Genomic DNA, 72,089 nt, shown 5'->3' on the forward strand with positions numbered 1-72,089 from the left:
AAAACCAAGATTATTATATGCTCAAGATTATTATATGCTCGAAATTAGTCGTATATTCTTAGTAGTAGGACATTCCTTACAAAAAAAGGACTTTTTTATCTCTAAATCTGATAAGATGTATCAACTTTTATTCAGAACTTTCAATACAACAAATTGAACTGTAAATTTACAAAAGTGTTACAATTTTTACTCCATTAAATTTTCACTGATTTAATGAAAATCAAGCTCTACACACAGTTAATACACAAAATCCAACAATAAATAACTTCACCAAAACATATAAAATCCAATAAAAATACCAATTCTAATGTTGTTATTGTCTGAATCCTATCAATTTTATGTGAAATATATATTTTCTAATTCATTTGCTATATATAAAAATACTTTCTTCAACAAAATTTTCAATCAAAACCTATCGATAAAAATAAAGTTTGAGTTGAAGACCACAGGATTTATGCAAGTTGATGAAATTAAAAATTTAAGGTAAAATATAACTAACTTCAAGGTTATGTTCCCAAAAAAAAATTATCTAAATATATTATATATATCTAAATAGTGAAATAATTGTTTCTAGAACACTCCCCAGAGTACTTTTCTAACAATATTGATGAAAATAGGTAAAAGAAAAGTATATATTAGAAAAGCAAAAAAAAAATAATAATAAAAAGTTTTAGTGGTTAAAAAGGGTAAAAATGTCAAGAAGAATATTTACTCTATGTGTATGACAAAGCGCGTTGACACGTAGGAGAGAGAATGAGGGATCTTGAGCATACATAGCTGGATTCCATTCCATATTCATCCCATACATATATTATTGGAAACTAATTATTAATTAATTTCACACACAATCAAAAAAAAAAATAATAATAATAATAATAAATAAATAATTTCACACTATTTTTATTTTTGTTAATCAGAGCTCATGCATCTATAATTTTTGACCATCTATCCACAATTTAAATGACTTAGTGGGAGAAAAAAATTATTTATACGAGTTTAAATTATCCGTCTCGATTAAAGTGATCATTTTAGTTTTTATTTATAAAATTTTAACACAAATTTTATACATAACAGAAATCTTTTAGTATAAAGTAATTGTGATACTCGAGTAGAGAGGAGAGCTATATGAATGAACCGATACCACATCTGAATGAGAGAGATCTTGAGATCATGGAAGAAGGGTCATGAAAGGCTTAAAAGAATTGATAATCATTATCTATGTTAACAAGGTGTACTTTCATTTTCGGTAACTCAATCGTAAGAATTCTAAAGTTAAACGTACTTGGCCGTAATGATTACATTTTAAGAAATATATTGAGTGGAGTATAGTGTTTAAATTTAAAATGAAATAAAGAAAGTACAATAACCAAAATGAACATTTTGAAAGTATATTAAAATAAACTAAAACTAAAAGTTCAGGCAAATAGTATTTTAGTTCTAATTCTAATATAATGAACACTATCATCCAATGTCAATTTTATGACACCTCATACAGTCACGATATCTACGCAGCTAAACAAGCTTGACCCAACAATCATATGTCGAGACAAATGTCTTTTATCTCAATGATTAGGGAAGTTATAACTATCCCAAGTAGGACTCACATGATTAATGCATAAATCAAAGGATGCTTACTCTTTTATGGTAACCTCCTGTTCAATTATGCAAGTAACGTTCGACCTTCAAAAGATAATTAAAGGCCGTTTGTTTCGTGGGAATCTGAGATTCCCATGAGATGAGTATCCAAATTTTCGTATTTGTTAGATATAAATGTTGAATTACCCGAATATTTGATTATTTCCATATGGAAGGTATCTGAATAATTTCTTTTTTTTAGTACAACATATTGTGGAGGGGATTTGAACTCGTAACCTTGTGGTTGGAGGTATATGCCAATTACTGGATCGCTTTGACATTTTTTCCCCCTTCTAGATACACACCATCGTGCTTAACTTTTTGGTAACACACTGTTTCTTCATTTTTTTATTCTTTATTTTACTGTTAATGTATTGATAAAAATGATGGTTTGATTTTTAAATGGTTTAAATACTATTTTGGTACCTATATATTTTTTTTGTTTATTTTAATTCGTATACTTTCAAAACTTTCATTTTGATCTCTATATTTTTATAAAATAATCATTTTATTTCATTTAGTTTTATTTTATCTTATTTATTTCAATTACAATTTTAGTTTGACATTTTTACCCACAAAATTTAAACAAATAAATTTGTATCCAAATTTTGCAAACAATAATTAAAATAATCACTTTTTAAGAGTAGAGAGACCAAAACGGACAGACAAACTAAAACAAACAAAAGATTGAAAATAAGATCAAAATTGTTATGGGTAAATTCTGACAAACACATGTGGACAACTCCCCAAGCACCACGAGGACCCAAGGTCTAGTCCGAACTCGATGAGTCGAGGAGTAGAGTCCATGTGCAAGAGGATGGGCAGTTCAACTCGTCCACCTCTCTCAAACAGAGTTTCTCAACGTGATACCTGCTGACATTCGACAGAAGTATGATCCTGCGTGTCAAAATATCATTAATGTCGGTAAAGGATCCTCATCCTAATGGTACGATCCAAATTTTCCGGAGTACGTATCCCAAAACCGCTCCCCTATAAATAAAGGAGTCAAACCCTTCTCAAGTATTATCTTCCACCTCAACTACTTGCTTTATTATTATCTCTCCCATAGAGCACATGCTGATGTTGAGTTTGGTCTAGTAAGTAGCTTGCCGGCAAGGAGATTTTCACATCACAAGTCTGTTGCTACATCAACATGGTCTAATTTTGACGTCAACAAAATAAACCAAAGTTGAAAATATAGAGAAAAAAGCAATATTTAAACATTTAAAAAAAATTATGCTTACATTTGCCTCGATCTTCTAAATTAACCTCACACAACTTTTTTTATTATTATTAATTTTGAAAGAGAGAGAAAAAAGAAAGAAAGAAAAAGAAAAGAAACCTAAAATCGAATATGGTGTTTACAAAGAGAGGAGAGAGAGAATTGGGCATTAATATGAGGGGTTATTCGTAAATTGACAATAAGTTTCAAGTCCATAAGTACTACCACCATCCTCTACTCCAAAACGCTCTCTCTTTCTCTCTCTCCCTCCTCCTCACAAACGCAAAATAAAAATGTGTACGGCGATTCTCCTCTGCATTGCGTCTCTCTTTTGTGCAACAATGTGGAGGGCCGACGCCAGAATCCCCGGCGTCTACTCCGGCGGCCCCTGGCAGAGCGCCCACGCCACCTTCTACGGCGGCTCCGACGCCTCCGGCACCATGGGTACGCATCTTCCTTTACTAATTAAGTAATTAATTAGTTAATTAATTAATTAAGTGATTGTGGGTTTCTGCAGGCGGGGCTTGTGGGTATGGGAATCTGTACAGCCAAGGGTACGGCGTGAACACGGCGGCGCTGAGCACGGCGCTGTTCAACAACGGGCTGAGCTGCGGCGCCTGCTTCGAGATCAAGTGCGCCAACGATCCGAGATGGTGCCATTCGGGCAGCCCGTCCATTGTGATTACGGCCACCAACTTCTGCCCGCCCAACTTCGCCCTGCCCAGCGACAATGGCGGATGGTGCAACCCTCCACGCCCTCATTTCGACCTCGCCATGCCAATGTTCCTCAAGATCGCCGAGTACCGCGCCGGCATCGTCCCCGTCGCCTACCGCCGGTCAGTCCCCCCTCCCCCTTAAATTACCATTTTGCCCCTCATTTTCATTTTCATTTCCTCCCTATTAGATCTTCTCAAATGTCTTTCCTTTTTACCCAAACTATTTTTCAGCGGTGGGATCTATCAGGTAGGGATTCCAATTTATTGACTAACTTTTTCTTCTTTCTTTTTTTTCATAGTTTGTTAAATTATTAAAATTTGTTGGTCTATTTTACCCCTGTTTATTTAGTTCATAAGTTTTTTATGGTCTCCACACTTTCTAGATTTATGTTAATTTAGTCGTTCAATTTTTTAAATAAAATTATTAAATATTTAACTTTCTGTGTGTAATAAATCTAAGATTCTTTTTAGTATAACCCTACAAACCCAAACAAGTTTTTTCTTTCTTGTTTTTGTTTTTAATTGGTTCCAAAACATAAATAAAAAACATTATTTTATAATACTTTTAAATCATGATATACAATTTATTTATTTTTAGAAACCAAACAAGAAAAATGAAACTGGTCCTTTGAGATTTATTCTTAATGTGAGAAATTACGAAATTGAGAGGGTTAAAAATTACGCAGGGTGCCATGCCGGAAGCAAGGGGGGATCCGGTTCACGATCCACGGGTTCAGGTACTTCAACTTGGTACTGATCACCAACGTCGCGGGCGCAGGGGATATCGTGAGGGTGAGCGTGAAGGGCACGCGAACTGGGTGGCTGTCCATGAGCCGCAACTGGGGTCAAAACTGGCAGTCAAACGCCGTGCTGGTGGGCCAGGCCCTGTCTTTTAGAGTCACCGGCAGTGACCGAAGAACCTCCACCTCCCTCAACGTGGCGCCCGCTGATTGGCAGTTCGGCCAGACCTTCACCGCTAAGAATTTTAGGGTCTGAACCAATGACAATGGACTGCCCTTTGACGTGGCGCGACCTGATTCGGCTGGTGTTTTTGACTGTGAAGTAAATACGAAGGAGGAGGCTGGGGAGGCTGAACAAAAGTGTGGCCCACAGTCTAAATTATATAATATAATGTAATGTTATTATCATTATTAGCAAGCAATTTCATTTTGACAAAAAAGCTGAATTATTATTATTATTATTATTATTATCATCATATCATCATTATCATTGTTATGTAGTGCAACTGCAAGTGTATTTTTGGTAGCTACTTTTATATGGTAGATTAATTGCAAATTTAATGCCTTTTCCTCTTCATTATTTTTCTTATTTTCTTCATTATTATTATTATTTTTAATTCTATTTCCAACTAGTATAAAATTTATTGCACATGGTTGGATTCACAAAATCTAGTTGATTTTGTAGTACTTGTTTGATGACAACTTTGATTTTGTAGGTAGGCTTGAATTTTATTTTGGCCATTGATTATTTTTTATATAAATTTTTTTACTATTATTTTATTGTCATGTGTAACAAATAGATAATATGATATTTGATGGAGCATAAAAATAACATCAAACATTAAAATAATTTTTTTTGAAAAAATATTAGGAATTAAAGTAAATATTTTAAAAATTTATGCACTAAAATAATGTAGTTGAAAGTCTATGGAGAAGGTGTATTAAAAAGAAAAAGAAAGTTCATGATACAAAAATTTGATCTAAACTTCAAATTTATCTTTTAGTTTTATAAAATTGAACTCTAAAATTACATAAGTGATTGAAATTAATACTTAACTAAAATTAAATAAAATGAAAATTAAACAAAGCAATGAGACACATAAAATTTAGCCAATTAAAGCATTTGAAATTAAATCGCACAAAATTAATCGTATGTAGTTTTAATTAGATACAAAAGAATATTTAGTGATATTAAAATATATAATTAGTCAACCAGCATGGGTATAGTTTAGTAGTAATTGGCACATAGTTCAGTAGTAATTGGCACATACATTTTTCTTTGAAGTTCTCATACATCCAATTTGTTAGGTTAAAAAATGTATACCTATATAATCAGTTAAAACAAACATTATTTGATATGTTATTATAATAATTAATCAACTAAAATTTTAAACAATTTACTATTCCTATCTTTTCATTTTTAAGTTTAATAATGTAGAATTGGAAATTTTAGATTTCAACATCTAATTTTTTTTAAATATATGTAATGCCTTAATCAAGTTACCAGTTGAGTTATACATAGGTTAATCTATTTTTATGTTTATTAAATGTAAAAGAAAGTGAAGGAATTGAAAATCCTTTATAAATTGTTGGACCCTGTACGAAATATTTCTATATCGGTTTGATAGTACCAAAAAGAAAAACATAAAATTTGGAACTATATCTACATGCATTTGATAGCACCAAAACTTAAAAATAAAAAAATATAACCTCTAATGTTATTCCTAATCGAAAGATAAAAAATTTGGCTTACTCGACATGATATAAAAGACAGTTGGTACGTTACGTCAATATTTCATAGATTGTGTTAATACTTTGAGACCTAAGAGGTATATTTCAAAGTTTTAACAATAAAGTTTTTTTCTAATGGAATATTTCAAAGTAAATTATAGAAAATGAATATTTAGGCATAGGGTTGAAATTATTAAAAATGGGTTGAGTGACCAAATTTCTTATCCCTATTAATTGAGTCACATGAACATCACATCAAAGCCAGCAAAGCACATGGGTGGGGCAAGCCCTCATTCCATTGGCTGCAATTTCTCTCTTCATATTTTTTTTCCTTTTATTATTATTATTATTATTATTATTATTATTATTATTATTATTTATTGTTTTTTTTTCTCTCTTTGGGAGAAAAATGAAGGGCCTTTGGATTCCAAAAGCCAAATCAAGCAAAAATACAAAAATGGCTTTGGATGCCAACTCAAAGCAATTGAGTTGTGTTGGAGGTTGAGAGTGGAAATGTTTAAAAGGAAAAGGGAATTTGGATTCCACACGGAAATTCGTTTAAATACTATTTTCATCTTTATATTTTGACTTCTCATTTTAGTTTTTCACAATTTCGAGAAAATTTTTATTTATTTTAGTCTATATTTTTTTAAAATGTCTATTTTGATCCCTATACTTTTAAAAAGTAATAATTAGTCCCTTCATTTCAGATTTAGATAATTTCTTTTGATCACAACTTTAACAAGACATGGATTTCTTGAAAATGTAGTCATGAAATTGTATTAAAAGATTTCTATTGTGTATAAAATTTGTATTAAAATTTTACTATTAGGGACCAAAATGGTTACTTTTTTTAAAAGTATAGGAGTCAAATGGATATTTTACGAGTAGAGAGACTAAAATGAACAAAGATTGACAGTAAAGGATAAAAATAAATGCCAAACCGAACATAGCTCAAGTGGTTAAGGCACTATCTCTGACCAAAAGAAAATAGGATATGGATGAGAAAAAAAACGGTAAAGAGTGCGATTACATGAAAAGAATGGAAAAGTAAAGATTCTAAAGAATGTGAGAATCAAATCTTTCTCTTATGTTTGAGAACTTTTCTTCTTTTGAAAAAAAATAATTGTGGATATTTAAGTTAATTTATACCTATCTTAGATTAATTTCATAAAATAATTGTCTTATTATACCAAAATTTTACATATAAGAATTCATTATTTATACATTCTAAATATCATGATTTAAACTTAAAATATTTGAACTAACAACTTTGTTCCTCTAATTGTTGGACAAATTTAGGATTGATCTTCCGTATTAATAATTAGATATCTTCGGTTTATTAAATTCAGTCATCTTAACAACAAATGGTCAAAATTTGAGGGAAAATAATGGTAGATTTGGAATCCTAAGGAAAAAAAATAAAAAAAGAAAACTAGGCATTTGAAAAATAAATAATATACAAATATTACAAATATACGTGTACAACGATTTTTTATTTTTTATTTTTTGAATTTAGAATTGGATCAGATTTTAGGAATATTATCAGGCAGGAATTGGATCAGCTCTCTGTCCCCGTCCTTACCCCAAATTTTTTTTTTATTATTATTATTTTAAAAAAATATCAATTAAATGTTACTTCGTCGGATCTTTATTTAAATGGTTAAAGAATCTCCAATTCAAAAGAAAAACTCTTAATTTTCTCATAATATCTCATAATTCATTTAAAAAGAAATCCTAAAATTTAAATTTCATAATTTAATTATCAATACAATAATAAATCCCAAACGTAACGTCACAACATCTAAATATCTAGGTTTTAAATTTTTACATATATATATATATATATATGTATATTAAATAATAAATAGAAAAATAAAAAGGACAGAGATAAGCAACATATTTCATTGTCACTATTTAGTTCAGGGGAAATTTTCTCCCAACCCTCGCTGCACGGCGTTTAAGCGACGATTACCCGTCCTCTTTGGTATGGATCCCTGCAAGAAAAAATAACACCCCTTAGATTAGATCATGACTGTTAAGAATTGTATCTCTAGTATAATATTATTCGTTTTGGACATAATCTTCACGATTTTGTTTTTTTATTTCATTTAAAAGGCTTTATACCCTTAGAAATAATTGTTTTCATCTATACATCATAGGTCAATACATTCACTAACAGTGCATCGTTTGCACTCATTGCAACTCAATAATGGCCCAGAGGCCAACTTAATTTCAAAATTAGTAATTAATTTTCAATTTGAAGAATTATCGAATCGAATCAAATTTATTGGTTAAAACTTCAACTTTTTAATCAAGGTTTGGACCATACTACCTGATCACTACGATAAATGATCCAAAGACTACTTTCCAGTAAGGTCTACTAAACAATTTTGAACATCTGCTCCAAATTCCTCTGGTAAATTTGAACAAGGAGACTCTAAATATATATCGATGAGAGAAAATTTTGTGAAAGAGAAATAAAATCTTGTATTCATTAAAATTATTTTAGAATTGAGATTTGAAAAGTTATTTTATAATATGAAAATCGAAATGGAAATAATTACCATTGGAATTATTTATGGATGAAAATCAATCTGAATTCAATTTGACACCTTTATGGATTATTGTCTTGCAGACAATTTTGATAGTTTGAAGTCACTTGTTGAGTTGGTTTGGAGTCTGTTCCATAGGCGAGGAAGGAAAGTGTTAGGGACAACAAATTCTCCGTACATTTCCACAATAGTATAGTATTGTTGTCCACTTTGAATATAATAGTCCTGGCTTTGCGTTTGGAATCGCCCAAAAGTCCTCGAGATGTTTCTTCCCTTTCGCCGCAATCCCAACAATCCTTCTCTCGAACAAAGTATCACAAAGTCTCCCTTCAAGTAGTCATCCATCTATCCAACTATTACCTAGGCCAATTCCTCTTTTATGGAGCACACTGCCTGTTTGATAAAGCTCACACAGATCATACCATGACTACCATCTTCCAAAATTCATCACTTATTTGTTCTAACACCGGAGGATTCTACTAGCACAACTAAGTCAAAGAGACCACCATTCACATCTCCATTAATATAATATTGTCCATTGTAGGCATAGATACTTATGATTTTGTTTTTCGTATCACCCAAAAGGCCTCATGTTAATGGAGATGTTGTCTCAATTATATATGCACTATGTGTCACAATCACATTCTAGCAAGACTCACAAAGTGATTGTGTAACACTTGCTATTGATTGCAAGCAAGTATGCCAATTTGAAATAGTACAGCCAATGACACTCGGGACTATCTCACAATTGCCACCATTATTTTGGAGAAAATTGTAATAGAAAACATGATTGGAGAAAATAAAAGTATAAGAACGCCTTTTGGAAAGCATGTTATAGACTTCAAATCAAAAGAGAAACAATAACTAAACAAGAATATAACTTAAAGTAAGAAGGATGATCACTAGTGGTACCCTGCTATGAAACATTTTAAAGCATTTTTCCTATGGCAGACATGAGCATGCAAAGTAGAGAAGAGTTTACTCTATATGAAAAGTACAAGGAAACAAAACTAATATGCAAACTAAATACATTAAATGAAAGCATGAAGTAAGAAGACATTATGAGCATGCGGCCACGGGCATTAAGCCATGAATGAGCATGACCATGATATTCTCTCTCACTTAAAATGGTTGACGTCCCTATCAATTGACATTATTGAAACTCTTCCATCTAAGGTGCAACTGATTTTAGGTATTCGACGTACTCCCATGCGTCCTCCCCACTTCCTCAAGAATTGTTGCAAACCTGCCTTTTAGGTCAGCCTACTCGAGGCGTTCTCTTTGTCATAGTTTCTTTGACTTCTTTTTTAACCAAATTCTTTATCGTGATTGCTGACTTGATACCTCATTCTACTCGGGGTCCTATGGGTCAGCATGGTTAGGGTTTAGAGTTGCTAACATGGATGAATGGATTAATCTTCATCCGTGATGACAGTTGAACTTTGTAGAACATCTTGCCCACCTTTTTTGTATGACATTGGCTCATCCCCATATTTATGCACGAGACACTAGTCTCTATTCCCTTAAAAAATGAGTTGCTTGAGCCTTAACTTTGATCAATATTTTGTCCCCTACTTGGAACTCTAGTGGTCTACATTTCTAATCGGCCCGTTTATTCATGTGATTTGATGCAACTTGAGGTAAACTTGACCTATTTCTTGCATATGTTTCAACACATTGGCGAAATTGTAAGCCTAAGCGATCTTCCCTACATAGGTGGTCGACAATATGTCGCACATTGTTGATCACATATGACTTCGAAAGAGGTTTTACAACCTATCAAACAAATCTTATGACAATTACAGTATAATTGGGCTACATTGAGTAATTAAGCTCACTTCTTCTGTCGGGCATCATTGAAGTAGTAGTGGAGACATTCCTCAAGCAGGCTATTGAAATGCTTTGTCCAATCATTTTTTTGGGATAGACCCTATGAATCTTCCATCCCAATAGCTCACTAACTATGAAGGGCACCACCCTACAATTTGACTGTGTTTTTAAGAACAATTATGCATTGTCTTAATAAAATGCAATTATGGAGTTAGGGTAAATTTCACATACTTAGAGAATTTTGTTGACAATTATGAGCATTGCTTCAACTTCTTCGACTTTGAGGAGTTGAGTGATGAAGTCAAGGGAGAAACTTTTCCAAGGTCTTGAAGGTATCAACAAGGACTTTAGCAACCTTCTTATGCCTCTATTTTAAAAGAAAAAGAGGGTTGAGTGCAAGTGCATGTTGGCTTTTTGGCCTTAATCTCAAATTAATTAATTAATTAATTAATTAATGTTTTGATGATAACAAACTTAATTTTATTCATTGATATTTTGTGTATTTTAAAGTGTCCACAGTGTAGAGCTCGTTACAACGATTCCAACGACTATTAGATCATCCAAATCGGAGCTCAAACGAAGAAATTACGATCGAAACAAATTGAAAGGAAAAATACCCGAGAAGATGACGTGGACAGTTCGTAAGCTGACAAGTGACAAACTATATATATATATATATATTGAAAAAGAAAAGAAAAAGATTAAAATCAAAAAAAAAATCAAAAAAAAAATAAAAAAGAAAAAGTTAAAAGTTACCGTTGGTAACTTTGTCAAAAAAAAAGTCACTTCACATTAAATGCTGTCAGTTTATAAAAAAAATAAAAATTTTTTTTTGAAAAGTTGCCGTTTCTCACACATATATATATATATATATATTATTTTATTATTATTATTATTATATATATATAATTAAAATAACTTGTCACATCACTTTTATATATATATATATATATATTTTATTTTATTTGATCATTATTATATATATATATTATGCTTAATTCTTTTTCAAAATTATCTCAACCCTTCATTCCTAATCATTAAGATCTAATGGTTTAAAATTAAACTTGATTTTTTTACCATTTTCTTCCCTCTATTTAAACTAAACTTCTCATTCAAAATCAAACAACAATTCTCTTATTCTCAATCCTCTATAACTTCAAAATTTTCATTTTGCTAATCTCTTCAAGTTCTCAATTTTTCTTTCCATCTTATTTGTGAGAGAAAATTATTGTTGTGAGGATTGAAATTTTTGTGATCTCAAATTTGTATATTTACTCTATTTGAGAGTTTGTAAGTGTGTGTTTCAAAATCTTCAACTCATTGTAACGGTGTGATCCTCACCGTGGAGAGGATCGTCTTTGCTCTTGTGAAGAGCAGTGTACTGGTTTGACTCCTACCGTGGAAAGAGTCAGAATTTCAATTTACAACCCAAGAGGTGCTTGGGAAGTGGAGTAGGACAGTTGTGCCGAACCACTATAAAAATTCCCGGTGTCAAATTTCTCTAACTCTCTCTCTTATTTATTTTTGCAATTAATCTTAGAATTTGATTGTTTGCTTTAAATTTCTCTTGTTTGCCTTAGAATTCATTTTATCTTACTTTGTTAAAATTGCATATCTCAAAAAGTGTATTATTTTTGTTTAAATTGGGCCCATTTATTAAAAAGATTATATTTTGTTAATTAAACCCTATTCACCCCCCCTCCAGGATTGCCATACCGATCCAACAATTGGTATCAGAGCGAGGTTGCTCTTCTTTGATAAACTTAATTGTTTTTGAGCTATGGCAACTTTAGGTTTCATCCCTTTTACTGATAGTCAATCTATTACTAAGCATCCTTTCTTTAATGGTAATAATTATAGTTATTGGAAAAATAGAATGAAATTTTTCTTGCTTTCTATTGACTATGATTTGTGGGATGTTGTTGAAGAGGGATTTAAAATTCCAACAAAAGATGTTGATGGTGTTAGAGTTGTAAAGCCTAAAGAAGAATGGTCTATAATTGAAAATAAAGCATGTTCTTTAAATGCTAAAGCTATTAATTGCTTGTTTTGTGCTTTGAATGAAGTTGAGTATAATAGGGTGTCTATTTGTAAAACCGCTAAGGATATATGGGATAAATTAGAAATTACTCATGAAGGAACTAGTCAAGTAAAGAAACAAAGATTGACATGTTAGTTCATCAATATGAAATGTTTAAAATTGATGAAAATGAAGCTATTTCCGATATGTTTATTAGATTTACTAACATTGTCAATGCTTTAGAAGGACTTGGAAAAGAATATTCAAATCTTGAGAAGGTAAAGAAGCTCTTATGGTCCTTGCCTAAACAATGGGAGCCTAAAGTCACCGCCATTCAACAGGCAAAGGATCTCAAGACTCTCTCCATGGACGAACTCATTGGTTCGTTGATGACACATGAGATAAAGATCAAGAAAAACATGGAGGATGAGAAGAAAAAGAAAGAGAAGAGCATAGCATTAAAGGCCATCACCTTGGAAGTTGACTCCGAAGGTGAGAATGCTCTTGATGAAGATGATGTGGCCTATCTCTCACGTAAGTATAAAAATTTCATCAAGAGAAAGAAACAATTCAAGAAGAATTTCTTCAACCAAAAAGAGTCAAAAAGTGAAAAGAGCAAAAAGGATGAGGTAATTTGTTATGAATGCAAAAAATCGGGTCATATTAGAACCGATTGTCCTCTTCTTAAATCATCCAAGAAATCCAAGAAGAAAGCAATGAAGGCTACTTGGGATGATAGTGATGAAAGTGGAAGTGAAAGTGAGAATGAAGAAGTGGCCAACTTTTGCTTCATGGCTCATAGTGACAAGGAGGATGAACAAGATGATGAGATAACTCTTGATCCCCTTTCTTATGATGAGTTGTTTGAAGCTTTTGAGAATATGCAAAATGATTTAGAAAAGCTTGGTTCTAAATATGTTATGCTTAAAAAGAAATACAATGTCTTAACTAGTGAAAATAAGTCTTTACTTGATGATATTGCTTGCTTAAAGAAAAATGAGCATGATGTTGTAAATATCTCTTGTGATAAGCATGTTCTTGATTGTGATGAGAAAAATACATTACTTGATAAAATTAGATTTCTTGAGCATGATGGTTGTGAAAAAGATAATTTGATTAAATTGCTTAAGAAAAATGAATCAAATGCTTTAGTGGAACTTGATAAGGCTAAAGATTCTATTAAAAAATTAACAATAGGTGCTCAAAGGTTGGACAAGATTATTGAAGTAGGTAAACCTTATGGTGATAAAAGAGGTTTAGGCTATATTGATGAATGCTCTACTCCTTCAAGTTCTAAAACTATCTTTGTTAAAGCATCTCCTAATATGCCTAAGCTTCTTGCTCCTAAAGTTGTATCTAAACATGCTAAAATTAACTTTGTGCCTATATGTCATTATTGTGGTGTTGAAGGTCATATAAGACCTAAGTGCTTTAAATTAAAATATGCTCAAACTACTAGAAGAAATTTTTCTCAAAGAGCAAAGTTTCACAATGCTCCAAGAAAGATTTTCTCCAATAAAAGTAGGATGCATAAATTTGTTGTAAAAGATAATTCATTTCATGTGGCAAGTATGGACATAAATCTTATTCTTGTTACTTGTCTAAATCTTATGCTTTCAATAAAAATGCAAAAATGAAATGGATTCCCAAGTTTGTTAATGCTAACCTTCTAGGACCCAAACAAGTATGGGTACCAAAGGATCAAATTTAAATTTTTGTGTTTGTAGGTTTGTTTGAAAGCTTCCAAGAAAAGTAAGTGGTACTTGAATAGTGGTTGCTCAAGGCACATGACGGGAGACCAATCCAAGTTTGTCACTTTCTCCAAAAAGGATGGAGGTTTTGTAACCTTTGGTGATAACAAGAAAGGTAAAATAATAGGTAAGAGTAGTATAAGTAATGAATCTTCTATTTTGATTGAAGATGTACTTTTGGTTGATGGTTTAAAGCATGACTTACTTAGTATTAGTCAATTGTGTGATAAAGGATTTAGAGTTGTGTTTGATAAAAAGAATTGCATCATTGAAAATGCTAGTGATAGAAAAGTTTTATTTGTTGGAAATAGAGATGAAAATGTGTATACTATTGATTTGAATGATTGTCCTATTAGTGATAAATGTTTATCGGTCTTGCATGATGATTCTTGGTTATGGCATACAAGACTAGGACATGCTAGCATGTACTTAATTTCAAATATTTCCAAGAATTCTTTGGTTAGAGGTCTTCCCAAGTTTAAATTTGAAAAAAATAAAGTTTGTGATGCTTGTCAAATGGGTAAGCAAACCAAGTCTTCTTTCAAATCTAAAAATATGATCTCTACTACAAGACCCTTACAACTATTACACATGGACTTATTTGGCCCTTCTAGAATTGCTAGTTTTGGAGGGAATTATTATGCCTTTGTGATAGTTGATGATTTTTCAAGATTTACTTGGGTTTTGATGCTAAAACAAAAGAATGATGCTTTGAAAAGTTTTTCTAGTTTTGCCAAAAGAGTTCAAAATGAAAAAGGATTTTTGATTTCTAAAATTAGGAGTGATCATGGAGAAGAATTTGATAGTAATGCTTTTGAAAATTTTTGTGAAGAAAATGGATTTTCTCATAACTTCTCCGCTCTAAGAACTCCTCAACAAAATGGTGTGGTTGAAAGGAAAAATCGTACTTTGCAAGAATTTGCTAGGTCAATGTTATATGAGTATGGTTTACCTTCTTATTTTTGGGCGGAGGCCGTTAATACCGCTTGTTATGTTTTAAATAGAGTTTTAATTAGACCCTCTTTAGATAAAACTCCTTATGAACTTTGGCATAACAAAATTCCAAATATTGGATATTTTAAAGTTTTTGGTTGCAAATGCTTTATCTTGAACAACAAAGAAAGACTTGGAAAATTTGATTCTAAGACGGATGTCGGTATTTTCCTTGGTTATTCCTTTACTAGTAAAGCTTATAGAGTTTTCAATAAAAGAACCTTGGTAGTTGAGGAATCTATGCATGTGGTATTTGATGAATCTTTCAATGTTGTTTCTAATGATTCTTTTTGTAGTGATTCTTTAGAAAGAAATTTTGGAGATTTACTTGTTAGTGACAAAAGCAAAGAGATTGCTTCAAGTAACCAAGAAGTGAGCATCAACGAAAATAAGGTGGACAGTTTTTCATCCATGCCTAAGGAGTGGAAGTATGCTCAATCCCGTCCTAAGGATTTAATTCTTGGTGATCCCGAACAAGGTGTGAAAACTCGTTCTTCCTTTAATATGTTTAATAACATTGCTTTTGTTTCTCAAATTGAACCAAAAAATTTTAAAGATGCCGAAAGTGATGAATTTTGGATTTTAGCTATGCAAGAAGAATTAAATCAATTTGAAATAAACAAAGTTTGGGAATTAGTCCCTAGGCCTTCTAATGCTTCTATAATTGGGACTAAATGGGTCTTTAGAAATAAAATGGATGAAAATGGAAATATCATTAGAAATAAAGCTAGACTTGTAGCTCAAAGTTATTGTCAAGAAGAAGGAATAGATTATGAGGAAACTTTTGCACCCGTTGCTAGATTAGAAGCCATTAGAATGTTACTTGCTTTTGCTTCTTATAAGAATTTTATTTTGTACCAAATGGATGTGAAAAGTGCTTTTTTAAATGGTTATATTATGGAAGAAGTTTATGTGGAACAACCTCCGGGATTTGAAAGTTTTGATTTTCCAAATCATGTTTTTAAGTTGAAAAAGGCTCTTTATGGTTTAAAACAAGCTCCAAGAGCTTGGTATGATAGACTTAGTAATTTTCTTATTGAGAATGGTTTTAAAATGGGTAAAATTGACACTACTCTCTTTATTAAGTCTAAAGAAAATGATATGCTTCTAGTGCAAATATATGTGAATGATATTATTTTTGGTTCTACTAATCCTTCTATGTGTGAGGAATTTTCTAAATGCATGCATAATGAGTTTGAAATGAGTATGATGGGAGAACTTAGCTTCTTCCTTGGACTCCAAATCAAACAACTCAAGGATGGTATCTTCATAAGTCAAGAGAAATACACAAGGGATTTGCTCAAAAGGTTCAAATTCAATGAAGGTAAAATTGCCAAAACTCCTATGAGCACATCCACTAAGCTTGACAAGGATGAGAAAGGTAAATGTGTGGATGTAAAGACTTATCGAGGTATGATTGGCTCTTTACTTTATTTAACCGCTAGTAGACCCGATATTATGTTTAGTATATGTGTTTGTGCTAGATTTCAATCTTGTCCTAAAGAATCTCATGTGCACGCCGTTAAAAGAATTTTTAAATATTTGCTTGGAACCATTGATTTAGGCTTGTGGTATCCTAGAAATGTTGAATTTAATTTGGTAGGATATTCCGATGCGGATTTTGCGGGTAGTTTACTTGATCGAAAGAGTACTAGTGGAACTTGCCAATTTCTTGGTAGTTCCTTAGTTTCTTGGTTTAGTAAAAAGCAAAATTCGATTGCTTTATCAACTACCGAAGCAGAATATATTGCGGTTGCTAGTTGTTGTGCTCAAATTCTTTGGATGAAACAAACTCTTTGTGATTTTGGATTAAAGTTAGAAAATGTGCCTATATTTTGTGATAATACAAGTGCCATAAAATTGACTAAAAATCCTATACATCATTCTAGGACTAAGCATATTGATATTAAGCATCACTTTATAAGAGAGCATGTGCAAAACGGTCATATTACTCTTGAATTTGTAAGTTCAAATAATCAATTAGCGGATATTTTTACCAAGCCTTTAAATGAAGAATGCTTTTGCAAAATTAGGCTTCAGCTTGGTATTATTCGTTCTGATGCATCTTGATTTTGTATTTGTTATTTTTTAAATGCATATTGATAAGGAGAGCATTTATGCAAAATTGTGTTCATATTTTTAGGGGGAGCTTTTTATGTTATTAATTATTTTTTTTTGTTCTTTTTGATGATTTCAAAGGGGGAGAAGTTTAAGAAAAATTTGTTCTAAAAATGTTCATGATTTATTGGTTTATTAATCCATGGATGTATCAATTGAGGGGGAGAAATTAATCTTTGAATGTTTTTTAAGTAAGTATGATATTTTGGATTTACTATAATGTCTATGTATTTTTCTTTGAAAGTTTGTCATCATCAAAAAGGGGAGATTGTTGGCTTTTTGGCCTTAATCTCAAATTAATTAATTTTAATTAATTAATTAATTAATGTTTTCATGATAACAAACTTAATTTTATTCATTGACATTTTGTGTATTTTAAAGTGTCCACAGTGTAGAGCTCGTTACAATGATTCCAACGACTGTTAGATCATCCAAATCGGAGCTGAAACGGAGAAGTTACGATCAAAACAAATTGAAAGGAAAAATACCCGAGAAGATGACGTGGACAGTTCGTAAGCTGACAAGTGACAAAGAAAAAGAAAAAGAAAAAGATTAAAATCAAAAAAAAATAAAAAAAAATCAAAAAGAAAAAGTCAAAAGTTACCGTTGGTAACTTTGTCAAAAAAAAAAAGTCACTTCACATTAAATGCTGTCAGTTTAAAAAAAAATAAAAAATTTTTATGTGAGAAACGGTAACTTTTCAAAAAAAAAAATTTAATTTTTTTTGTTGGATCGATATGGCAACCCTAGAGGGGGGGTGAATAGGGTTTAATTAACAGTGCACACTATCACAAATAATACATGTAAGATTTCAAGTTCGTTTCCGTAGATATACTAATTTCTTTAAAATAAATCATGACCTATTTGAATGAAATAATCGGGTTTTATGGTGACAAAACTAGTTGTGTTTGGGTTGAAAATATGGTTTAACTTGAAGATTTAAAATAAAAAATAAAAAATAAAAAATAAAAGTTCAGCCCTCCTACTCTTATCTAGCCTAAAATGAATGAAACATAACTCAAGATGCTCCCAATGCTTTTATTGCACACTATGCAGCCATATTCAACTTCTATTCTCAAAATACTTTCTAGATGTGTTTAGGAGATTATGCTAATATTATATGTCTATTAATAGCTAGAACGTGAATTTACATAACCACTGAGATTCTATGTTTAGGTTCTTATTTAAAGTTCTTTATTTCTAAATCAATTTTCCATTTTAACTTCACAAAATATGTTTAACCTAACCTTTTCAAAATTAAGTTAAAGTTTGATGACTTAAATGGTAAAAGGTAAGAACCAAATAAAAGAATAACTAATCAAGCTAAGCAACGGAACGCACCACGCTCTGCTTTCTAAATAGTTGTGTTTGTTTTAATAAAAATATACGACATTCATAGAAGGGTCAGAAAAGTAAATTAGCTCCTAGTTAAACGGAGAGAAAGCAATAAAAATGGAATTGTTGAATGATAAAATTTGGGGGAAATTTAGGTGAGTGGCTAAATTTGGCCACCCACTCAAAAAAATGTTCATTAGTTCATAATTTTGCAAAAGTGGCGAAAAGGTATATTTGAAATTTTACATTTTAAAACTTTTTCCCCACAATGCCCTTCCTATATTTTACTTGGAATTTACATGTATTTAACAACCCTAACAAGTTCAATTCAAAGTTTGGTTTCCTACCTTCAAGGGATTTTTTCTTCATTATTTTAATTATTTTATTAGTAATTTCATTTAATTTAAACGTTATCAGTGTTTCACTGTCTCCATCTCATCCTTCTGTCACTCTACTGTCCTCATCTAATCTTCTTGTCATTCTACTGTATCTTCTTCTTTTAGCTCATTCTTTCATTCCAACAATGGTGAATGTAGTAATCACAATTCTATATGGTGGTACGTGGAATGAAAAAAATGGGTACAACAATTTCAACATCTCTCAGATGTTAATTCAGAAGGACTGTACGTTGTCGCAACTTATCGAAGGCATTAGGAAGAATATTCATTTAACAAACGGGCAAAAAACTTCATGTATATCGTTGGCCAAGAATAATAGTTACAAGTCTCTTATTATAAGACTAGCTGAGGATAGGGATGTCACATGGTTTTTAACTGTGTTGTCGAATGAGTTGGGGATAGAGTACTGAATTGTTGTTGATACTGTGGATACCCGTATTGACTCCATGGATGGAAGTGAGAAGCTATTTCGGACGAATGTAAATGTCAACATCTACCCTAGCTATGAGAGTTCTACACAAGTGCAGTCTACACTAGATAACATTGTTGTAAATACTCCCATTGACCCCATGAATGGAGGTGAGACATCAGTACAGACATCCTACCATAAATGCAAGGAACTCATACTAATGAATCTGAGTCAAATTCATGGTTTCCCGTCCAACTTTGTTCTGTAAAGGATAGTTTTCAGTTCAAAACAGTAAAATCCAACAAAAAACAGTTGGTATTAAAGTGCCTAGACGAATCATGCAATTGGTACCTCCGTTCTTCTCGTTACTTAGATGGCAAAATATGAGTTATTAGGAAATATGTGGAGGAACATAGTTGTTCTATTGATGTTGTAAAGAATGATCATAGGCAGGCAACCTCAATGATGGTTAGTCAGTGTGCGAAAATAATCATGAACATTAAAGGTAGTTGTAGTCCTCGCGACATTATTAATTACACTCGAAAGAACCATGGTGTTAATATTAGTTATTACAAAGCTTGGAGAGGAAAAGAGAAGGCATTGGAATTAATTATGGGGTCAGCCGAAGAGTCGTATGCGCTCATTCCGTCGCTTGCATCAAAGTTAATCGAGAAAAATCCAGCTAATGTATATATATTTATTGATATTGTAGATCTGTTGTATATACGTATATGTATCAAACTTTATCATCACACCATATTTTTTTTATTGATACTTCAATTTGGGTGTGTATGTGTACATTTACCGGTAATTATCATGAGGTCGACGCTATAAGCATATTCAAATATTTCTTTATGAGTTTTTCTGCTTCTATAGAAGGATGGAAACACTGCTTTCCTGTTATATCTGTTGATGGCACACATTTAAAAAACAAGTTCCAGGGAACACTACTAACCGCTTGCACTTTGGATGGAAATTCTCAAATATACCCTTTGGGTTTTGCTATTGTTGACTCTGAGAATGATGCATCATGGGAATCGTTCTTCCGTAACTTAAAATCTGCACTTGGAGAACCTAATGACCTAGTGGTAGTGTATGACTGACACCATAGTATATCGAAAGAAGTTTATAGTGTATATGATGCAGCACATCATGGAATTTGCATCTTCCATTTATTAAGAAATCTCAGACAGCGACATAAATGCAAACTGATCGATGGATTTTTTAATATGTGTGCAAGGGCATACACAACATTTGATTTCGAATTACATATGAGACATCTGGAACAAGTAGTTCCAGAAATAAAGGAAGAGTTGCAAGAAATTGGATATGAAAAATGGGCTCGTGCATTTTCTACTAAGAATCGTCATGGTTTAATGACAACAAATATATCAGAAAGCATCAACTCCACTTTTAGTGAAGCTCGTGAGCTACCAGTTATCCGTCTTCTTCAGAATATAAGAGACCTGATGCAAAGATGGTTTTATGAGCGTAGATCTTTCTATAGCTGTCAACAAATAGACATTACACCCTGGGCTGCTAATGCTCTACGATCATCCTTAAAAGAAAGTCGCACGATGGATGTAAGTTGTCCATATACTTGTATCATTTTATTTGTCGTTCGAAATGTTGCCTACTAATACTTCATTTTGTATATGTACAGATATACCCCGTGGACCAGTACCTTTATGAGGTCCACAACGGTGATAGACATTTCAATGTAAATATTCTCCATTGTACTTGCAGTTGCAAACAATGGGACGTAGACTTCATTCCATGTTCACATGCCTGTCTTGCCATAAGCCGTAGAGGATTAGAGACACTCGTTTGTACACAAATTCTACCATGTTAAAACATTACAACAGTTATATTCAGGGAACGTACACCCTATTGGTCGGATTGAAAATATACTTCCTGAAGGGATGTGAATCCCGGAGCGGAAACGGATTTTCGTTGCTGATTTTCGGGATACAAAATCGAATTTTAAAGAAGAAAAATACAGGGGAAAAACAAACCTTTGAAGAACGTTTTCAGTGAATTCCCCTCGAACACCACCACCAAATCTTCCTCGCTATCCTCTTGGGTCTCGGGATCGTGCTAGTGGTAACACCTTGATCGAAGAGAGGGAGAGATTGAGAGAATCTGAGAGAAATCCTGGGAGTTTTTTTTTTTTTCCTTTTCTGTAACCAAAAACTTGTTCTTCTCCTTCTCCAACGCTTGGAGAAGAAGAAGAAGGGTGATGTGCAGGGGAGTTAATATTAATAATAATAATAATAATAATATATATATAATAATAATAATAATAATAATTAAAAAAATATATATAATAATTAATATATATATAAAATTAATTAATCAAATTAATTAATATAATTAATTATTAATCCAATTAATAATTAATAAATATATATATATACATAATAATTAACACTTAATTATTTATTATAAAATTAGAATCATATTCTAAAACATTTCTCTCGTATAACCTATAGTTTTAATGTACATCTTATGCACATTATTTTTAACCTATAGTTTTAATATGAATCTCATTCATATTAATTTCATTTGAATCTCATTCAAATAATATCTCTCATAATATATAGTTTTAATTTACAATTAACTATATATATTATAATGTATCAATATACATATAATCCTTTAAGTAATTTGAACAATACAAATTCTTCCAAAAATTTGATCCTCGTTTTACCCGTTATGAGCTAGCAAGGGGACCTAATGGACCTACAGATTCGAAGCTTCAACGATGCAAGATTAATCGGTCAAACTCATCGACCGAGTTAATCTAGATTCGTTAACTACGGGTCATTCCACTAAAGACCCGCAGTTGCACTCTTCTCACTGCAGAATGTTTTCGTGTCCATGGATATACGACCATTAATGACGAGTCAATCCTTCACGAGTGTTCGTAACACAAGTTGGGTCGAATTACCGTTTTACCCCTGAGTTACATCTTACTCCTTAAACACCACTGCTCCTCTAATAAACAACCCGGTTATGGTCCAACCAATAACCGGAAGTCCCTCTCAGCCAATGAGAGGGTGGGGCCCCTTGTTCAAGTCCCGGAGTCAGCATTTAAGGGAACACTCACCTACTTCCCTAAAGTCGGGGAAGAGTGAATTCCATCTTGTGAAGTTATGTTCTCAGCTCCCCACTCGGTCTCGTCCCCAAAATGGTAGGAATGTTGAGTCGGCGACTTGGGCCACTCTCACCCATACAGATCAAAGAACGAGCCCTCACGGGCAGGAGTCCATAACTCACTCAGGATTGAGAATGAGTTGCCTGGTCATCCTAAGAAATGGCAATCTATTAGTTAACGGTGTTACAACTAAAGATTGCTTATTTTGCGGTCCGGTCTTATACAAACTCATTGTATAGGATACCCCCACTCGCATGTCTCCACACGAACGACCTGGATCGAATCGTCTGTAACCTTTACAGAGCGGGTCGTATCCATAGTGTTGCCAGGATAAAGTACCCATCCTAATCCATATACTATAGACCCTTTAGGTTATTCACGGGACATTATCCATTCATATATCAGGGGTATATCAAATATATACCTCATATATCAACTATATACCCAGTATATATACTGTCCCAATTACATCATAAATAACCTTGGATGTTTAGTTTATTGGATTTTGGACAATGCAAAGCTATGATTCAACAACAAATTTATTGAATAAAAATTTATTAAATAGACATTTGTTTTTACAAAATACAAACTACGAGTTTAGGGCAACACACCCAACACTTCCATCAGTTCAACCAGACGATACAGAGACTCTTCCTCCTAATGTTAAACGCTCAGCTCGTAGACCACGCAAAAAAAAGACTTATTAGTCGTGTTGAAGCTACTTCCACATTAAGATGTGACATATATCATAAACTAGGCCATAATCGCAGACGTTGCAAAAACCCACCTGCTACTTGAATATTTTATACTTTTCACCATTTGATTTTTATTTTTATGAAACAATAGGTAGGTCATCAGGTATATTGCTTGCAATAAGGAGTTTGCTTTTATATTTTAAGTTTAGATATTTATTTGACAACTATTTTAAGTTTATTATTATGATCCATATTTAATATTGTTACATTTTTTTCTTTTACTTTATATTTGCATCACTTGGTAGATAAACCTAGCCACATGGGTATATGCTCCCACATGTTCTTTATCATTTAATAATTCATCGACAACAAAACAAAATTAAAAAATCGAACACTCACAACCCATAAATAAAAACGATAATGAAAATAGGTGATGTTATTTTAAGTGCCCAATTCCATAAATTAGAACGCAAAATTCTCCATAGATCAAAAACTAACATCCCAACAAATAGTCACAGTTAGACTTGTGAGACTGCAAATATCCATAAACAAATGTCAAATGATAAGTAAATGCAAAAAGAACCCTATAAGTTCGTAGGAACCATATGTTATTCCTGGGTCTGACTTAAAAGGTCAAATGATGGCTGATAGTAACATTTTGGCAGATTTTCTAGAATAGTTGTCTTGCTTGTCCCTTTCATTGCATCAATATATATGCCTTCTGTCACTTTTTCTGTCTTCTCCATTTTTTCATTTTTTTCTCCAACTTTCTTCAATGCATTCATATTGGATTTCAACTAAAATTATATACAATATATTAGCTACCATAATCAAGAGAAATATAAAAGTATACCATTAATTAGTATAATAGTCAATGTTCAAATACCTCGATGAGCGGCCTCCTAGGTTGAGTACTCCGCTGCACTGGATCTTGTATTCTAATACTATTAGCCTTTGAATTATAATAAAATAAACATTAAGAACAAAATTTTCATTAAGAATTCTTTAACATTGATGAACTACTTAAGAACTACTTACTCGTTTTACATAAAGCGTCTCAAGTTCAACAGCGCTCCTTGAAGACTTATTCGTATTCAGAGGTTTATCCTATTTTTAAAAGAATCAATAATCCGTTTTATAAAATGTATATGAATATATACACATCAAGTAGCATTACCTTTATAATTTCCTTTCCTTTTTGGCTCCGTTTTAATTTTTCAATGATTTTCGACTCATCGATTGACCGAATGACTTTATTGATAATGTCATCGTTCTCATCACGGGCCTATATTGTATTTCATACAACCAAATTTAAACTGTGTAGTGTATCTAAGTACAAAACCAAGCCTATAATTCAAAGTATACAATATTACATGCTTTGTCTCTTGATTGACTCCCCTCTCAACCATGCCACCACCTTCTGTTGTTGATTTATCAATTATATTGGCTTCCACTACTGGTCTATCTCTTTGTGGTTGGTGTCTGCCAGTAGGGTCTTCATCATAATCCTCCTTTATTGTTTTTTGGCTCTTTTCTTGGTTATGATCATCTAATGTTGAGCCATGTTTCTCTCGTTGCTGTGTTTCCAAGTTTTCAGATTCCTTCTTAAAAGAATTACCTTCCTGCAAAAGTTCATAACTTAAAATATGTAATGCTAGCAAAATCAAATTACAATTATCAAGTAATTATACAGGGTAAATACTAACCCAATCAACACTATCTTTACCAAGCTCCATCACATCCCCCATGACGATAAACCTCGCTTGTATCTCCTCTTCATTGGCAAAGTCAGTTTTCATAATACCGAACATTAAATTTATTGTTCTGATGACATCGTCCAGTTTACTCACAATTTCACACTGTTTATTTAAAATGTCATCTTGTTTTTTCTCAATTTTCTCTATTCGCTCGTTCATTGCTACTTCTCTAACAAGCAAGCCTCCTACGTTTCCTGCTCCACTATGCTGTCCTTCATTACGCGATGTTAATGAATTACATATAAATGGTGCAAAATATGGCATCAACAACTCATCATCAGTTGGATTCATTTGGACTACTTCCAACTGCACAATTTAACAATGTATTTATTAATATACACGTTGAAACAATGAAATATATGAAGATAAAATGGAATAAAAATAATTGATTACCTTCTGTAAATCAAATATTTTGGAAGCCAAATCTTTCCATTCAGGTTGCACAACAACATCCCAATTGATAATCCTAGGAATGTCATTTCCAACGCGTTTTGCAAAAGCATTTGGGGGTATACTCAAGTAGGAATTACCTCATACGCCCAAATCAATAGTGCATAAATGAAGCCGCCTATTCCAATGCCTATCTTTCATCGACTCTCAGTTGCCTTTTTCATACAGTCTGTCAGTAGATAAAATGCTACCCTACCCCGAGGATAACTATTAAAAAGTTCTGGATCATCCACCATAAGGATATGTTCCATTTTAACATGAACAGAATCTTGATGCGGTAGAATGAAGCTTTCTAAACAATACAATAGCGCCATCTTCACCAAATCGTCGTCTGTTGCATTCTTACTCACTTTAAACGTAAGTGAATACATCTATTTACGGTTTTACAATAATATAATTATATAAACTAATACATATATATCAAAATAATTCAACAATTAACAAAATATGAAGTAAACAAATGTATATATCAATTTATCAACCAAATTCAAAAGTCAATACATCTATTGACTACTGTACTACAAAAGCTAGTACATGTATATCCCAATAATTACCTCACTAACAATGCACTCTTTCTCAACTATCTTGAGACGTTACGACCACTGAACAAACTTGGTTGACGAACATGGTTTATGCGCCGCTAATGTAGCGGCTTGTCGAGCATTTGACAAACTCACACCATCCATTTCAAATGGGATTTGTCCCGTGGACACACGAGCAATCCAACCCGTAGGATTTCCTTTTCCTCTTCCCATTCTGACTTCTGTAGGTTTCCCGGTAATAGGGAGATCTGCGAGAACTCTTACCCATATTTTACCATTTCTTCGGAATTGTCCGCTCATAGCACGATGGAATTGTCCGATTATAGCCCGACGCGCTGCTTCAATGGCTCGATATGAAAGATGACCAGCTCTACAACTTTTAGTGCCATATCTTCCAAAACCAAGTTGTGTACCGTCTGGTTTGCAACTTTCCCTGGAGCATAAGAGTATAATTAGAATCTAATTTTTAAATATACACCAACATCCACTGAGTTCTTACCTTCTTGGTGGATTCCTTACAACCCCAATTCCTTTTAGGGTCAATTTTAATCTGTTTTGTTTTACCTCCGACCAAGTCTCCTCTACCCCTTTTTTTGCTGGTATCCTTCAATTTCTTACTTTTCTTTCCTTGGACAACATCACATTCTATAGTATTCATTGGAGTCTTTCTTTGGGGACTTGATGATTCAATTTGTATATATAAAAATAAAACAAAATAGATTAAACTTGAGGATTTATAACAAAACAAACAACCCATATGTAAAAAGATTTATATATACCTCTTCTTCACTTTCTAAGCTGATTGTGCACGTTTCTCTTCGACCCCCTGTTATTCCAACAGCCTTCAATCGTTCACTCGATCGTCGAGTTATTCTTCCTCTAACTTTAACCATATCTATAAATTTTATTTAGATTTTAATTTACTTAAATATAGTAAGTTTGTTGGAGTTAAACACATATACTCCTCAAATATGGTTATTAACAACACGGTAGGTCCCACATTTATATATTTTTAAAAATACACCTAAAATTTAAGAAGGCAAAAAATTTCATTTTAAATTAAGCTGCAAAGACCTTCATCAAACAATCAACCTTAATCAGAACAAAGACCTTCCTCAAACAGTCGGGGTATTGACGGACGAATCTTATTCAAACGGCAGGGAAGTATGGACGCGCGACGGCGGTATTAGTTTGTACTGCGGTTTCGAGCGGCGGCTGACGAAACTCCGGCGGATGGGGGACAAGAGCGCCTGAGCAGCGGTTCGGCTACTGATGGATGGGACGGCGGTTGGTGCGTCGGTGTGGATGGGGCGGCAGCGTGAGCGGCCAGCTGGGCGGCTGTTGCGAGTTGGGCGAACCACCGATAACTCGACGGCGGCGTCTGGCGAAGCTCCGGCCAATGGGAAACGAACTCGCCTGAGCAGCCGTTCGGCGACTTATGGATGGGGCGACGATTAGTGTGTCGGCGTGGATGGTGCGGCGGCGTGAGAGCGAGGAAGAATGCTGCAGCGCGTTTTGCGTGGATGGGAGCGGCAGCTGAAGCAGTGGCAGCGTCTTCTTTTGCAGGCTGGAGGAGGCGGCAACTGAAGCTGTCAAAAGCAAGAAGAAAGGTTAAAAAGTTTTTTTTTTTTAAAACCCTAATTTCTTAAAAAAAATCAATAAAGGTATTACTTATATTTACCACCTTATTTTTAAATCTTATATTAGGTAGGGGTAGATTTACACCAACACAGTTTTATCAATTTTATATTTACTCTCTTATTTTTGAATCTTATATTAGACATGAGTAAATTTTAAAATCTACACCAACACACTTTTATCAATTTCTTTTAAAATCTACTTTCAGACTCTAATGAGTAATTTAAAATTAGATTTAAAATAATAATTAGTAATTTTAAATTAGATTTAAAATAAATATTTTAATTTCATTTAGATTTTATTAGATACGGTTGATTCCCTAAAATTAAGGTTGATTGTTTTTTCAATTCGTAAAAATCTTAGATACCTACAATTATATATATATACCTAATTGGTTACAAGGGTATATTTGTCTAAACATTTTATCAGTATTTTAAAAAAAAACCATTTAGCCATTATTACAATATCTCATAGGTTTGGTCATTTTTTAAAATGTGTTATTAAATTTGGTCATTCCTGCAGTTGCCCCTAAAATTTGGTCAATTACTAAATGTCACATCACAATTTAAAATTATATTTAGGACCAGTCTTAAATTTACACGTGCCCTAAATTAGGACAACTGTAGAAATGACCAAATTTAATAACTTTTAAAAAATGGCCAAACCTATGAGATATAGCAAAAATGGCTAAATGACTTTTTTTTTTAAATATTGAGAAAATGTTTTGACAAATATAACCTTGTAACCAATCTTAGTATATATACATAATTTTAAGGATTTAAGATTTTTACGAATAACAAAAACAATCAGCCTTAATATTAGGAAAATCAAAGTATCTAATAAAAAATAAATGAAATTAAAATAATTATCTTAAATCTAATTTAAAATCGGTAATTGGAATTTCAAAGTAGATTTAAATTTTTTTTTATAAGACTGTGTTGAGGTAGATTTTGAAATTTATCCATCTAAAATAGAAGATTTCCAAATAAGAGAGTAAATATAATTTGGGAATCAACTTACCTTTATTGGATTTTTAACAAATTAAAGTTTGGCCCCAATCATCCATTTCTTTCACGCGCCCTTCACGCTGCCGCCCGAATCCATCTCTGCTGCCCTCTCTGCTTCCCGCTCCGCCGCTGCGTCGCCCAACCCGCCACCGCACCATACCATCCCAACCTAGATTCGGTCGTTCAACTGCCACATCTTTCCTTTCGACACAGATCCGACCCTCCCTGCCGCTGCACCATCTGTACTAGCCAAGATTCGGGCATCCCGCCGCCACGCTTTGTCACGGTCATACCTTTTTCAACCGTGCAGCCGCCATGATCTAAGTTCGACCATGGCCATCCTAACGGGGAACTCAGCCCCAGTACACTTTTTGCGCCCTTTGCGGCTTTGTTGGACCTTAGGTGAGGTTCTTTCTTCCTCAACTTAGCTTCACTTCACGTTTCCAACCAACTTGGTTCTCGGCCACTCAGTCGTCCCACTCCTACGATGAGCCAGGACCTTACCGAGATGAGTTCTGACATTTGATGGGATCAGAACGAGCTTAAAATGCCAACCGGATACTACTGAGAGATTCCTACAGCTTAACTATGTTAAAATTAGCTTATCGGACGCCTCTAAAATCATTCCTACCGAGAAACTAGTCAATAACGAGCTAAACGGCCTTACTGGGTACTGCTGTGATGATTCCTGCCGAGATCCTGACAAGGAATGACTAAACTTGACAATCGGGATGAGTCTTGTCGCTTACTGGGCCAAGACTAGCTTTTTCTCACTTACCGGGTGTCCACCGGTACTGTGGGATGCCACCCCGAAGATCGGGATGTCATCGGGCTTCGTTGCTTGCTTGGACACATCTACTGAGAACTGACCCATGAGTTCGTATTTATGATCAGGGCCTTTCGGACATCCATCTATCCGGACACTATCGAGGCAAGATGACTCTTGCACTTGTGCCATCTCACTCGAGCATACCGTCCAACATAAGGGTCTCGTGGTGCAATCTTCGACACATGGATCGAGGTGCAAGGCCGGCACACCCGTGCTGGCCGACACTATCCTTAAGTTTTCTATCCTTAAAGGAAGTCGCCCAAGACACTCGTCTTGCAGACACTCGCCCTCACCATGACACACGCATGTGCCATGGGGTAGCTCACTTAGGCCCTGACATGGCCTAGGGGTGGTGGTGAGCCAATACCATGCCTCCCCCTATAGTACATTCTAAGGCAATCTTGGTCTGGCAGGCATGTACGTGCAAATTGGCAAGGAGTCACTCACCAACGTAGAGTGCACATCTGAACTCTGATTGACACAAAACTTGGCATGCTTGCATATCTCACTAATATGCATCTGGCTCTAAAGCCGCTCGTCCAAAATCTCGATGGAACCCTAACTTCTAGGGTCATGGCCCAGGGCCCCAACTGGCCCCCGTTGAGCTTGTCACCGACACCACTGACATCGCCTTCGTCTTGCATTCTGCATACGCCTTCTCTAGGCATTCTTGTGCACATCCTTTGGGTGTGATAGATGATGCACCATCCTCTTTAGTCACATCATGACACTTCTCTCTCAGCCCTCAACATGTCCCAACGGGCGACATATGAGTATCACCACCAGCGTCACAACCTACTATCTACTAGTATGGTTGTGACACGTTGCACCATCCGAACTAAATTCGACCGTCCCGCCATAGACTAGAATCGGCCACCGTTGCCCACCACTTCGACTATTCGAGGAAGGTAAAATCTTTGTTCTGATTTTGCGTATAAAACTTAGTTTAAAAAGATATTTTTTGTCTTCTTAAATTTCAGGTTATTTTAAAAAATATATATATAAATGTGGGACCTACCACATGAGCATGTTGTTAATAACCAAATTTGAGGAGTATATCTGACAAACTAACAGTAAAACTTAGAGGAGGAATATCTTGATGATCGAGTGAACGATTAAAGGCTGTTGGAATAATAGGGCGTCGAAGAGAAACGCGCACAATCACCTTAGACAATGAAGAAGAGGTATAAATACAACAGTTTATATATGACTTGTTTCTTTTTTAAAAAATCCTCTCATAGTTGATTTATCTTTATATATACAGATTGAATCATCAAGGACCTAGAGAGAGACTCCAATGAATGTGATGTTGTCTAGGGAAAGAAAAGTAAGAAATTGAAGGAGACCAGCAAAAAAATGAGTGGGGTAGACTTAGTCGGAGGTAAGACAAAATAGACTAAAGTTGACCCTAAAATAAATTTAGTTATAGAGTAGTACATATATGTATTGACTTTCGTATTTGGTTGTTTCTTGAATTGACACATACATCTATTGACTTTCATATTTTGTTAATTTTTGAATTATTAGTACATACATATATAGACGTTTTAATTTTGATGATTGAGTTGCATTGTGATTTATACGTGTATTATATTCTAATGTTGATTTTTTATCAACTGGTATATACATTTATTGACCGTATAATTTTGATAATTCTTCTAAATAATTCTTCTAATATCTGAGAGATGTTGAAATTGTCATACCCATTTTTTTCATTGCACATACCACCATATAGAATTGTGATTACTACATTCATCATTGTTGTACCCATTTTTTTCATTCCACGTACCACCATATAGAATTGTGATTACTACATTCACTATTTTTTTCCACGTACCACCATATAAAATTGTGATTACTACATTCACCATTTTTGTCATTCCACATACCACCATATAGAATAGATACAGTAGGTCCATTAGGTCCCCTTGCCAGCTCACAACAAGTAAAACGAGGATCAAGAATTATGAAATAATTTGAAATGTTCAAATTATATAATATACGTTGATACATTATATAAATATATGTTAATTTTGGATAAAGATTCAAAATTAATACAATGTATTTTGAGAGTCGGGATTAATGTTATGGAAGGAAAAAATTCCTATTTTCTACATTATGAATTCCCTTTAGGAATTTAAAAGAAGAAGATATCCTGATGGTCTTGGGATTTCTCCTAAATCTATATCTTATATCCAAAAGGATAAGATATCCTGATGGTCTTAGGATTTTCCCTCTATAAATATAATAGTAAGCTAAACCCTAAAGGAACTCTTAAAAAAAATCTCTCAAGTCTCTTGCTCTCTCAACCCCTTGCAATTGGATCCCACAATCTGGATTCTCGACCGAGAGACTTAGCGAGGAAGATCGAGTGGTGTTGTCTCATTGTGTTTACATGAAGAAGAGTCTTCAAAGGTAAAATCCAACATTCTTCTCTATTTTATATTTTTCTGTGTTTTAAATTTCAAAAGAAATTCAAGAACGCATTCTACTGCTTCCACTCCGAGATTCACATCCTTTCACAGGAGCATAATTTTGATTGGCAACCATGGCTGCCAACTGAGTAGGAGGATGTCTCTCTTGATAGCTATAATTTATCCAATTGAAACAAAGCGAGTTTCGTGTGCCCTGCTTGTTGAAAGATTTTGCAAATAATACGTTGAAAGGCGCCATCTGGAGAAGTTGATTTACCAAATGGAGCAAGTAAGGGCGATAAAGACAAACCTCGACCATGACCAGGAGTACCAAAATTGGGAGTCAGGGGAACCTCTGTCACGCCCTAAATTCGGATTGTTATTCTGATTCTAAGATGAATTTTGACTGGCGAGTAAAGCAATAGGCGAAGAGAAAGCCTCATCGCATTTGGACTATTTGTCAATCACAGCTTCCTCTGAAACTAGAAGAACACGAAGTTCATTAAACGAAACCGATAAGGACCGAGTGTGCATTGATGTTCGAAAGCTATTGTATTCAACAGAAAGTCCGTTTAAAATGTAGATGATAAGATCCTCGTCTTCAACAAGAACACTGATATTCGCCAATTTATCTTTAATTTCTTTAACTTGCTGAACATACGGCATTTCTTGGACACAGACTATAGATTGGTCTTTAGGTTTACAATATTTGTCCTTGAATTGTAAGAATAATGTTTCACTAGAGTCTCCCAAATCTCTTTAGATATTTCATAGCCAACTATATCTGATAGAGCAGTAGGCAAGAGAGTTGCATTGATTAAGGTCATGAGAACATGATCCTTACAATCCAATCTTCATAGATCGGATCAGATGCGGATACAGAAGATGAATAAGTTGTAGGCCGGGCAGACGAAAAAGGCTTCGGCTTAGGCACACAACCATCAATGAAACCAAATAACTTGTGATCTTTCAAGATGGATATGAGTTGAAACTTACAGAGAACAAAATTTGAAGAATCAAGGTGGATTGATACCATATTACATATATTTGACACGAGAAAGATAGGTGAAGCAAGATCTTTCGAGGAGATAAAGTCCACCATTGAAGCGACGTGAGTCAGAGAAGGGCTGATACCATGTAATAATCTCTATTAAGAAATAGAGTATGCTTCACTTAATTAATAATGAGTACAAAGTCTATATATAGATTGAATGGTATAGTTATAACTATCAAGAGGTTATAAACCAACTGATCTAGTAATACAATACTATTAAGTGGAACAGGCAAGCTTACTTTACTTTTCTTCTCTCTGTTCTATTTTTTAAAAAAAGAAAACTTAAGGACTATTAAATATAAAATTGAGTTTCTTGCCTAATAGGTCCTTAACCTTTAAATTTTAAATCAACAAATCTTTAAAGTTCAAAAAATGTATAATAAGTCAGTAATCAATTAGACACAATATTGAAAGTTTATGAACCGCTATTACATACATATTGCAAGTACATCAGATACTATATATGTTTATCGCATACATATATCAATAGTAAGATATATTACAAATATATATCATTTACCTATTGAACCTCTGTTTTTTTTTTAAGTACTATATTTGAAAAAACTAAACGTGGTTGCTATTCTACTGATTTTACTAAAATTTTTTGCCATATTTGAAACTGTGCCTAAAAACAATATTCAAATCACTAGAATAGTTACTTTTAGTAAGTTGAAAATTTTTTGCCATATTTGAAACTGTGCCTAAAAACAATATTCAAATCACTAGAATAGTTACTTTTAGTAAGTTGAGAGACTAAACTGGTTATTTTTTAAAAGTCATACAGGCTAAAATAGACATTTTATAATTGAGAGACCAAAATAAAATAAACCTAAAAGTGGAGGGATTAAAATAAGATTTAAACCCTTTATTATCTAAAATAGAAATATTCTTTTTTGCAAAGACAAAAAATTAGTTTAGTTATTATCTTAATTTTTGACATAAATACTGTTGGAGCAACCACTTGACCCTACAACATTTGGTGTCGAAAAATACATAGGAATTACTAATAAAATAACAATAATTCAATGACCCAACAACCAATTGATATGGAATATTTGATGAATAACTTGATTCATGTAAAAACTTATCGCATAGAATAATAAATGAATGTAAATTTGAATATAGTTTGGTTCAAAGCTCACATACTTGTTCAACTAATAATAATATTATTACGCTATTCTTTTATTCATGTGGTTTTATTTTTTAGGAAACTTTACAATAACATCCTAACAACACCCACTCTTTTTCTATATATATTTTGCAAAATAAAATTAAGTATATTGCAAAATTAAAAAAAATAAAAAAAGATAGATATATCTCACACCCTGAGACCAAGGCACGGATGGAATTAAAATCCTATCAAGGCACGTAAAACACCAACAAGAAAGTCAACTACGCAACTTAAAATAGACAAATAGCAAAGAAAACACTACAAACCTCATCAACAAACCACATCATAGCTTATCAACATGAAGGAGCTACAACAAATGCTATCTCAGGCTCCCAGCTAGTAGCACGAGCATAAACACACTCTAAACAAAATGTAAAATAACTAGGCCTGAATATGAAGAAACCTCATTTCATTTTTTTAATTCGTATTCAATTTATATTATTATAGATTTTTCTTTTCTTTTCTTTTTTTCTCCAGTAAAAAAATGAGTTAATGAAATAAACCTGCACATTGGGGATAAATTAAAATTTGAAACAATAGGAAGTTAAAACAATGCCCTATATATCAGAGATCACTCTGCATTTTAAAAACACTACCAATATCAATATAACTCAACGGTCAAAGCACCTTTCTTAGAAATTGAAACAATAGCAAATTGCTCTCTTGGATAAGCAATTTGCTATGACTAACATGCACAAAGGAGATCGAGAAATTTCAATTGCTTTCTTCCTTTAGGGATTTCAGTCATACCAGAGAGAGATTGGATTGCCATCAGAGAACCAGACTCCACAGTAAGGTGAGTTATTTGGTTTTGGTCAGCAAAAACGGACACCTTCGAGAATAGCCAATAACTCAGCCTGAAAGGGCTGCAACTGAAAGGGGGATCAAAATCGGACCTGTAATTGTTTTCTTCATTTTTAAAAGATAAACTTTACTTTCAAATGGCAGAGTTCTACTATTCTAACGAAGATTTAAAATCATTCCCTTCTTCTAAAAGTTCCCTTCCCTATCACCTAAATCAGAAGCTGACCTCAATTATAAACACATAAAAACTATAGCAATATGAAAGTCTATAGCACTTACTTGCCTTTAGCTTTTCTTTCTTTTATGCAGTCTCCATTGCTTCAGAATATGAGCTACACCTTCCTTTAATGTCGCTTTTCTTCCCTCTTTAAAGTTCCAAAGATCCAACACAGTATATCTACCACTAGGGTTATACTCGTTCATTTCCATCAACGCTGTCACGACAGCCTCGTAAACTTCATCTCCATACTCATTCTTCAAACCTTTTAACATCTCATCATTTTCATCTATAATTTCCTGAAAAAGATCCATTCATGTTAACAAGAAGTCACAGGATTTAAATCATTAGAGAGATAATATCTATGAGCAGGTGGCACATGGCATTGGACAAGCCAGATCCACTCCTTTCCAAATCAACAACTTCAGGAAATAAACTCACGACACATTTGATAAGCCCCTAACAATTTGGTTTCTTTTGTTCTGTTTTTTAATGATGTCCACTTCCACTTAATTTCATTGATATTTTTTTTACCATTCTTACGAATACATTTGAAATCTGAGCCAACGTTTAGAAACAAAATAAAATTTTCAAAACTAATTTTTTTTAGATCTTAAAATTAAAATTTATCATAGATTTTAAAGATTTTTTTTCACGGGTAGATAACAAAGTAAAGAAACCCAAAGGTGAAGTGTTTAATAAACTAAAATGTACACAACAGTACACCAAAAACAAAATAATTACTAATTGGGTTTTTTTTTTTAATATTATGCATAATTATCCCAAAATCATAACAAGCCGAAAGGAAAAACTCTCTGCATACCTTAGCTTGTCCTCCATCGCCCTCTATAATCCTGAAAGGATGCCAGCTAGGGTCACGAATTTGATCCTCCCACAGTGAACACAACTCTACTGCTTTCGCTTCTGCTTCTTCCTTGACATACTTCAACTTTGTGGCTTCGCAGAATGGTTTGCTGTCAAGATCTCTCATTCTCTTGACACGAATAGCGGCTCGGTTCGACGTACCTCCAAACACCTGTGGAATAAAGGAATTAAAGTTACAAGGCATGAAAGGTGCTATCCAGTAGTCGGTATCAATATTGGCCATGTAATTTGACTTTCTTGAAGTCAATGTATTTAGCTAAGCACAAACAAGAAATCAATGGTAAAATTCAAAATTGCAACTACATACATTGATCAATTCTTTACGCGCCTCTTGAACTTCATCGTTTGTTCTACGCTCTTTGATGATGAGGTTTTGATTGATGTTTTGATAGTATTCAAATTCTTCTTCCTTCTCATCCAAATCTTGTTGAATCTGGTCCATTTCTCTCTTGGCATCATCATCATCCTCATTCATGTGTTTCATGACTTCTAACGAACCCTTCAACCTCTCAATTTCCAACTCTAATGCTTGTTTAGCATCAAGTTTCTGCTCCAGCTCTAGTATCTTTTTGTGAAGCTTCTCCTTCTCTTTCTGCAATAAGAAGTAAATTATAAGCACCCTATTTTCATCACAAACTAGTCTACATTACCACCGAATGCTCTCCCAAACACACTCATAGTCCATTTGAGTTCTTTGTAATCACATAATATTTTTGAATGGATGTTGCAAATATTTGCTTCCAAAACCTAGAGCTTGTTTCGTTTGTAATTCTTGTGTTTTAGATTTTTATGCTAGAATCATTCAAATAGCCTTTATCAAGCTATCATGTTGAAAGGTCCAAATCTTGGGTTTAGGAACAAAATTTCTATACTCTTGATGTTGATCATCAAGATAATTCATTCTAGCCTTCCCTTAGATTGATACAACTTGAACTATAAAACACGGACACGGCAAAAAAAGAGAAGTATCTGTGTCGGACACGTGTCGAACACAGATACGTCCAGACACGCTCCGGACACGTATCCGACACGCAATTTGAAGTGTCCCAATATTTCTTTTTTTTTTTATTTCAGACACGTGGGGACACATTTGGACACGGGAGGGACACGCCAGATAAAAAAATGTTGTTTCTTTAGCCTAATTTTGGAAGCCCAAGAAGTCTAGTTGAAATCTCGAAAACTTAAACTACAAAAAAAACCTAAAACGCTACCTAAGTGACCCACCCTTCTGTTTGTGTGAGTTAAATTAAATAAGCTCTATTCTTACTTTCTTTTTTCCTAATTTCATATGAATTAAACTATAGTAGAATATGTTTTACTAAATTAGGATGACAACTTCGACCCAATAATCAAATTCAAATCCTTCTCTAGGATTTTTTAGTGGATTACATTTACTATTTTTATCTTTTTAGTGGGGTACATCTTCAACCCAATAAATTGACTCGACATTTATGCTTTTTAGTGAAGTATATTTAGCATTTTATGTTAAATTTATCTATATCCTAAAAAAAATAATAAATAAATAACGTATCCCCGGCGTGTCCGTGTCTTAGTTTTTTAGAAATTGACGTATCGTCGTGTCCTGTCGTGTCTGTACTTCTTAGAACTTGAATTTGGGTTTCAGTGTTTTATGTTAAAAGGGTTCAAATTTCAGGGAGGATGTTCACTCCTACTAAGGTTCTTTTACACTTTTTCACTTGCCTTAATAACCACTAGATATTTCTCAAAAATATGAGAAAGTTCCCCACTCAAGTTTCTGTAATATCTAAGCCTAAAATTTAAGTATGGAGATTTTTTTACCAAAAAGAAAAGAAAAAAAAAAGGCACCCTATTCCAAAATACTTCTGGATGGATATGCATCCTAACAGAAGTTAAAATTTAACGAACAAGCCATGACCCTTGTGGAAGCTACCTCCAAGACATCCAAACAAAAGAATGGATATGCATCCTTTCAGGAACACCCAACATGTATTAAACAGAAAAAGGAGCATGACCCAAAACTTTGTAATGAACCCACAATGAAGAAAGAGGTGACTAACTGATTTATTAGCCTGCAAACAAATGAAATATTAAGATGAAGAAAGAAAAGAAAATACCTACTTTTCTAAAATATTTTACCTTTTGAAACCAAATCACAAAGAACCTAAATCTTATATATGGAAGACCTCTAAACCATGCGAAATGAGCAGTACCAGAAAGAGGTTTGGAAAGGCCAGATTCAGGAAGTAAAAAAAAAAAAAAAAACATGAAAAGGAACTAGTAAGATGCTTGCACCAAAATCTTCTTCCTGTTGAAGATACTCCCATCATGAATGAAACTCGAGAGAACAGAAAATGCAGAAGGCTCTAAGTCATTGTATAATATATATTTTTTCCAAAATATGAAAAACAAAATTTATGCTATAAAATAAATATAGAACTAATTAGGCAATAATGGTTAAGGAAATACAATGAAGATGAAACGGTTCAGAAAAGAAGAAATGCAGAACAAAGAACCTAATAGGAAGAGGGTACATTAGTCATTAGTAGGCTTAAACTTTGAATTAAGATAACAAATAGTGAGTGTTGGGGGATCTGGAATTTCGGGAAGATTGGCAGACATTAGGTAAAAAAATTGCAGGAGAGAGAGAGACAGCCCTCAGTAAGGCAATCAAACAATTCTACTAGGCTTGCTAATAATTTTCTACTCTGTACATCAGATTCCCACAATAATATTCTTGAAAGAAAATTCTATAGTCATCTCCTAAACTAACGTTTACAGGGGGAAAAGAATCATTCCCAAGGAACTTCGAATCCAAACCATTATTGCAAACACCATATTTACCTTTATTATAAAAGACAAAAATATGAAAATCGTGAAGTTCCACAATTTCTTACCACAGAGACCTTTGTTTTGAAGAAAAAGATAGCCAATTACCAAAACCCCAAAGATTTATGAAAACTGATAGGAATGTCTTTGGGGTAATTCAGGATATTAGTAGATAAGAAATTGGTTAGTAGAGATTTGTGATAAATAGAGTAAGGGGGAAGAGATGAAGGTAAGGAATTGTTTAGTGTGGTTCACGCTTGAGTAAGAATACTCAATAGAGGGGAGAGTCCAAGTACCTCAAATTACTTGAAAGTTGTTGTGGTTCTTCTATCTTTTATATTTCAATATATTTCTAGTTGTTTGGGTTCTATCAAAAGCCTCCACAAATATCTACAACCAAAGGCATATAATAAAGGCATAGAAAGACCCTAAGAAATTATAAATACGAGCACACCTTTTGTTCCCCAGCTAAGTGCAAGACTTCATCTTCTGCCTTCTTTTGCTCCAAAGTGGCCCTTGCATTCTGACAAAAAAGTTCATATTAGACAATAAAAAATTAGTTCCTATCAAGAAGATCTATTCTCAAGACTCTCAACAAGAGTATCCAGTAAATTAGCCACTAGCCAGCTAGAGCCACAATTTAAATGTTTTAAAATGATAAATACAATGGAGGTACACAGAGCTGTCTTCAATATTGGGTACTTCGTAGAAATTTATGACTAGAAACATGATGTAGCGCAATATGGAAAGGAAGCAATGTTACATTTGAGCATATTAGATTAAAAATTATAAATTAATAGGACTTCAAATATCATGCAAATTTTCAAATTAGTCTGTCCGTTTTAGTTCAAGTTACAGATACTCTTGCAAAATAAAATACACACCTCTGAAGGTAAAATCTCTCAAACTATAGAATGCTAAAAAACGATATTAAGAAAGCTTACTCAAGACGAAACAAGAGAAAAGTATAAAGTACCATTTTCTTCTCCTGATACAACTTCCTCCTCTCATTATCATTTTTAGCCTCACGATGAAGCAGACTATGTTCACGTTTCTGAAGCTCCTTCTTCTGATTTTCCAATTTTAGTTTAACTTTTTCGTGCTCTGAGACAATATGTTTAAAACGATCCTGTTCATCCTGCTGCATCCTTCTAATTTCTAGAGAAGTGAAAAAAAGAGTAAGCTATGGAAAAATATAATGTCCAAGAACTAAATCTTTGTGCGCAGAATTACACTATTATCAACCAAAGGTCCAAAGAAAATGCAATCTTACTGTCATTGTGAGTTTTAACTGTCTCATCCATCTGATCCATCAAATTAGTCAGGGACGCATTAGTCGCTCGAACTTTGTGAGCGATCTCTTTCAGGTGTAGATTCTTAGTTTCTAGTGTATTAGCTAAGTTTGAGAAGAGCTTTAATGCTTTACTATTATCTTCAGCCTCTTTACCCGATACAGTTTTCAAGTCCCCATTCCTCTGAAGATAATCCCCAAAAATGCTTTTTGAATAGTAATCATCATCTCTTGCCACCCAACCATATAGTTTCTCTCCTCGGTGCCTTGAAACATTATAGTCCCTCTTCCCGTGATGGTCAACTTCAAAACTCTTTTCAAACATTATAGCATTTCTAAAACCATCCCAATCCTTGTTAAACTCAACAACTGCAAATCCAGAATGACCAAAGCGGTTCCACAATGGATGAACCTTCAAAGGATTAAAACCTTGTCGGGTAAATTCATCTCGAAGTTTGGAACCACTTTCCCCAACATGTCGTCCCGCTTTTATCACTGTTTGTATGTTTGCTACAATAGCCATCCAAGGCCAGACAAACAACTGATCATGATCGTAGTGCTGCTTATTGCTGATAGGTTGAGGTTGATCCTCAGCACAAACATACTTGTTCTTGTGCCTCTCATGGCTGAGAGGTTGAGGTTGATCCTCAGTACAAACATACTTGTTCTTGTGCCTCTCTTGGCTGGCAGGTTGGGGTTGATTCTCAGCACAAACATACTTGTTCTTGTGCCTCTCCTGACTGGCAGGTTGGGATTGATCCTCAGCACAAACATACTTGTTCTTGTGCCTCTCCTCGCTAACAGGTTGAGGTTGATCCTCAGCACAAACATACTTGTTCTTGTGCCTCTCTTGGCTGGCAGGTTGGGGTTGATCCTCTGCACAAACATACTTGTTCTTGTGGCTCTCCTGACTGACAGGTTGAGGTTGATCCTCAGTACAAACATACTTGTCCTTGTGCCTCTCCTGACTGGCAGGTTGAGGTTGATCCTCAGCACAAACATATTTGTTCTTGTGCCTCTCCTGACTAAGAGGTTGAGGTCGATCCTCATCACAAAAGTACTTCTTCACGTACCTCTCTAGAGCTGAGTGCTTTCCCCTTTCTTTTATGCTCCAATTCTTTGAGCATCTCGCCGCACCAGAAGCATGTCGGAGAAGCTCCTTAAATTGGAAATCCTCCTTCCCACTCTCGGAGCAGTATGGACATCTGTACTTAGATCTAGAACCAGAAACTTTAACTCTTATGCGACCACGTTTCAGTTCTGCATAATAGAAGTCTTCATACTTCTTGAAATTATCAGTCTCAGTTTCTCTTTTTGAGCCACCAGACATCTTAGACCTAGAAAAATCACATAAGGTTGGTATACCGGTGAGCACAATAATGGTAGTCAAATACTGGGAGAAAAATGTTGAGGATTCAGGAAGTTACAAGATTAGATTTAAAAGATAACCAAAAATTAAATGGTAGCATCACGAGCAAGTAAAGAACTTCAGAATCTCAGATTAACTTCATCTAGTAAAATAATAATCAATTTGGAAGTAAACTAGAGTCACCAATTTGAAAGCAACGATTTACAACTCAAAAGTCGTAACTCTAATAATTTCTCAGCAAACAAACATCATGATGCCGATTTCACTAAATCAAGGACACAGCAAGTCTAAAATATATAATCTATCAGATCATCACTTAGAAAGCCAACTATTCGAGGCAAATGAGAATGACTCTTTGTACAGAAAGAATTGTTAGTGGAAAACATTCAATGTAAACATTTCAATAAAACTCAATTACAATGATTACTAAAGAAGATATTGAGACAAAATAAGAACAGCTCATTCCAGTAAACAGAGAGAATTATTAGTGGATGATATTAAATACAAATATTTCAATATCTCCTAGCATGACTGCTTTCTAGGATAAAGATATTACAACAGGCCGAACCATAACAATAAGCACAGCACTCTTAAGAGACATTATGTGTATGGTTTTAATGAGTCTAGGTTTATGAAACCCTGGGTTGAAAAGTCGATTGTTTGAATTATGCACAGAAATTAGTTCTATAAACTTGAGTTTGAGTTTGAACTTTGCATCACTTGTGTTTCACTCAAGATTAATGAGAGAGCATTGTCTTCCTTTACTGGAATAAATTAAAAAGAGAATATGTAGAACAAAATTAAGTTTCATAAGTTTGGTTTGGTGATGCTTGAATTTATGTAGTTAGTTCGTGAGATCAACAAATCCATAGCATGAGATAAAGTGAATTAACATGGCAAATATAGGATTGACTTCTTAACTCCATGTTACACAAACCTAACCGGGAGTCACCTACTTTTAAGTCTCAAAATAAGATGGAGGCTTCTCAAACAAATTCAGGTCCTCCAAAGAACAAACTCTATGTGATCCCAGTCAATATTACAACGAACTTCTCCTGTTACTCTCCAAATATTTAGTTCATTTCATTTATTAATTTGCAGAAATCTAGAAATCGCAAGAGCAGATAAATGAAAGTGGCAGGATATATGCTCAATTTGGACTCAAAAATCTCTTTAAGATAGAAGATACCCAATCAACACGGAAGACATTAAAATCGATACAATTCCCAAGGTTCATTCCACAATCATTTCGCACACATTTTGAACAGCCAAACAGTGCATCAACACTAACACAAGGCCATCAACAGACACAGCAAAACGAAAACCTATAAGCTATAACCTTATGCTCTTCAACTCACCAAACAAAAAAAAAAGGAAAACCACCGAAGCGTGAAAAGGAATTAAAAAATAAACGATACAATTTCCAAAGTTCATTCTGCAATCATTTCGCATACATTTTGAACAGCCAAGCAGAGCATCAACACTAAACACAAGGCCATCAACAGAGACAGCGCAACGAAAACCTATAATCTAATGCTCTTCAAGTAACCAAAAAAAAAACAAAAACAAAAACAAAGAAACGTGAACGGAATTAAAAAAATAAACGATACAAATCCCAAAGTTCATTCTACAGTCATTTAGCACAGATTTTGAACAACCAAACAGAGCATCAACATAGACAGCGCAACGCTCTTCAAGTAACAAAAAAAAAACATCAAAACGTGAAAAGGAATCAGAAAATAAACGACATTACGAGAGTATCCTTCCGCCATCATTCAGTAACATCGAAATCAACCAAACAGAGCGTCAACACACAGAGAGAAATAAGCAGTAGAGCAGAGAGGCAAATATGCAATATAATCTACATTTGAGTTCAGTTCAGATAGTAAAACCATTGACGTCGTACCGATCTTTTTCCATGGAGCTAAAGCTTTTTGATTTTCCGGCGACGGTAACGAACAACGACGAGAGAGAGAGAGAGAGATGGAGTAGGTTTCTTGAAGAGGAAGGAAGCAGAATGGTTTCTGGTTCTGTGGAAAGGAAAACTGGGAGGCTACTGTGAAGCCTGCGCCGTACGGGGCCCTCCCGATTTCATAACAAAATCAAAACAAATCAATTTTTCCCCTTTTTAACCGGATTTGCCCCGCCAGGGGTAGAATGGGTAATTACCTTTTAGAATTGATGGGTAGAATTAAAAAGGTTATATAAAAATGAAAACATAATAAATTCGCCGTCTATGGGAATCGAACCCACGACCACGTGGTTAAAAGCCACGCGCTCTACCAGCTGAGCTAAGACGGCTTGTCTGTCAAGTTTCTTCCTTTTAGATATAAATAAAATTGTTTCTTTATTAGTCATATAGGCCACCTAGGCATCTATTGGGTGATTCAAATTGATCGGCTTGAACATATCTCAACTAATTAAGACATATATTTTCAATTTTTTTTATATTTGTGAGTGTCCTAGAAACACAAATAAATTACTAATTCCCAAAGTAGGTGGTCATCATGGGATTTGAACTAATTCCCTCTTAATTAACCCTAGTTCAACCTATAGAAAAAGATCGGTTCAAATTCCAATCTCTCATTTACAAATGTAATATTACAAAATAAATGAATGAATTGTAAACATGTACTCTAAACTTATTCAAAGTTACGAGGGACATCTATTAAATATATAATTAAAAGCATTTAAACTTTTTGAAAGTAAAAAACTAAATAGATACAGCCCTAAACATTTAGGGTGCATGGGGTTAGCGATCTAAAAACATAAATTTGAAATTAAGGGATTCAACGAAAATCAAAGTTTTATTTCATTGTTGTTTCAGTATTTTCAAATATGTGTTTGGTACCAGATTTGGAAATTGAATCTCGATTTAGAAATTGTTGAATGTGTATGTTTAGTAATATATTTGTAAAGTAGTGGTAGTTACCAACTAAACATTTAGTTAAATCTAAAATATTGTTAATTAATTTATTAACATAAATGTTATAAATTTTATATAATTATTATTTTACAAAATGATATAATTTATAATATATTTTATGTTTTACCTATTTTAATTTTAATAAAATAAAATGAATTTATTACCTAAAATAATGTATCTATCAAAGTTTTTATCTTTTTTCAATGTAATTCTACATTTTAAAACTTCAATCAAACAGTTAAACATGAAAATTTTATTTTTAGAATTTCCAACATTTTTAACTTTATTTTTAGAATTTCCAACATTTTGATCGTAGAATCCGAAAATACTTTTTGAAAACAAATATGTCAAACAGGGCCAAAGAGGCTCCTTTTATTCACCCACCTATTTTATTGTGCTGTTGTCTATTTTTTAAAAAATATTTTCAAATGGTCTGTAATCTACTTGTTTTTTAAACATAGGTTTACTTGTTGCCGCCAGCCCCAGCGTTGGTAGTTAAACGCTTCTTTCTTATTCCAAGCTCAACTTTTTAAAACGTGACCCATTTTGATCTTTATAAAACCGTAAAATTTCTTTATAAAATGGTAACACACAAATTTTATATACAATAGAAACTCTTTAATACAAATTTATGATTTGCATTAAAGAATATAACACTTTTGAGATTCTCTTTCATTAATTTAACTATTAATTTTACAAAAAACTCAAAAAAAAAAAAAAAACAGATCCCACCTGACAGAAATCTGAAAAAGAAGAAAAAGCATTCCAAAACTGAAACACAAAATAAAATAGCTATACCCATCACTACTACAGCAGCAGCATTTTCAACTTGCTACCTATTTCTCATGTACCAATGTAGTGTAAGAATACATCAGTGGAAAAAAAGAACTATTAAGAGCTATACAACCGTTCGAGCCTGCCTAATCCGCATTTTGTTCCTCCAATCTCCACGATTTTCCGCTATGTTCTTCTGAACCCGATCTTATGTAAAGAGGGCAGAAGCAGATGGTCTAGGGTAAGCAGCGACCTCGGCATGTGTGTTATTACCATTGCCTGAGGTTTGCTTACAAGTCCTGGATCTTCTGTTCCCGGGAGCCCCAGTTCCTTTGGAATCCTGGAGATCCTTCAATGTTGTTACAATTTCGTTCATGCTCGGCCTGAACTTGGGTTCTACAGATAGGCAACGTGATGCAAGGATTGCTACTCTGAAAGCTGAATCCATGGAGTAGTTGCGTTCGATTCGTCCGTCGAGTAAACGAAAAGTCTTGCGTTTATTTGCAAGGAACGGTTTGGCCCATTCGACCAGATTCTGTTCCCCCGGTGGTCGATTCTTGTCAATAGCTCTTCGACCAGACAACATCTCCAACAGAACAACCCCGAAACTATACACATCACTTTTGGCACTTAAGTGACCTAACAGTCCGATGGAACAAGAGATCAGAAGAGATCATAACAAAGATTCTTTTTCCTCTTTAGAACAGGTAAATCGACGCATTCATTAGCTGGATATTACCTGTGGCTAGATACTCAGGAGCTGCATATCCATACGTCCCCATGATTCTGGTCGAGACGTGACTTTTGTCGCCCGTAGGTCCATCCTTAGCAAGCCCGAAATCAGAAAGCTTAGCATTGTAGTTCTGTAACCATATCATAGAATGAACCCTTCAGAAAGACGGCCAAAAACTGAAAACCTATCATGCCACACTGTAACAAAACTACTTACCGAATCAAGTAGTATATTTGATGTCTTGAAATCGCGATAGATCACTTTATTTTCATCACTGTGAAGAAAAGCCAGACCCTTCGCAGCGCCTAGAGCGATCTTCATGCGAAGACTCCAAGAAAGAGGTTGAAAATACAACCCCCCTGAAAGAAAAAGTTACGATAATGAATAAATCGGCACTCCAGAACGATGGAAACTCTTTGCCTAACCAGAGATCAGAGATAAGAACTCACTCCTAAACAAATGATTTTCCAAGCTGCCTCGGGTAAGGAATTCGTACACCAGTAACCGATGTTCGTCTTCCAAACCATAGCCTATCAGTTTCACTAGGTGAGAATGATGAAGTTGGCCCAGAAAATTGACTTCAGCCTACAATATCGAAGAATCTAAAGGGTAAGTGGATTGTAAGCCTACTTTGTTGAAGTCAAAGACAAAGCAGAATTCATAGGCAGGCTGAATTTTGTACAGGGAAGAAAATTGACTTACCAGCCACTCCTTGTGACCTTGGAAACCATCTAGGTTAAGCCTTTTCACCGCAACAACCATGCCGGACCCTGGCTTGGCAGCAGCGAGTGAATGCTCGTCAATCCAACCTTTATAAACCGAACCAAACCCACCTTCCCCTAACAAACTATCAGGACGGAAATTCTTAGTTGCCAGTTTAAGTTCTGCAAAACTGAAACTCTTCAGATTTGAGGATTGCAAGATCTCATCCTCGCTCCGAGGAATTGACATTGATGAGAACTTGCTGTTGCTGCTTGAACTAGAGAGATCAGTTGCATCCCTGCTAACGCCGTTTGAGGTTCCTCCTGCATAACTTAGATGTTAGATATCTCTACCAGAACGTCAACTATTATGGTCAAATCAAGTCGCATATACGATTTGAAGTGTTTACAGAACTTAATTCCTCAATTTCAATACCGAAAAACCCACAAAAGAACAAGAATATCCCAATTCCCACCACAAAAGTGTATAGCTGGTGGGCGTCCAGTGAATAAATGCAACCCAAATGGGAAAGAACGCATCAAAAACTCAATACAGAGTGAACGGAACAACCAAAACCAACGTTTCATGTTTCAATTTAAAGTTTAAACAATCAATCATATATTTTTTTTTTCCCTTTCTTTAGAAGCAAACCTTCAATTGCATACAATTCCAACCTCCTTGTCTAAATTTCGACACAATATTGTTAAGTTTTGTTCTGATCAGTTGTATCACAGATCGCAATCATTTAAGCCATAGAAGTAAGAAGCAAACCTTCAATTCCATACAATTCCAATCCCATTGTAGCTAAATTCAGACATAAGACATGAGACATATAATTAACTTTTCTTCTGATCAGTTGGGTCACAGATCTTAATCATTTAAGCCCCAAAATTTCTTTCGAAAAATGCTAAAGGTAAGAGATTAAAAGCGAAAAACTGACATATTATAGACATTATATCAAATGTCTAAAAAATGGAAACTGAAACTCAACTTGTTAGGCAAACGAACGAGGGAGGAAGAGCGAGAAGAACAAAGAAATGAACAATTTAACTTAAAACTCATTAGGCATGATACTCATTTCCATGGCTTCAGAGCTCTACCTGTACTGCATGTGCTAACAGCTTTAATTCTGGAGCTCAAGCAAATCCCCATGGAACAGGCCCAAAATCCCACAGCCTTACCAGTTTCCTTCCTGCGAACAACAAAATTCAGCGGCTCAGATCAAAAAATTCCGACAATAAACCAAACTGAAGAGCAATAACTTGCAGATCCGAGTTCGAAAATGTAGATTTACATGCTCAGAAAGAGGAAATCACTCACAATGAGGGAAAAGAAACAAAACCCAACAAACCCTTGCATGCAATCGCAACTTCAGAACTCAAGTTTTCTCACAGCACAACAAAACCGAAAGGAAAACAAAAAATCCCCAAAACCCATGAACAGGGGAGGGAGCGGATTCAATTACCAGTTGGGTGCAGAGACTCGGAGCTCAGAAATATTTAAGATGGTGGAATTGTGGAGGAATCTTTGAAGAAAGAGAGAGATGGGGGGGAAGGAGTTGAGAGACTTTGACTGGGAAAATGGAGGAAGCTTTGGCCGATAGTATAATAAAGAATGGAGCAGTGGGGGATGGTTGGAGGGGTCCAGTGGGCGAAGGTGGAGAAATTTGCACTAATGGCGGTCAGGCCACGGCCCCACATTTTGGCCTAAAACTTTTTGGACCCTTTTTTGTTTTATCATCTTCTTCGATCTCTGAAAGCTGGTCAATTCAGAGAAGATAAGGCTTCCGGCTGTGGAATTCTGATGCGATTATCGGCCATTTGATTGAATCCATGGAGTCCAACAAAGTCAAAAAGAAAGAAAGAAATCACTGATCACTGCAACATTCTGGTTTTGCGAATTTCTAACAACCGTGTGTTCTTCTGAATTTTTTTTTTACTTTTTTGGTTTATCGTTTTGCCAAATGCTTTATAAAAAAAGTGGTTTTGTTAATAAATAAAAATTAAATAACGCAGAGCATGTTTGCCAAGCCAACCACTTTTTGGATTTTTTTTCTTTTAAATAATGCTTATTTTCAAATTTATTTGCAAGATAAATGACAATAGCGGACATTCTCACAAGTTTAATTTTACTCAAAGTCTTAGTACGGAGAATGGAGATAATTATTTCGTACGTTTATATCTCCTCTCGAAAACTCAACAAATATTTCCAAATATAAAAATTTTGATTAACATACAAAATAAAAATGCATAAACTACATCAAAGGATAAGGGTGCAAGGAAGTCAAATGGGTGCTACATTCACTTTACCAAATATTAACTTGAAAATATTATGCATATATAATATGATTAATATTTTACTTTTTCTAAAAAGAATCAACATCGATATACAAGGAATCTTGAAGAGACGACCACAAATGCCTATTGAAAAAGAGGCGGCTGTATTTTGATATATATTTATGTTTTTAAATCAGACAGTAGCACCAACAGAGTGTCACGTCTTATAATTGTCCGAGAGATGATTAAATGCTGAAAATTTTGTAATCGTACGTCTTTCTAATAGACGATCAAGTGGGAAAAGAATCTCAAAAGCATTATCTTTTTAATAAGTTTCAACAAACATATTATACATTTAATATGTTCCCAGCATTATTGTGCAAATATATTTGAAAATAAGTATTATTTAAAAATAAAAAATCCACGATTTTTTAGAAAATAAAAAATAAGATTTTATGTAAAACATTGTTCTGCAGAAAACAAATTTTTTAAAAAGAAAAAAACACAATTTTGGCATTTTATTGTTTGTAGTATTATTTGTTTTTTATAGTTTGACTTAATTTAATTTAATTGTGTTACATTGCAATTTATGTAGAAAAGTAATAAATGATATTTTCAAATAGGTTTTTTTTTCTAAATACTATTTTGGTTTTAATTTTGGTCCTGCTTCCAAAATCTTTATTATTGTCTATTAATTTCAACTGTTTTAAAAAAATAGAAAACAAAACAACTGTTTTTAAAAAATAGAAAACCAAACATATTTGATAACTGTTTTGGGTTTTTTCTTCACCTCGTTCTCGTTCTTTGGTTCGAGGGATGCTCTCGAAAAAATTTATCGGTTTTATAATTAATTTTAATTATTTTTTAGAATTCAAAAATAAAAAAATAATAAATAAATATTAATTATTTAAAAAATGGAATCAGGACAGGGTCGATCCTATTCTTGGAGTAGAGCCGACCCTGCGCAAATTTTTATCATCTCTAAGAGAGTCAGAGACCTGAAAATACAAGTTTAGAGAGTTGTAAACAAACTTTTGGATGATAACCTTTAGAGAGATAAATAAAATGATTTAGAAAAAAATAGTAAAAGAAAAGTTAAAGACACAGAGAAAAAAAAGTAGGGTGGTGAGGAAAAGATATGTTAAAGAAAAAAAATTATAAAGAAAGAGAATAATTACAGTGGAAAAAAATTTAGAGATGAAAATAAGATTCAAAATAATAATTTTTAGAGAAAATAAATAAATATGGAGAGAAATAAAAGTTATTTGAACGAGAGAAAAGAAGATATAGTTTTTAGAGAAAAAATATATTAGGAAGAGAAAAAAAGTAATAAAAAAGACGAAATTTTAAAGATAAAAAGGTTCAGAAAAATATTAAATTTTCAAGAGGAGAAATGAAAAAAAAATACAAATACATAGCGATGAAAATTTTGGAGAAAAAGAAACAAATAATAATAAGTATTCAAAATATAAAAATTTTAGAGGAATAAAGAGAAATTTAGGGAAAAAAGATAGAGGGATAAAGAAATTTTGTAGGGATAAATATGAAAAAGAAAAAAGTGAATATTAGAAGAAAAAATCAGATTTTGAAAAATAAAAATCTATTTTTAAATTTACATAAAATTTCAAAATGATTTTTGAAAAACAAAAAACAGAAAATTGAATTGGTTAGGTAGGCCTTAATAATTATATTTTTGAAATGTTCATTTTACCCTCTATACTTTTAAAAAATAAACATTTTAATCCATTCGTATTATTTTTATATCCTTTCTTTTTCTCATAATTCTAGAAAGACGATTCACTCCTTGAACTTCTTCAATAATGTAGCTATGTATTTATATTAAAGTGTTTTTATTGTGAAAATTATTTGTGTTAAAATTTCGCAAATAGGAATCATAACAAACGTTTTAAAACTACAATAGTTAAATAACAGAGGCTACAATGACAAAAATAAATAAATAAATACATGGTCCAAAATAATATTTAAATCTAATTTTTAATATATTACTCTACTTATAATTTAGTCCACAAGAAACCTATTACATTTCCTGACATAAGATTTGATCACAACAATTAAACTAAAATATTTTTATCAAAAAAAAAACAATTAAACTAAATTAGAGCTTTTCAAACTGGGTTCGCAGTCAATCTATATCATTAATTTTTAGAAAATTTAATTTTTTGGTTCTACCTTTTATTTAATTTAATATAACTTATTTTGTCTTACCCTTATTTAAATGTGAATTAACATTTATACGATACAATTGTTTATTAAAAAAATCTTAATCTTTTATAAATAATTTAGAGTAAACATTAAACAAAATATAGTTTATAATTTCAATGACAATTAGCCCCTTAATGATCATGTAGTTTTGGGATGGATTTTAGTTTGATGGAAGTGCTAACTTTTTTTGTGTTTCAAAAAAAAAAAAAAAGTGCCAACTTTTTGTTCAAATTTGGCAGTTTAGTACAAATTCAGAGTCTTACGCTGTTGGGGTCAAAATTTTCTGTCGTTTTCTTAGGAAACAAACAAATGGCCATATATTATATCTCCATTTTTCTATAATTTTTCTTCACTCTACTTTAAACTTTTAAAAGCAATCAACATGGTCCAAAGTCCAAAGTCCAATATATTTGTCAAAAGAATGTAGAGGGGGAGAATATGAAAATTACTTTCCTATGTTTTTTATGATTAAGATTTACCGATATGAATATAACGTAATTCAACTAGTTAAGATATGTAGCTTCGACTAAAAGATCACAAATTTAAAGAAAAATTAAAAAGTCTATGTTCTTTAATAAATAAAGAATTTCTTTAGAATTTCTGTTTAGTAAGTGTTTGATCAAGAAATTGACCAAGTTTGTGGAGGTCAGCAACAACGAGCTAACTATTAAAATGAGCTGAAGTGAATGCAGGTGAAGGACTTGCAAAACAGAGTAAGCATCAGATGCTCAAGTCAGTAGTTGGTCGATCTATACTCAAGATCAGAGAGAATATAGTTTCGCATACTTGAAAATGAGGCGAGAGGTCTCTATTTATTGGTGGGGTTTACGACAAGACTTTTGACAAGACTTCAACAGCTCTCCGACACCCTGAGAATCACGGCGTGTTGTAGATTCTGTTGGAAGTTTGCGCCTGTAGAAGTAAGCATAGGTTGGCTCGGTTGATAACTCAAGCGACCATGGTACAAGTGGTTGTTGGTCTGCTCGGCTGATATCTCAAGCTGCCAAGATGTGAGACCATGATCGGCTCGACATGAAACATGGGTCACGACCATCCTAGCTAGTAGTTCGGCTCGATCTTTATGAATGTCAGAGCTACAATTTCTTTCGTATGTGAGTCATTGTGTTAAACCATCACTATTGAGCATATTATATATCGACACGTGGCTGGTGAGAAATCACCTTCAACGGTAGGTTTGAGAATTTAAACCTCCAATCTCTAGGGAGTAGATGTCTTAAATATCGAGGATGCTCATTCGAACTCTTAAGATGTCATTTGATAATGTTTCATGTTTTCAACAGTTTTTGAAAAGTAAGCTTATAAAAGCTACTTTCACTCGTTCTATAACATAGATGTTATTTACTATTGTGCTAAAGTGTTTGCCGTGAGCTGAGAAATGAGTCATCGCTTGGTAGAAGTAAGGTTATTCCTTGAGGTCCTAAGCCACCCAAGCTATCCCTTAGAGACAATAATATCAATCTTTCAACAAAAGTAGAGTGAAAGTTAATGACATGAACCAAGATGTTTTAGCCTTGCCTCCAGGACTAATCATTCGTTCATGAACCTTCGACACTCGCGTCCAAACAATAGTGAGCTCAATTAATGTAGATCAGGAAGATGATTAAAGATGGAAAGAAGCTCTATTCATGGTGTCAAATGAAGATACAAGAAGCGGGTGATGGAACTTGTGCCAATAAATTTTGTTGATGCATGGATTTTGACCCTCCGACTTTTCTTCTCGCACACACCTAACTCGATGATAAGGGAACCGATACCTACAAAATCAAACCGATCTAAACCGGTGTGACCTTAGTCACATGAGCTATAGTTAGCTAAGGATAAGTCACTTGCCTCTTCAGGGTTGGATCTCACTACTACTTATAGCCGTGAAGATGATTCCAGAACCTCCGTAGTCAAACCCTAATTCGGCGTTGCAGGGCACGAGGGATCGTAGATCGTAGGCGGGAGATTCATGGGCTGGACCGTGGACCGAGCAGGGGTCGGGATCGAGAAGTGGTCGGGACCGAGAAGGGGTTGGGAACGAGTAGGGGTCGGGACCGAGCCCTCTTGGCCCGGTTAGTTCTCCGCCGGTCGCTTTCCTCGTTCTCTGCCCCGGCGCTAGGTTGTTCTTTGGGCCGACCCTTTACGTCACAGGCCGGTCTCCCCCAATCGATGATCTCAGGCTTCAACTTCTTGTCCCGTTTCGAGTCGTTTTTGTTCTCCATAACAATGGCCCCCACTCTCAAAACAGAAGACGAATAATTGTGTCAAGATCTTTGTTTTGAGAGTACTTATCGCTTGTCATTACCACGAGATAATTGTATATCAGTGGCTAATAATGTGAAGGTTGCTAACGCACAGGGCTTCTACCAAAAGCTTTGGATCCAATTTTGGATTTTAGTGCTTGGTTTCTGCCACTGGTTTTATGCCTTGAACTTGTCGATACTATTCATGAATTGGAAGTTTTTTTCCAATTTTCATTGACCACAATCAAGTCTCCTGAGCCTAGTTTTATTCTCATCTAAGTTTAAACCATTTACTTTTGGCCTTGGGATCTAACTTTAACAGAACTAATGTCAATACCTTTGGGTTTCTAACCTATTTGGTGTTTGCCTATGTTTTATACCTTAGCGTTTACTCTCGGGTTTCTAACCCACTTGGCTTTTGCCAATGGCGTTTATACCTTGAGTTTAGTCGGCACCCTTAAGTTTCTAACATATTTGGCTTCTGTCGATTTTTACCCCAAGTTAAATCAACACCCTCGGATTTTTAACCTATTTTGGCTTTTGCCATATGATTTTCTACCCGTGGGTTTCATTGATCGGTTAGACTTGCCTATTTTCTGTTTTAACCTTGCTGAGCCTGTACGCATGCCTTTTTCAGCACCTCGAGATTCTTTTCCCTGGTTTCACTGATTGGATTTTAGCTTATCGGTCTCCTTCTAGGTCCGTCCCAATTTTGAGTTTCTTGATTGGTCGTAGATATATAGATATTCAGGTCGTAGATATGTAGATATTCATATGATGCCTCCTGCTTGAGAAATTTATTTCAGAATGAACATAAAAACTCAGTATCACGTCGAATGTCAAATACTTTATTAGTAGGAAGATCGTCCTGTCGAAGATTTAGTTAAATAACCTTAGTTTGTCCAAATAATGGAAAAACATAAAAATGTCCAGAAATATGTCGAACTAGTGGTAGTATCTTTTGAGGTGTTGAGCGTGCCATGGGTGTAGTAAGGCCTTCCCCCATTGGTCTTCTAAAGCATAAGTGCCTATTCACACCACTTTAGTGACTTTGTATGGGCCCTCTCATGTCGGCCCGAACGCACCGCTAGTTGAATCTTTAGTATTGGGCATAATCTTTTTTAACACCAGATCACCTACTTTAAAGTCACGTTTCTTAACCTTCGAGTTGTAGTATCGAGTTATTCGATTTTGTATTTAGCCATTCGTAGCCGTGTTGTTTCTCGATGTTCTTCTAATAGGTCGAGGTTGAGCTTTACGGATGCGTTGTTGTCAAGTAGACTGAACTGCTCTACCCTTGGGGAGGGGAGTCCAATTTCGACTAGCACTACCGCTTCAGAGCCAAATGATAATGAAAATGGCGTTTCTCCTGTCAAAGTACAAGGTGTTGTTCTGTAAGCCCATAATGCATTGGGAAGTTCCTCTGCCCACAACCCTTTGAGCTTTTCTAATCTGGTCTTCAGAGTTCTTTTGATGATTTTGTTGACTGCTTCAACCTGCCCATTAGCCTGCGGATGTGCTGGCGAGGAACAGATGTGCTTAATGCCCAACTCCTTACAAAATTCTCGAAAGGCAGCAGTGTCGAACTGCTTTCCATTATCATTGATAATGGTGTAGGGTATTCTGAAGCGGTAAATTATGTTCTTCCAGATGAAGTCGGTGACCTTTTTCTCAGTAATTGTAGCTAGGGCTTTGGCTTCGGCCCATTTAGTAAAATAGTCGACTGCCACTACTGCAAATTTGGTCTGGCCCTTTCCTAGTGGGAGAGGCCCTATAAGGTCTATTCCCCACTGAGCAAAGGGCCAAGGACTCATTATACTTGTTAGAGGCTCTAGTGGTTGTCTAGGTACTGTTGCAAATCGTTGGCATTTGTCGCATTTTTTGGTGAATTGCTTCGTGTCGTTCAGCATGGTCGGCCAGTAGTACCCTTGTCGAACTATTTTGTGACTTATGGATTGTGTTTCAGAATGGTTCCCACAAACACCCTCATGTATCTCTCTCATGACGTAGTCAGCTTCGTCGGATGTTAGATATTTTAAAAGCGGCAATGAGTAGCCTCTTTTGTACAGATTGTCGTCTTTAATCACATATCTGGCTGCTCGTCATTGTAGCTGCTGGGCCTCTATCTTTTCAGTAGGCAGGATCTCGTCTCTCAAATATTTGATCAAAGGGCTATCCCAGTTTTCTTCTAGTTGCCCTTGCTCGTCAATATCCATTGCTTCCTGAGCTTCTATGCTTGGCTCGGGTAGAATCTCGAGCGATACAGTTCTGCCTAGGCCGGTTTCATAAGCTGCAGCTAGTCGAGCTAACGCATCGAAGTTGACGTTTTGAGCACGTGGAATTTGTCGAATCTCTTATTTTGAGAACTGGTCGAGTTGGTTTCTTACCTGTGAAAGGTATTTCGCTATTCGCGGTTCTCTAGCCTGGAACTCCTCTTTCACCTGATCTACAATCAGCTGTGAATCACTTAGTATCAGTATGTTCCTGACCCCAACGTACTTGACCACTTTTAGTCCTGCTAGTAGAGCTTCATATTCGACTTCGTTGATGGAGTTGACTTTGTTGCTTTCATTTTCATAGGTTTCTAACTCTTTGGCCATAGCCACTGGTTTTATACCCGTTGTCGTTTTTACTCCATCTCATGTTTTAACTGTGTTAGGTCAATCGACCCGCTTCTGGTTTGGCCGTGTTGAGAGTGTTTAATTGTTATTTCCAAATTTGTCGATTAATGTAGATTCTGCTTTCAAAATCTGTCGATTAATGTAGATTTGTGCCTCATTGCACCTGGTCGGTGCCGAGTAGTGGTCGGATCAGAGCAGAGATGTGCTCGGCTGGGTCGGACCCGAGACTCCTCTGGCTTACAACTCTCGTCGACATTGAGTCGATGTACCATGACTCCTCACTCGATTCCCAGCACGTCCTCCAGCGACCATGCGAACACGTCGGCGTTGCTTCTGAAGAATTTTATAAGGCTTTCTCTTTCCTAATTCCCCAACCTGGTTCCGATGTTGACCCGTCGATCTTCGACTGTCAAAGGGACAGATTCTACCTCCTCAGCCGGCTCTCCCCTGTCAAGGGTGGTCGAATTAGTCGATGACCAGGGCTCGGCCTTGCCTCACCTGAGAGGTCTGTCACTTTATTGAGGCTCGTCACTAGTTCTCCCCTGTCAAGGGTGGTCGGATTAAGTCGATAACCAAGGCTCGACCTTGCCTCACTCTAGAGGTCTGTCGCTTCATTCAGGCCCGATGCTGGTTCTCCCCTGTCAAGGGTGGTCGGATTAAAGCGATGATCAGAGCTCAGTCTTGCCTCACCCGAGTGATCGGCCGCTTCTTTCAGGCTCTTCTTTCGAAGCATTGATGGCTTTCATCAAGATTCATGTCGCTTTCAGATCAAGTCGATGATCAGAGCTCGGTCCTACCTCACCCGAATGGTCGGCTGTTTCACTCTACACGCCTCAGATTGGAATTTCGCTCGGATTGGGATTTCGCCTCGGATCGGGATTTCGCTTCAACGAATCTTGCTTTATTAAATTATCCCCATGGACGACGCGAATTGTTGATGCATGGATTTTGACCCTCCAGCTCTTTTTCTCGCACACACCTAACTCGATGATAAAGGAACCGATACCTACAAAATCAAACCGATCTAAACTGGTGTGACCTTAGTCACATGGGCTCCGATGCTTAAGTTAGCGAAGGAGAGTTGAGAAAATAGTTAGCTAGGGATAAGTCACTTGCCTCTTCAGGGTTGGATCTCACTGCTACTTATAGCTGTGAAGATGATTCTAGAACCTCCGTAGTCAAACCCTAATTCGGCGTTGCAAGGCCCGAGGGATCGTAGATCGTAGGGGGGAGATTCATGGGCTGGACCGTGGGCTGAGCAGGGGTCGGGACCGAGCCCTCTCGGCCCGGTTGGTTCTTCGCCGGTCACTTTCCTCGTTCTCTACCCCGGCGCTAGGTCGTTATTTGGGCCGGCCCGTTACGTCACGGGCCGATCTCCCCTAATCGATGATCTCGGGCTTCAACTCCTTGTCCCGTTTCGGGTCGTTTTTGTTCTCCATAACAAATTTTACTCTTTTAATTTTGTTAGTTTTCATATTTAAGCCTTTATTTTTTTGGCCGATGTGATGGCATTGAGTTCTTATTTTTTTAGATATTTATTTTGGATTAATTATGTCACTTTAATTGGAGATAATAAGTCTTTTAGTTTCATCTTTGAGCTTAGAGTTTTAATCTTGTGAATAAAATGATTATGGATAGAACGAGTTTTGGCGACGTTTAGCTTGGTAAATGAGAGTACGTTTTGAGTTCGGTTTGATCAACCTCCTTAAAAGTATTTAGTATAATTATTACTATTTTACCTTTTACTTGGCTCAATTTGTAGATTTTGACCTTCTAGTTTAAAAAGCTATCATAGATATACCAAACGATCTCTAATCTAATTAGGTCCATCTATAAAAATATCGTTAGACATTTCCGTTGGATCATTATGACAATCCTAGATGGGGTGAATAAGATTAAACGAAATTTTAATTATTATTTTTACATGGTGGACCCAATTTAAATAAATAAGTAAACTTTTTACAAATTAATAATTTTAACACAAATTATTCAATAAATTAGAAATACATTTCAAGCACTCTAATTAGTTCCTCATAAACAATAACAAATTCCAGCAATTAATTTCATGCTTATTTATGACAAGGAAAAATTAATGGCACAAATTAAAGAATAAATGGTTAGAGAAATGACACGGGTAATTTTATAGTACACTTCCTAAGCTCCTCTTGTGTATTCGATCGAAGAACACAACTCTTTTCACGACTTAGAGTCCAATCGGTACAATGTTTTTTTTTCGAGAACAAGAACAAACCCAATTCTTTCTATGGCTGAGGATCAAACCGTTACAACACTCTTTTTTCGGACTCAAAAGTAACCCTATAATATAATAGATTTAAAATTTGAAGAACGATCTTACAAACTCTGTCAAATAGTAGATCTACAAATTTAACTCACAAATTTTGTAAGAAAAATCTTACAAAATAAAGCCTTCAAATTGCTAAGTAAAAATAAAATTAGAAGCTGAAGATCTCTCAAAATAAAAATTCTCTTACAAGAAATTATAATAACATTGAAATTTTAGAAGATGAAGAACAATGGAAGATTTGGGAGAGATGTAGGGAGAATTGTTATTTCATTTTAAAAGAAGAAAGATGTTTAAATACGAGGGAGATGAAGTTGAAAGAGAATTAAATTCAGGTTTAATTTGGGCCATTGGATCTTTGGCGAAAAGAATGAAAGGGGATGGTTTAAGAAGGAAAATGAATTATAAATTACATCATTTTTTTAGTACAATTACGTCATATTAATTAATTTATATGGTTGATATTCTATACTTATATATTAACCTTGGTTTTTTTTTTATGTAATAAAACTATCTTTTTTTTTTAAATTTTCATGTAATACTTAAATTATCTTTTTTTTTTTTCATGTAATACCTAAATTATATTTTTATATTAAAAAATTAAAGACCTATTAAAACTCACCCACTCTCATCTAAAGTCATCCTACACACCCACTAATTAACCTACACCCACTTTCACGTAGATGATACAAATTATATCTATAAAAAAAATTTATTTACCCAAATTCGTAAATCACACGAATTATCATAAAAATTAATAATTATCAAATTATATCTAAAAATCACTTACTATTTTATAGACCATTTATTTTTTGATTAATATAAATTATTATAGTATTTGGGAGATGCTCAACTTTTTTAAAAGTAAAATTAACATTTGATAAAATAAAATTGAGATACATGTACAAGCGGTTGGGTTTTAGCAAAATATTATAATTGAATTTTGTCCCATATCGGAAAGATACACCAAAGGAGTGCGCTCCAAGTGTTAGAAATTGTCCCAGAAAAGTAGAATGAGGGAGTGTTTGGTTTAATAGTACATCCCAATAGAGGGCGGCCATACTTGTTCAATTTATCTCAAAGGTTGGTGTAAAAGGAGCTCATGACCTTGAATTTGAATTTTATTGTGTGTGATAAGATTGAGAGGAAATGGCTTTGAAAGCTGCAATTGCGATACAAACAAACAAAAATAAATCAAAGTTGAAAGTACATAATCAAAATAGTATTTTAATTTTAATTTTAATGGTCTAGACTAAGTAAATAGTAGACTAAATTTATTGGTATTTTTTAGTACAACAACACGTAGGGTGGAAATCCACGACTTTTTTTATATAAAAAATATGTCTTAACCGAGCAAGGTAAAAAAACAAAATTTATTGGCGTTGGTGCTTAGCAAAAGCATTAATTGATGATTGTGAGGTGGGGTTTCAAGTGCCGACCAACATTTATTAGCACAGCAGAGCCAATAATTTGAAAACGCTGTTCAAAATCAGTCTTCTGTTTTCTTCTACAATACAAGGCAACCTCATCCAAAACTCTCACTTATTCCACAGCCTCTTGTTTTATGGGTGAAGGAATTATTGATTGCTTTAATGCCATTTTCCAACTTTTTATCTTTATGAACCTCAAACCAAATAGGGCCCCCTTTAATAACACAACTTTTCATTCTCTTTAATGTTTCATAAAGATATGTATAACAAAAACATTAAGAGGTGGTTCGGGGTTAGGATTTTCGAACCGTAGTTTGTAGTTGAAGTCGAAGTTGCTCGTGAAGGTATCAAATTTGCTAATGATGAGTTGGAGTTTGATAGATCGAATATTCTAGCTTACGTGATTAAAAGTTTGACTCAATAAACCAGATGAAAATCTCATTAAAAATTGACTCTCTTAATTGAAGTCTCGTTAAAGCTTATCTTTATATATGGGTAAATGATGTTGTTTTAGTAGAAATTTTTATAATAGGGATATAGAATTAGAAATTTTAACAATGTAGCTGATTGTCTTGCTTTAAAGATTTTGAGCCCTTACCTAGACTTCTAGAATTCTAAATATGAAACTAGACCTCTCTAATAGTTATGGCAGACCTTCTAACTGATCACAAAAGGATCATGGCTTCCCATCATTCCTTCCATCCTCTACCACCTAGATACGTCACTTACTTGACTTTGAGCTGCATTCGGGAATGAAGATTATCCAAACTTAACTATATAGTTTCCAACAGAGGGCCACGAAAAAGAAAGGTTAGAAAGTGCACCTTACTTGTATGGGTAGTAAACTTTAAACAGTTTAAAGTCTTTTATAACTCATGCTTGCATAGCTGTGAGATCTCTCTCATTTCGATGTCATGCAGATCACTTACATGTCTTTAAGCAATCTTTTACTTTTTTTTTAAATATTAGGTTTCTTATAAAGTGGTTGGCTAAGATTTCAAAAGCGATTTTACAAATTGAAAAAATAAATAAAAAAAAACATAGATATGAGTAGGTACAAAAAATTAAAGAGTTATTAAACTATTTTTTTTTTTTTTTATGATCCTAACCTTTGGTTGTTCAAGTATAAGTAATAGGTGCAATGTAAGATGTTTGGGTTAATTAGATAGAACATTTAATGAAAAAGCATTTAGCTGACTTATTATATATATGGTTGGATTTGGATGGATGATGTAACACACAAACAGTGACACACACATGGGGCACAAAGTCCCTTTTGGGAAACATTTTTTTTATTTGCACTATTTAATTTGAGTTATTTATTTTTGTTTGATGCGGTAGAATTTGAATGGTGGTCGGGATAATAAATTTCTTCCACGTTTCGTAACGTTTTTATATATCTATAAGTTTGACATTAATATTAATATTAATAATTATAGAAATCAATTATATATATATATATATATATATATATTAATAATTATTGTTTGATCAAGAAAATGATCAAATCTGGATAGTTCGACTCGGACTGAAGACTGCTCGAAAGATGAACTAGAAGGGTGACCTGCAAAACAGGAGTGACCTGCAAAACAGAAGATACTCCGATGCTAAGTCAGTAGCTAGCTGAACTAAACTTAGAGAGAATTTAGTATTCGCGTACCTCAAAATGGAGCGGAATGGTTCTATTTATAGGCAAAATCTCCAACAGTGTTCCTGACAAGACCTCAACAGCTATTTAAGGTGTTGTCGTGGAGTATACCGAAGATGGGGCTGAGCCGAGGTAAGGTAGTCGGTTCAACCAGTAATATGGGAACGAGATTATAAGAAGACTTGGAACGCTTCAACAACCAAAGAGGGCTTGGTTCGGCACATAACATGTACCGGGGCAACGATACTTTGACTATTCTTATAAATGAGGCACGTATCACGTTTTAGATCTATCCATATCTTGCCACATGTAAGCTGAAACCTCCGACAATTAAATTTATTTAAAAATGATAAAATATTTATTTGTTAATTTAAATCTTTGGTATGAATTTTTTAATTTTATATTTTTCTAAGAATATCCATTGATATTATTTTCAAAAAATTGAGATACATTTGCAATGATAATTAGAATTAGAAGTCTCTTCTATTTTATTATTAGCTAGAAATGCACAACAATTCTTTGGATTTTATTTCCCTGTTTCATAAAAAAAGGTGGTGCTGCCATTTTGTAATCAGTTTAATTATTTTCAGAGTTAAGTTAGTGTTTTGGTAGTTATAAATCTGTGTTTTAATTTCTTCAATTTTATGTAATGTAAAATTGAGTTCTCTACTCATTTTTCTAAAATTCTTAATTTTCTACTCTTCAAATTATTATTTTTTTAATTTCGAATTTAGTGCCAAATTTTTTAGCCGAAGGAATAATAGTAATAAGTATTCGAACTCACAACATTTTGATAAAAAATTGGCACCTTAACCAATTGAGCTATGCTCAGTCTTAAAACTTTCCTTTGGAATTCAAATCTTTGTTCAACTATATATTTTTAGTAGGAAAAATTAAATACTTCTTTTTAGTACAATATATGGGGTGGGGATTCGAGCTAACACTCTTTTGGTCGGAAATATGTGTCCCAACCAGTTAAACTATATTCAAGTTTGGCAAAAAAAATAATAATAAAAATAATTAATAAAAGAATAATAAAAACTTGGAAATCCCAATTATCTCAACTTAGAAAACACATTTCAAGCAATTTGTCTATTGTTGTCAAACTCTAGAGTTAGTCACTTTTTAGGTAGAAAATAATGAGAAGATTGTCAACAACCATTTAAGATTAATTCAAACAAATCCTACACAAAATAATATAATATCAATAATTAGTTGAAGGACATCTAGAATTGATGTAAGATAACTTTAAAAAACCAAACCAAATGCAACTAAATTGAAGCAATCAAATATCATATAATTCCATTTGTTGTCCGAAAAATATATATTAGTTTGATTTTGAATGTAAGCTTTGGGTTTTTTTACTCCGTATGATATAAATATTATGTCAATTTAGTCATTAAAATATAATACAAACAATTACCAACTTGAATAAGTGATATAAGGTATATATAGATCAAAAAGTTGGAAGATTGAATCTCACCCCATCTACTTGTTGAGTAAAAAAATATAGAACTTTACCAAACACCTCTTAATTCAACGTTATATTGGGATTGGTGGAGCCAAAACAACGTCGAAACGAGCTAGGGACGAGTCGGGATCAAGTCGGGACGCATCGAGATAAAGCAGAGATGAAAACAGGTGAATTGGGACACTATAGGTCAAGAGGGTCGAGGAAGCAGTACCGCAGTGCTAGGGGACAGCGCCATGCGCGCACGAACGATTCTCCGTCTGTAGCGTCATGGCACCGAGAACAGCGCGATAGTGCTGTATCGCAATTTTATAAAAGCAATAGCTTCGATTTTAGGTTTTTTGAGCCGTCAAAATGTAGCAATTAAAGGGTTTTTCAACAGCCGACTTTGGGGTGTTTTGGCAGCTGATTTGTGGCGACGACTCGACATCGGTAGCACAGATTGAGGAGATCAAGATCATCGTTATTGGGGTATTGTATCTTGATTATTCCTTGAGCGTTTTCATTCCTATACCTAAATATAGTATTATTATAGAAGCTAGGGAGCTTTTGTTGGGACTTCTAGAGGGCAAATATCGGGTGAGATATTTGAATGTTTTGTATCTCATCTCTATTATAATGGAACTCATATCTGAGTGGAAGACTGAACATAGCGCATAAACTGTTGGGGTGAACCAGTATAAATCTTATGTCGTTTATTGCTTTCCCTGTTGTGTGATTGACTTACGTAACTGGATATAACCGTAGAAGGAGAAATGATACCATGACCGTTAATTTCCCAACACGGATTTATGGAAACATGTGATATTATATTTAAACTATTTTGTCAATTTCATTTTTATACTCTTTAAAGTTTTCATTATGCTCTATTTTCTTTTAAATTATTGAAGTTTGTCAAACATTTTTCACATTAGTGAGAAGTAGGTAATTGAAATATGGTATAGTAAATAATTCAAAGATCTACATTGATCAGCTTATATGGTTATTTTGTTTTTGATGATATTGGAAGGTATGGTGGGACACATTATTTAGGAAAAAAAAAGTTTAAATACTATTTTGGTCCAATACTATCGATATTGGTTTATTTTGGTCCTTGTAATTTTAAAACGTCCACTTTCGTTTCCATAATTTTAACTTTTTTTTAATTCATATACTTTTGAAACGTTTCTTTTGTCTATGTACTTTTGAAAAGTTAATATTTGGATACATTCGTTTTCATTTTTCTTAATTATTTTGACCAAAATTTTAGCAGGACACTTTATTCACTAAATTTTTGAAATATAACCTAAATTTTATTAAAGAGTATCCATTAGGTATAAAATTGTGTTAAAATTTTACAAACCAAATGATCACTTTTTAAAAGTACATAGTCAAAAATAGACATTTTGAAAATATAGATATCAAAATAGTATTCAAAACTTAAATTTCGCTCCATTTTTAAAGTATTATTTTAGTTGAAAATGTCTGATAGATTATGGTGCTCCCATTTTAAAGTGAAACCAATGATCATGAGAATTTTTAAAACTATACTCAAAATTTAACCTTAAGTTTAGTGATTATATTAAGGTTTAATTGCCAACTTGAGCATGACACAAATGTTTCGGTTCATTTTTATCTGGAGGTAAAAATAATGTTAGGTTTAATTACTACTAAAAGAAAGAAGAAGTAGGGAATCATTTTGCATTTCGAAATAGAGTGAAAAAAATATATAAAAAATATAGTTTAAACTTTATTTTTGTCATAAACTTTTAAAAGTATATCAAATTTAGTCTTCAATTTAAAAAAAAAATGGTAATTTTGGTCCAAATGTCTAGTTTTAATATTTAAACTTCATAACAAAGTGTGTGTATATATAAATACTACTTACTATTATTCTTATTTGTCCACCCAAAATCCATCTCATCCAAATTTTGGAAGCTCCAAATAGGTGTTATACTAAAAGAAAAATATATATGAGCTATGGTTTTGAACTTGGATGATATGGTTTATCCGTTTAAACTTCAAAGTTAGGAGTCAGAAAATCTTAAATTCAAATTATTTTCTCTCTAATATTAATTAACATTTTTTTTAGTAAAACATGTTGGGGTGAGAGATTGAAATCACAACCTCTTGCCGTTGAGCTATGCTTAGCTTGTTAATATTAATTAACATTTTATCTCTTATTAATTTTGGAGCCTAAATATGCGGTCACCTTTTCTAAAATTTGCATTAACATTAAAAAAAATTAAAGAAATAAAAGTTAAAGCTGAAAATTAAACCGCGGATTTAAACCTAATTCAACTAGTTTGAACATATATTTCCAACCAAAAGTTCGGGGTTGGAATTTTTATCGTATAAAAAAAATAATAAAATAAGGCTACCTAACCATCTCAATGAATGTTCCATGCAAAGGCAAAAGTCAACATAAGTGGTCCTCCCTACCCCCACCACCCAACAAAGGAAAACATAACATAATTCAACTTTTTCATTTTTTTCCTTCCACTTTTATGCATTAATTATATTGCAAAATCAACTTTGGGGTTGAGTTTATGTTGTCTTCTTCCTTCACAAAAGGACTAAAAAAAGATCTATGAATTGTTCAAACTTACTTGGGTGTTTGATTTCTTTTCTTTCTTTTTTTTTTTTTAATTTTATAATATGAAATAAAATTATGCTTTTCTTTTTTTTAAATTTTGTTCTTTCCATGAATTTAGATATACTTTGAATGAGATAATCTTTTTGGACAAACGATTTTAAGAGATATTAATATTTTGATATAAAAATAAATAGTTAAATACCATCTCTTCATGAGACGATTTGTAATCTAGTATCATCAATTTGTCATTTTTTTTAAAGTTTTCGAATTACTTTATTTTTTTAAATCTGCTTTCAAATTCACTTTAATTCGACAAACGAATCAATAAAATTCATTGAAAGAAGGGAGTTTTTTTTTTAATTTTTTAATATCATAGACAAAAGTTGAAAATATAGGGACCAAAACAGAAATTTTGAGAGCATGACCAAAATGAATCAAAGTCGAAATTACAGGTACCAACATAGTATTTAAACCAAAATTTAAATATAAATTTTAACAAATGATCTAATAAAATAATGTTCTTTAATAAAATATTAATATTTATTTTGCTATTTTTGTAATTTCGTTTTAACTCAATCGCATTTTGAACATCTATATGTATGTGTGTATATTATATTAAACTTGTTCTAGTCATTCTTAGAACAAAGAAAAAAAAAGTTGCTCAACAACATGTGGGAGTAGAGATTCGAACATTTGACGTTGTAGTCGATAATATATACCTTAATCAATTGAGCTATGTTATTCCAGTTGGCATGTCACAAGCCGTAATATTCACAACGTCATTTTCGTTTACTTAACTCTTTATTTGTCCACTAATTTTTCTTTTATAAACTTTATTTGTCCACTAAAATCCCGGAAAAGGGGTTTACTTTGGATCATTAGAACTGTTTTTTGTATTATTATTTTTATTGTGGCTTGAAATTTGAGTTGATGTTGAAGGAAAGGGAAGCAAAATCTTTAGGCCTCTTTAAAGCCTTTTGCCCAAATTGACTCATCTTTTACTATAAAATTAAAAGTCTTTCACTAAATGGAAATCATAAAGTCATAACCAATTCTCAAGCCGCGTCTCACCTTACTTTTTGCTTTTTCTACTAAAAAGAAAAAAAAAATCTCTCATTTTTGCTTTCTATTGAATTATTTTAGCATTAAATAATATTTTCGTCCCTGTATCTTCAGGTCTGGTTTATTTTAAACACTTATTTTGGACCCTACGTTTTCAACGTTTATTAATTTGAGTCTCTATACTTTCAAAACGTTTATTTTGGTTCCTATATACTTTTGGGCTCCCCTAATTTTCATTTTTATTTTATTTATTTCAATTATAATTTTAACATGACAGTTTATTCACTAAATTTCTTCAAATATAGCCATAAATTTGTATTCAGAAGCCCTAAAGAGACTTTGAATACAAAATATTCAATTTTCGGAAACTCCAATTTCCTTAGAGTTAGTAAGTTGAAAATATAGTGACCAAAATAATCTTCTTAGAGTACATGAACCAAAGTAAAAAATACATTTTTTTATTTGTGTTCTTAAATTTTCAAATTTATATTTCAATCGTTAAACTTTTAGGTTTATTCTATTGTGTGGTCTTCGAGGTATTTCCTTTTTTCTTGAATTTTGAAATTTGTTCCATTTTGGTTCATAAACTTTCGAAGCATCTATTTTAGTCCCTTAAATCATAAAAAATAATAATAACAAACCATCAATTTAGTCTTTAAAAGTTTTCAAGTAAAAAATCAATAATTTCTAGACTTTAAAAGAAATAATAGATATAGTTTAGTATATGTATATTGATGTACCAACATTGACATGTATTCACATCATTTAATTGAAATAAGTACTGGTTGGGTGGATATTCGGTGGTAAAATAATAGTAAAAATTAAAATTAAAATTATATTTTATTAAGTTTAGTGACTAAGTAGAAGTTGAAAATCTATAGAACAAAATAGTTATTTTTAAAATTGACAAGCTAAAATCAATTTTTTTTTTTTAGTCTCGAGACAAATATGGATTTAAGCCAAAATTTTATTTAGTTTTTAGGTGCCAAGAAAGTTAATTTTATAAAAGTCATAAAAGTTTGAAGTATTTATTTAAACTAATCTTTTAACACATGCATTATAAGTGATATTTTTAATCATATTTTTTTAGTTTTAATTTTAAAGAGATTTAAATATGTGTAAAACTTTATAATTATTATATGGTTACTAATCTTAATAAAGTAATAAATAAAATGTGATGGGTTCAGATAATGTTAGCTAATAAAAAGTTGTTTTTGGAAAGTTCCTTTTAAAAGGGCTTTCTGATTTAGCTTGTACTATGGTTCAAGGAAATTTCCTTTGATGTTAACATAATAACAAGATTTGAAACGTGGATAAAAATGTCGAGATTCCTACTCAATTTTATGAAAATGTCGATAGATATTTTTAGAAAATTTATAGTAAAAAATTCATAATAAATATTTAAAATAACAGATAAGCATTCCACTTTTTTGTTTAATACTAATATTATGTCCATTCATGTGGGTGAATGTTAAAATTGACTTATGATAAACCTGCATGATATGATACTAAATAAGTTGACTATGTGGTTAAAACATCTTACTTCTTTTCTAGAAATTAAAAATTTAATTCATCCGCACATTTGTTGTACTAAAAAAATAATAATAAGTTGGAAAATTTGTATAAAAGGAACTCTACTCAGAAGGAAATTTTTTTTGAAAATTTTGTCAAATTCTTAGAATTTCAGAGAACGAATTAAAAAAATTCTTCTCTTCTAAATTTCTACAAACTCACTAAATATCATGTCATGCAAGTTTATATAAGCAAATTTTAACCTTCATGTAATTCAAAAAATGTTAAAACTTAAGGAACTAAATTGTCTCTCGGGGATGACACAGTGGCAAGCGTTTGGACAATAAAGAAGAAAAAGACTTAAGAACTAAATTAAAACTTTTAAACAATAGAAGTTAAATTAAAAAACCACTCAAACATTAGGGACTAAAACCCATGTTTAGTCCTAGACATTATTTTGATAGATGATATCATGACTTTTTTTAAGCATAGGATGACATCATAAGTTTGAATATGTGTATTGACTTACTCATTGAGCATATGTTTACCTAAGTTTGTTGAAATAGGTATTGTGTATTGCGTATTGCATAGAGCAGATAATAGGACATAGCGGTATCAAACATGTTTCCAATTCTAATTACATATATATTTTGTCCATTATGGTTCAAGAATAGGGTATCACATCAATGCCACGTACATATTATCTCTTAGCCCAAGCTTGACCAAGATACACTAATCTAGCACCATACTGGTGCTCTGCTAAATGCACTTTGATGTTTAAGTTAGTATTTAAAATAAGAGCAAATGCATATGAAGCACGTAATGTAATCACAAGAATCTCAATGAATATTTGCGTAACTGGTTGTGCCTCCCCAGATCGCAAAGGTGCGCTTGGTCCATTAATTCAGCATGCTCGACTTTGGATCTGATGTGCTTGGTCTTACTCAGGTAATCGCTCACGTGGCCGATTCCAACTTAGGCTCAGGCACGTATCTTCTCAAATTATTTATACAGAGAAGAAAAAGAAATTCTCAGAAGACATTAAAAGAGTCAAAATGATGAGCATTGGAATCAAAATAAAAGGTCCAAGTTAGCTGATCAAGTGGAGATGATGAGGGTGACAATGGCCAAAAAGATTGACCAACTCTGTTGACATGTGAAGTGATCAATCAATGGTTTATTATTATCCAGTAGCTTTTTACCAACCTTTTATTCTATTAAGTAAATGTTTTATCAATGAAACTATTTGTCAAACTATCATGATTGTTAATATCACCTATTTTCTTCATTTTCAACTTAAGGAAAAAAACAAAAACCTTCAAATGAATTGAAATTGTCAAAAATGGAACCAACGCAAAATAGAAATCATCATTATTGTTTCATATTCTTTGTTTTTTTTTTATTAACTACTGTAATGTTTTTTTTTTTAAATAAGTCCAAACATCATATAATATACAAATTTATAAATTATATCATCATATCTTTGAAGCTTTAATTAAATGGACTTAATCTATCAAACTTTTATGTTTTTATAATTTGGAATCAATAGCTCTATTTATTTGAATTCAATGAATCAATTGATGCAGTGAATATGCACTTTTTTATGTTTTTGGTATTTTCAAATTTGGAATTTGAAAATTTTAGATACAGAATTTCAAAATAAAAAACTTTCATAAATATATTATTTCATTTTATAAACTTATTTTATTTTTGTTAAAATTAAAATAGGTAAAATATAATATATTATAAATTATATAACATTGTAAAACAATAATTATACAAAATTCATAACAAAAATGTTAATATATTATCTTAGATTAAACTAAATATTTAGTTATTAGGTATTACTAATTTACGAATATATTGATAAACACCTGTTAAACAATTTTTTAAATTGAGATTTAATTACAAATTTTGTTACCGAACACATATCTAAAAATACAGAAAACAAAAAATACTGTTTTTCAAGCACTCTAACTTTTTTACTCCTACAATGAGAGACACCCACTCCAAAGTCCAGACCCAATAGATATAAAAATTTTTGGTATTAAACTCACCCACAGGTTTGAAACATAAAACTTCATGGTAGGAGATACTACAAGGCCCCATGCCTAGTCGATAGGTCTGCCCCAAGAGCTCTCAAATCTATCAATTTTAACTGAGATAATATCTTTGGAGGGTTGTCTTAGAAACTTATTTACATATCTAAATTTTTATAATTTCACTTTTAGATTTTTGCAGGTATGATTTTAGTTTAATTCCGAATTTACCCCTACTTATTGCATTTTCATTTATTATAGTTTTTTGTTTTTTGAATATAAAATAGTTATTTCCATAAATTAATATCACAATCATTTAATTAACATGGACCCCATATTAATGGTCAATTCAAATCCCTTAATTCACTCCTCCAAATCTTTTAAAAGATTGATTTTCTTTATTTACCAATATTATTATTAAAAAATATTCAAATTTCATGATCTCCATTTCTTCCAATTTCTGCTACTTTTAACGTTCTTACATTCATACATCTTCGTTCGTTCACACCCTAATACTACTGTGCTTCATTCACTACGATGCTTCTAAATATTTGATTGCTTCAATATTTCAGGTTGGTACAGTTGTCATACCGATATCTCAATATCCCTATTATTTGCACGTCATTCACATTCTGCTGTTTGCACTTGTTTAAAAAGAAAAAAAAGTCTGCTGAAAATAGTCTATTGTTTGCACGCCATTAGCATTTTTTTCCACTGCCATTCACAGTCTCTTATTTGTGTTTTTGAAATCAATTTTTTCCACTGCCATTCGTTTGTTATATTTCTAGTTTTATGATTTCTTATGATTACTGCACTCCTTACTATGTTTTTCCAAATGTCTAACTATTATTTTTTTTTTGGTGTTATTTATACTTTAACAGAAGATAATTAACAGGAAGCATGTATCGATTGACGTCGATATTGAAGGAAAACACAGTTTATCTATACATTGAAAGAAATATGGGTATGAATGAATTTTATTTTCTTGTTTTAAATTACAGTTTAGCTATTCATATATATGAATATAAATTATGTTCATGTTGTTTCGTTATTATAAAATATAATATACTTGTACTCTTGAAATCTACTATTAACATTACATATAAACGCCTTTTAAGTAAGATATAATTTATACCCACGTAAATAAATGTACTTTTAAGCCAATATGAAATTCTGTAAGACATGGTATTAAGTATAACATATTGAATATACAATATATTCGATATAACATAGACTAAACTTTCTCATATATAAAATTTATCCGGATGTATTGATGTAAATAAGTAATGATATATATCCACCAGATTCTTAACTTTAAATCACCATCAGTATATATCGAGATACATAAAACTTGAGATATAATATATATTCTACTCTAAACACTATATATCCCCACATATACATTATTCAGAACAAACGAAATTAAAAATATATACTCGTATAAACCAAATACCTAATCTAGTGAAAGTTGTCCGTATGCTCGGGTTCTAATTCTTTAAATTTTGGTTACAATGATAGATTCACTAGTATATATCGAGATACATAAAACTAGAGATATAATATATATCCTACGGAAATAGAACCAGATAAATCAAAACTTACCTATATATGCGAACTATTTTAAACAATAGAACCAAAGAGCAAGAGATGAACCTCGATTCTGTCCAAAATTGAAACCTAAATATGGCATAAACTACGGTATAATGAGAACCGACGGATTGAAATGCTCATGCGATAGAGGCCGGAGATGAAATTAAATGTTACCGTATAATGGAGCCGCCGGAGACGAAGGGAGACAGCGACAATGTTATCGTATAATGGTAACCAACGGAATGAGATGCGACAAAGGCTGGCGGTGAAATGTTCTACAAACAAAGAAATCGGAGCCGCTGGAGACAACGACGATGTCAAAGAAATGATCAGATGTTTCAGAGGAACAAGAAGCTCGACGGTCGGAGCAGTGAAAGAAAATCGAAGGAGAAGAAAGAGGTTACGAAATTTTGGGGAT

General features: G+C 33.4%; 3 protein-coding genes and 1 non-coding gene across 11 annotated transcripts; 1 reads left to right on the forward strand and 3 right to left on the reverse strand.

The window, feature by feature from the left end:
- The first annotated feature begins 3,094 nt into the window (after window positions 1-3,094).
- LOC111022272 (expansin-A4) lies at window positions 3,095-4,890 on the forward strand. Its single transcript, XM_022299441.2, has 3 exons — window positions 3,095-3,301; window positions 3,375-3,693; window positions 4,260-4,890. Exons 1-3 carry the CDS (start codon window positions 3,151-3,153, stop codon window positions 4,567-4,569), a joined length of 780 nt encoding a protein of 259 aa, XP_022155133.1. The 5' UTR covers window positions 3,095-3,150; the 3' UTR covers window positions 4,570-4,890.
- Window positions 4,891-26,036: 21,146 nt separating this feature from the next.
- Window positions 26,037-43,625, reverse strand: LOC111022265 (protein INVOLVED IN DE NOVO 2). Of its 8 annotated transcripts, none has more exons than XR_015789926.1 (9): window positions 43,448-43,625; window positions 40,155-41,509; window positions 39,858-40,039; window positions 39,336-39,404; window positions 36,381-36,665; window positions 36,012-36,224; window positions 35,251-35,487; window positions 34,918-35,039; window positions 26,037-26,487 (listed from the first exon to the last, which is right to left on the reverse strand). XR_015789926.1 is itself a non-coding variant. In XM_088122049.1 (8 exons), the coding sequence occupies exons 1-7, from the start codon at window positions 43,459-43,461 to the stop codon at window positions 35,257-35,259; spliced, it is 2,349 nt and encodes a 782-aa protein (XP_087978175.1). In that variant the 5' UTR covers window positions 43,462-43,625; the 3' UTR covers window positions 34,657-35,039; window positions 35,255-35,256. The 8 variants fall into 8 exon arrangements, 4 of the variants coding, with proteins under 4 accessions (XP_087978175.1, XP_087978174.1, XP_087978172.1 ...); XR_015789929.1 differs by having other exon boundaries at window positions 34,918-35,063; XR_015789927.1 differs by lacking the exon at window positions 26,037-26,487 and adding an exon at window positions 26,494-27,643.
- Window positions 43,626-43,769: 144 nt separating this feature from the next.
- Window positions 43,770-43,842, reverse strand: TRNAK-UUU (transfer RNA lysine (anticodon UUU)). The gene has a single exon. It is a non-coding gene; the product is annotated as a tRNA-Lys (tRNA).
- A 1,369-nt stretch (window positions 43,843-45,211) lies between these two features.
- On the reverse strand, window positions 45,212-48,298 carry LOC111022260 (putative serine/threonine-protein kinase PBL10). Its single transcript, XM_022299429.2, has 7 exons — window positions 48,142-48,298; window positions 47,777-47,868; window positions 46,677-46,999; window positions 46,424-46,559; window positions 46,191-46,333; window positions 45,981-46,104; window positions 45,212-45,880 (listed from the first exon to the last, which is right to left on the reverse strand). The coding sequence occupies exons 2-7, from the start codon at window positions 47,826-47,828 to the stop codon at window positions 45,450-45,452; spliced, it is 1,209 nt and encodes a 402-aa protein (XP_022155121.1). The 5' UTR covers window positions 47,829-47,868; window positions 48,142-48,298; the 3' UTR covers window positions 45,212-45,449.
- Between the last annotated feature and the right edge of the window lie 23,791 nt (window positions 48,299-72,089).

This window comes from Momordica charantia (assembly GCF_013281855.1).
Source record: "Momordica charantia cultivar OHB3-1 chromosome 3 unlocalized genomic scaffold, Mcharantia_2.0 BLBB01000003.1, whole genome shotgun sequence".
Classification (NCBI taxonomy): domain Eukaryota; kingdom Viridiplantae; phylum Streptophyta; class Magnoliopsida; order Cucurbitales; family Cucurbitaceae; genus Momordica; species Momordica charantia.

Excerpts from the sequence above, each read along its gene's own strand:
- LOC111022272 (XM_022299441.2), top strand. The coding sequence starts at position 3,151 with ATGTGTACGGCGATTCTCCTCTGCATTGCGTCTCTCTTTTGTGCAACA. Across the intron at positions 3,302-3,374 it reads CGACGCCTCCGGCACCATGG|GCGGGGCTTGTGGGTATGGG; the intron begins GTACGCATCTTC and ends GGGTTTCTGCAG. Across the intron at positions 3,694-4,259 it reads GTCCCCGTCGCCTACCGCCG|GGTGCCATGCCGGAAGCAAG; the intron begins GTCAGTCCCCCC and ends AAAATTACGCAG.
- LOC111022265 (XM_088122049.1), bottom strand. Across the intron at positions 39,405-39,857 it reads TGTATCAGGAGAAGAAAATG|AATGCAAGGGCCACTTTGGA; the intron begins GTACTTTATACT and ends CTTTTTTGTCAG. Across the intron at positions 36,225-36,380 it reads CGCGTAAAGAATTGATCAAT|GTGTTTGGAGGTACGTCGAA; the intron begins GTATGTAGTTGC and ends TTTATTCCACAG.
- LOC111022260 (XM_022299429.2), bottom strand. The coding sequence starts at position 47,828 with ATGGGGATTTGCTTGAGCTCCAGAATTAAAGCTGTTAGCACATGCAGT. Across the intron at positions 46,105-46,190 it reads CAAATATACTACTTGATTCG|AACTACAATGCTAAGCTTTC; the intron begins GTAAGTAGTTTT and ends ATATGGTTACAG. Across the intron at positions 45,881-45,980 it reads TCCTGAGTATCTAGCCACAG|GTCACTTAAGTGCCAAAAGT; the intron begins GTAATATCCAGC and ends TCGGACTGTTAG.